General features: G+C 38.9%; 3 protein-coding genes across 3 annotated transcripts; all 3 read right to left on the minus strand.

The window, feature by feature from the left end:
* Positions 1-6,052: 6,052 nt before the first annotated feature.
* LOC137295345 (glutamate receptor ionotropic, kainate 2-like) lies at positions 6,053-16,031 on the minus strand. The gene is made up of 13 exons (XM_067826659.1): positions 15,956-16,031; positions 15,376-15,510; positions 14,744-15,031; positions 14,239-14,435; positions 12,991-13,149; positions 12,352-12,441; positions 10,894-11,079; positions 10,013-10,113; positions 9,806-9,893; positions 9,237-9,561; positions 8,758-8,975; positions 8,198-8,466; positions 6,053-6,365 (listed from the first exon to the last, which is right to left on the minus strand). Exons 1-13 carry the CDS (start codon positions 16,029-16,031, stop codon positions 6,053-6,055), a joined length of 2,445 nt encoding a protein of 814 aa, XP_067682760.1.
* A 7,583-nt stretch (positions 16,032-23,614) lies between these two features.
* Positions 23,615-40,450, minus strand: LOC137295034 (glutamate receptor ionotropic, kainate glr-3-like). The gene is made up of 13 exons (XM_067826294.1): positions 40,411-40,450; positions 39,254-39,394; positions 38,544-38,831; positions 30,594-30,775; positions 30,162-30,329; positions 29,295-29,384; positions 28,196-28,381; positions 27,291-27,391; positions 27,084-27,171; positions 26,074-26,398; positions 25,594-25,811; positions 25,069-25,337; positions 23,615-23,819 (listed from the first exon to the last, which is right to left on the minus strand). Exons 1-13 carry the CDS (start codon positions 40,448-40,450, stop codon positions 23,615-23,617), a joined length of 2,301 nt encoding a protein of 766 aa, XP_067682395.1.
* A 9,455-nt stretch (positions 40,451-49,905) lies between these two features.
* Positions 49,906-59,214, minus strand: LOC137295346 (probable glutamate receptor). Its single transcript, XM_067826660.1, has 6 exons — positions 59,092-59,214; positions 58,127-58,297; positions 52,929-53,241; positions 52,309-52,376; positions 51,372-51,637; positions 49,906-50,128 (listed from the first exon to the last, which is right to left on the minus strand). The coding sequence occupies exons 1-6, from the start codon at positions 59,212-59,214 to the stop codon at positions 49,906-49,908; spliced, it is 1,164 nt and encodes a 387-aa protein (XP_067682761.1).
* Positions 59,215-72,089: the final 12,875 nt, after the last annotated feature.

Here is a 72,089-nt window from a genome sequence, read left to right on the forward strand (position 1 = left end):
GCTAAAGCACGGCGTACCTTTAAACAGAATTAACGCCAATCTTGGAAAAATTATGTATCTAAAATAAATTCTCGGACACCCATGTCCAAGGTATGGAACATGATACAGAAAATTAAAGGTAAAGGTACTAAATCTACAGTCCATCATCTTAAACATGGAGAGCAATTACTTACCGAGGAGTCAGATATTGCAGATAAACTGGGTGAAACTCTGGCTAAACATTCTTCCTCTTCTAATTACGTGCCTAAATTCCAACAATATCAAAAACAACAAGAAAAGAAAACTATTAATTTTTATTCAGATAATGGGGAAGATTATAATGAACTATTTTCTATTCATGAACTCCACACTGCTCTTGATCAAGCTCATGACACTGCTACAGGAGCTGATCACATACATTATCAACTCCTGAAACATTTACCAGAATCCTGTCTGGAATCTCTCCTAAATATTTTTGATGATATTTGGACATCGGGTAACGTTCCTCCTCCATGGCGTGACGCCATAGTAGTACCAATACCTAAACCTGGACGTGATCATACGGATCCATCCAATTATCGTCCGATTTCATTAACTAGCTGTGTTTGTAAAACCATGGAACGCATGATAAATAATCGCCTTGTTTGGTACTTGGAAACAAAGAATCTCATAACAGATATACAGTGTGGTTTCCGTAAAAACAGAAGTACTGTCGATCACTTAGTGCGTTTAGAATCATTTGTTGAAAACGCACTAATTAATAAACAACATGCTGTGTCTATCTTTTTTTTATCTAGAAAAAGCATAAGACACAACCTGGAAATATGGCATTTTAAGAGAATTACATGACTTCGGCTTGCGAGGCCGTTTACCTCAATTTATAGCCAACTTTTTAAATGACAGACAGTTTCAAGTTCGAGTGAGTTCTACCCTGTCTGATCATTACAATCAGGATCAGGGTGTTCCACAAGGCAGTATTTTGTCTGTGACACTTTTTAGCATAAAGATAAATAGTTTATCAAAAGTTTTAAACGATTCAATTGATGGATCGTTATTTGTGGATGATTTTAATATTTCTTGTCGTGGGAAAAATATGCATTTTATTGAACGGCAACTGCAGCTTTGTTTAAACAAAATAAATGGTGCCTTGAAAACGGCTTTAAATTTTCTAAATCGAAAACTAATTGTATACATTTTTACAGAAAATATAAACCGCATAAGGACCCTGAACTATCTCTAGACGGCACTCCCATCGAAGTTGTAAAGGAGGCCAAGTTCTTGGGCCTAATCTTTGACTCCCATTTAACATTTCTGCCTCATATCAAGTCCCTTAAAAATACATGCCTGAAGGCTCTTGACTTGTTGAAAGTTGTTTCCAACTCAAGGTGAGGAGGGGATCAAGCAACCCTCTTACACCTATATCGATCCCTGGTCCGTTCGAAACTCGATCATGGCTCCATCGTATATGGCGGAGCCTGCAAAAGCAACCTTAAACTTCTTGATTCTGTCCACCATCAAGGCTTAAGACTTTGTCTTGGGTCTTTCAGAACTTCACCTATTGACAGTCTTTACGTTGAGGCCGTCTTCTTTCTTCTCCTCCTTGGCAATTGGTTAGGCCACAAGTTGACCTAACATTAACTGCATTTTAAAAATCAGAAACAAATGACTTACAATATAAACAAGAATATCATCAATTAAAACATAAATATAGCAATTACAAACCCTTATTTACAGATGAATCCAAGGTCGGTGGCGCAGTGGCTTGTGCCACTGTCATTGGATCCAGAACAATATCTTCTAGATTACCAGATAATAGTTCTATTTTTACAGCGGAAGCTAACGCCATATTAACAGCTCTCAAATATATTCAACGACACCCTAAACGTAAACAATATATAATCTATTCCGATTCTCTTTCTTGCCTTCAGGCTATTAAAAATATTTCTTGCAAACATCCACTTTTAATAGAAATTGTTGAATTGTATAATGATCTTGCAACTGGCCAATACAACATCGTCTTCTGTTGGTTACCTAGCCATGTAGGGATCTCTGGTAACACATTGGCTGACCTTGCTGCTAAGGCAGCACTCAACAAATCTGTGACAGCATTGCTTATTCCTTACAGTGATTACAAAGCGAGCATTAGATCTTATATCCGTGATCTGATGCAGAAGAAGTGGGACACTCAAGTGGGTATGAATAAATTACACGAGATAAAACCTTAAATTGGTTATACCCACTTGGGTTGTCAGTCCAGATTTGAAGAGGTTATTTTAAGACGATGTCGTATTGGTCACACCAGATATACTCATGCATACCTGTTAAGAGGTGAGGATCCTCCATTTTGTATCCCTTGTGATGAGAGAGTGACAGTCAAGCATATTCTGCTTGACTGTGTTGAATTCTCCATCACAAGGGATAAATATTTTACAGTTAAACAATTAAGGATCTTTTTACCAGCGTTAGTTTTCATTTAATTATTGGTTTTTTTAAAAGAAATTGATTGAATTTTGAGCAATATGTTTCTGTAAAAAGATCTATTTTAATAATTGGTAGTTTGGATTCGTAACTAGAATTGTTAGTGGCTGTACCCTCACAGGGGGTTGAAGTACCGTAAAATTATTGTCCTCCTGAGAGGGTACGTAAGTCCAAAAACATTCACAGTAAATTCAGATCTACCAGGCTTTTAATCGTAGTATTCCTGCTGTTTTAATTTTGGCTAGCATATTGTATACTCGCCAGCAGCTGAAGGGATGGTGTAAATCCAACTAGGGTCCATGCAGGTAGCAAAGGTACTGTAAGTCCCCATGGTCCCTAGTATGGTGATCTACCCTCTGTTGTTCTATCTATAGCCTGTTTTTATATTGTATTGTCTAAATATTGATATTAGTTTTAACTCTTCATGCTAGTTTTAATTCAAATTGTGATACTGTAGTTGTTTTACTGTCCTTTGTCGACAGGTTTTTATAATACTCATATATTCCATTTCAGCGTTTTGTTCCCGTCACGATATGGCTGAAATATTGCCGATGTGACGTTAAATATTAACTCACTCATTAACTCACCCTCGAGCTAAGTGAAGCGGCTGCCAGAAGTGAAGAAGCTGTAAGATGTTTCAGGGATATCATATGTGATGAAACTTTACCTCCTAAAAAAACTATAATTGCAACCACTACTGTCAAGCCAACTTGAAGGATCATGATCACATCGGTTTGCAAAATAAAACTCGACACAAGGTTTAACAGACGTATTTTGATGACTAAATAGACATAATTGACACAAAATCATTTTGACAGACTGATCTTTTAAAAATATATTCATTGTGTGTGCCACACTGTTAAAAATACCCGCGATTGCAGTGTGAATCGTCATGTTCTTTACTGACAGTCTCGATGGTAAAATCTATAGACCTATAGTATCACTAATACTAAAATATATTGATTGTAAGTCCCCAGCGTCATGTTCTTAAGCAGTGAGCCACACATATTATATCAACTCACCAAAGTCTTGATTTGGTGAAAACATGCATGTAAAGGTGAAAACTGGACAAAAAAGTAATGAATTCTACCTACTTTGGGACCTTGTGTGATACTAGACGAGCTGTGGCTGTTTACTGGAGCTGACAGGTTTATTGACCCCGTTCACTCTGCTGAATCTAATTAATACACCCAAATCGGAAAGTATTTTCACTGATAAAACTGACACTGAAATATACCTGAAGAATTGTTCAGTTCGACCTGTTAGCCAAATATCCAGATTCGTGGCTTTCGTGACACTTTTGCTAGTTACTATTGAACCACTTCAAGCAATATTTCATGTGTTTAAGGGGTAGATGTTTCCCTTCCATGTTAATGTACACAGTATATATATTACAATTCCATATGTGACCCCAAAGTCACTGGACTGTAATATTGGCGGAGGAGAAGCCTGGTATTCGGAGAGTTTGCTCATAATACCAAAAACCCTGAATTCGATTCCCTGCTTACGTACACTAAGCCCGTTTCTTCTGCCCCAGCTTTAATAATGAGGGAACATTGATGAACGCGGTATAAAACCACAGTCACTTGCCCATTAGAATGCAATATAGTTGAAAATGGCATATAACTGGGCCAGGTATGTGAACCAAAACTAACAAATGATCTAGCACACTACTTCCAACATAACAACTTTTGATATGCATACTGTGTCGTCAAACCAGTCATAGATCATGACATAAATATTGCTGAAGACAACGTTTTATATATTCTTGCTAGGTTTGAGATACATTTTTCATTCAAGAGTCACACCTTCAGCCCCTTCGTAGAAACGTTTATTAACATCTTAGATCCAATTTGCCACGCCCCCGCCATTGACAAGAAATGTTCATCTATTATTTTTAGATTCACACAGTATCACATGACTAACATGATATTTGGAAACAGTGGAAACAATAAATACTGGCTACGTATGAGTTGAAAAGAATGAATTCAAAGATGATACGGTGGTTATAGACATTATAGAATAGTGTCGTATTTGCATTTGATGGTCTCTGTCGCTCTCGGATGCACTTAGGGCAGTGGTTCTCCTTTGTACCATACTTAGACTGAAAGAAACAACCGGTGCTGAAATAGCAGTGCTCATTGCGGAATGTTCCACTATTAGAAAGTAAGAAGCAAGTAAGAATTTTGATATCAAGATATTGCATCAAACATCTCGCCTGATATACCCCGTACCAAGAAGACCAAGGCCTAGATGTCCAAAGCTCTTGTAGCGCTTAGACAGTTGTATGTTATAGCATGACCAGAAATTATTGAGAATTTCAGGAATATGTCTAATTGGATTTCTAGCATAAACAACCTTAACCAAGTGCTTGATTTCCTTAAAGAGAGACAACCCCGTAAATGCTTTTTCATTGGTTTGTGAAGAGTTATCACCATTTGTTTACCTGCTAGCAGACGACATTTTCAGTCATCCTCAGTATGGATGATTTAGAGAAGAGGACGTTGATTTTAGAGTATTATGACAAAGACGTCAGATCATCTAACGTGATTTCAAGTAGAGCAGACTTCGAATTTGTCCACTAAGTACAGTCAGAATTTTAACGTGTTGGGTGGCATATAGGTGCTAGGGGCAACACCTCTCTGTATATTTAAAGGAAATATGAACAGTGAGTTGTACACAGATATCCTCGAGGGACATTTTCTTCCATCTGCTCACGTGCTCTAGGCTTTTGTTTTCACATTTTCCACGAGGACAAATAGCCAAAACATCATTCACAGGCCTGGTTTCGGACCCAATATATGACATTATTAGATTGGCAAGGTATGGCCCTGACCTAAATCAAATAGACAATGTTTGGGGATTTATCAAGGAGTGAGTCTATAAGAAAAGTCTGCTGAAATTAAAGAAGAGGTGGTCCGATGCTGGGACAGCATGCACCATGACTTTCTAACATCTTTGATCAGCAGTACCCTAATATTCACATTTAATACGTGAGTAATGAGGGCAAAATATACAATTTACAATCCATAAATTCTCAATAATATTTGGTCATACTATAATGTGTGGCACTAGCTATTCATAAATCTAGTCATGACCAAAACGTCCAGTCTTTGTCCATGTTTAAAGTACAGAACACATAGTGATCACATAACTTAGCTGGAGCTAAGACTGGAGCAGAAATGTAAAGGCCTAATATTCCACTATTAGAAAGTAAGAAATAAGTAGGAGTTTTGATATCAAGATCTTGCCTTTAGCATCTGGCCTTATATCTTACGTGACAAGAAGACAAGGACCTAGATCTCCCAAGCTGTCTCAGATAGTTCTATGTTAAACGTTATAGAATGGCACCAGTTATGCAGAAATCTAGTTGTGACAAAAATCTTCAGTCTTTTTTTAATGTTGACAGTAAGGAGAGCATATTGATCATTTAACTAAGCTCCTGAATTCATGGCTATGTAAATAGTCAAGCTCTTAAAAGACCAAATGGTTAAAGAACACTAACCGTGACAAAGTTGAAGCCTGTGAACTTCTGCCGATGATGATAAGATGTGTTTACATAACTTAAACCACGATAACGTCCTTATCAACCCTATCATTTGTCAGGTATGGATGCAGGTTCATGTCTGTTGGATACATCCTTGGGTAAAGTATCAGAGCAAACTGGCACTTCTTCGTCTTTAACACTGTCAGAAGGCAGTCGATGCCTTCTTCTCCGATAACGGATCGTTTCAACTGCAAGGACACAGAATGATATAGCCACGCCAACACATGCAATATAGAATGCACTCTGCAAGACTAAAATGTCAATCCTCTTCGCTTTTCTGCTGGGTGGCGTACACTGATGTTTAGGTTTCCACCGATTCCACCACATATCCAGGAGGCCGCTCTCGTACACTTTCAAAATCCTGCAAACGTAAATAGAACGTATACACTCTATCCCGCACCATGACAGGCATTTACTAAAGAAAGGTTTGTTTTTAAGACAAAGTTGTTGTAAAAACCTTCTACCAAATGGAATTACAGAGCTTAGAAAGTCCTTATGGGTGCAGTCACATCATTAACCCTTTTTGCTGTATGACCATTGCTCCTATTGATTTCACATACACATATACACTAGTGAGTGGCAATATTTCAGCCATATAGAGTCTAAAACAAGTTATATATTTATGATGATTAAATATAACTTATAAACACCTGTCAACGTAGTACAGTAAAACAACTAGACTATCAGAGATATATATTTAAACCTGTTAATGTAGTTTTGACCGTACATGACAGCACGATAGATAAAAAACAAACATGCTATAGATCGAAAACGACCGAGGGTAGATCACTGTGCCAGGAACTATGGGGGCTTACAGTGTCTTTGCAGCCTACATGAACCCTAGTTGGATTTACACCATCCCTTCAGGTGCTGGCAATGTAAGACTAATTCAGCCGAATTTTAAAAGAACAAAGATGCTACGTTTAAAAAGCTGGTAAGCTTAAATTTGACTTTCAAACTTTTTGGACTTACGTAGTCTGTACCCCCTTTTACGATACTGTACCCCCCTTTTACGATACTGTACCCCCTTTTGAGGGTACAGCCACTGACAGTCGCAGTTCCTAATTTATACCACCATGTTTGAAATACCATTTATCTATTTACAAAACATACAAAACCTATCTAGTAATTCAATATCCCTTCTGATGGCAGAATGAATACAGTCAAGTCAATACAATGAAAGAGAATGTGCTTATTAATCACTATGAAACAGTGATGATGTTCGCGCAAAGGTAAGTGTATCCTGAACCGTCGGGTGGCGTCCGTATAAACATAAACAAGTGCAGGCAGTAGTTCACCTGAAATAATTCTAGAATGCAGTATAAGTCAAAACAGAAAATTGCATCAGACATAACTTTTGTCATGTTGTATCCTCGATTAAACAAATTCTGAGTAAGTGTGGTATGGCAGTCTTTGATCTCCTAATAATAACAGCAAGCTGATTTGTGTCTTAAAATGTAAAACGTAAACACCAAAGGCCTGAGCTGTTGGAATATTGCTCGACATGAAAGGGGAGTTGACAACTGAAAGCATGTTTTTGTCTTACAGCTTTGTGGAACGTTTTGTCATTCTCATCTTTATGCATGAATCTAAATATGGAACAGTTGAAACGACCTTACTGGTTATCAGATTTCGGCTTCAGACAGGTAACATTCAGCTCTCCATGTGACTACATGACAAGAGACAACTTTATTTTTTCTAAGGTCATTTTTCGTTTTTCAAAAAGAAAAAAACATTGCTAACAAATCACATTCCATGACGTCTGAGGTACCATAATCTTGTATCTTGTCAAAGATACGACAAACGTTCAACACAAGGTTTCATGACATATATGTGAACTAACAAATTTCAAAACATGGTAATGATAAATAGTGTCAAATACGACTTCCCTATTTGTTTGTTCCATACCTGACCGAGGTTTGTTTCACCCTTTTGCCCTTCTTATTGACAGGAGCCACCAGTTGGCCGGGGTAATCTTTCCGCGATTATTTCAATACTCTTTGATAGTGTTTCGAAAAACAAATTGTCATGACATTGTCAGAATGATGCAATAAACTATGCTCTTTACAGAGTTCCTTGCTTTACAGGTGTTCAGGTGATTATTGAGAAAGCAGCAACTGTTTCTTGAGCACCCGGAAACTGATGACAGGATGACAGTATCAAACATTAGAACCCCTACCATACGGTACTCACTGTTTTGAGAAGAACTGTGTGTATATGCTGTGCTTGGGTAGACCAACTGCATAATTGCCGAAAGCGTAGTTGTCTTTTAGCACCTGCATATTACACCGCCGAGGGTCGTCCCACATCTCCAAAGTAACCTCTTCTGCAATATAGACATACGGGCTCTCGGCCGCTCGTTGCAGGTGCTCGTTGCCATCGAGACTCAACCAGCCTGGATCGTTTGTTGTCATTTCATCCACAAGCTGCCATATTTTCTGATAGACGGAGATGTTGGAGTCCTGAAAACACACATTTCCTACATGCACTAATGTATTTTCAGTACAACAAATACAACCAGTACACTCAAAATAACAATTCTTGGTGAACTAGTAGTTCAGACAACTGATATGGAATAAATACATGAGTTACCCGAACTCCAGAAAGGGTAATTTAGGGTTGCATATTTAAAAGGGAGTTAGCCTTTTTCCTTGATTTGGCCTGATTTCGTTTCATTCAAGGTTATGGTGGATAGTTTCTGTTGGTTCGACAGAAAAAGAAGTCTTACTCATACTTATTGTTCATGTACTGACCTGGAAGAGAGTGACTAAATACGCGCCTCCCACAAACCCCCACGTGTATGTGTCCTGTTGCACCATCTCAGCCAGATTGGAGAAAGGCGGTTTCTCTCGTCCGTCGGTGAGGAACGCTATGAGGTTACCACTGTAAGTCGCCGCCATTATCACCGTGAAGAGCCACCAACAGCTGAGCACTGTGCGTCCAGACTCCGTGTTGGGAAGGTATGCTCCTCCTGGAATAGTAGTAACAATGCTATACAACGATGCATATGCATATTTTATTGTCAGAATCTTCACGGAAACAACAGGGTAATCAAGAAAACTGTAATTCATTTTTGTCTCTTATTATATGTGTCTTGCCAAATCGCTCTTCAGTGGCGTCTTTCATGGAGTGGTCGGACCTTTGTTCCACAAAGTCAAACCATACTGTCGGTGTCAAAAGTAAAGTGATAAAACTTTATCAAGTGATGTGAATTGAGCAAATTTTGATTTACCATTCGCCATAAGAGCTCCAAAATGATACCACAGTATATCTCCATATCGGGTTTGCATATCTGTGGGCCTATCATCCGTCCATGAACGGACTGGTGTCACTTCTTCTATCAGGAAGAGGAAGACAGTGGAGAAGATGAGTGAGACGAGGATACAAACGAGAACTTCGTAGCGGAACAGGGAGAGTAGAGTCAACCATTTGTTGGTGTTGGGGTCTTGTTTGCTGAGAATAAGAGCTGACTGGACGTAGAAGTATGGGACAGTGAAATCGATGGCTGACGCTCTGCTCTTACTCACAGACATCGGTGCCACAACCACATCAGCCTCCTGGAAACAGTCACATGTCTCCTGACTTACTATGGAAGGTGTACGTGCTCACATTAAATGATCACGTTGGCAGAGAATACAGACCAATCACGTTGTTCTTTACATTACACCAATCACAATTTCGTTTCTCTATCATAAATGTCCAGTGCAAGGAACATTAGCGTTTTTGTTCTGGATGCTCAGAATGTCTGCCAGCGTACAGGACATATCATGAATGTAACGGTCCATTACTATTGCAACATACCCCATCAATTAGTAACTTCACCAGCCCTGTCCAACTGCCATTCAGTACCCGACTCCACTCCCTGTCCGGGGGCTCCACTAGGGTATAGCTAACAAGTACAGAGATAGTTCAGACAGGTAATAGTAAAACCTTGGTTTCATTTGGTAAGGTGGAAAATACTTTACTGCCTGGTTATACTACACCCACATCTAGAACATTAATTGAAACCTGAAATTGAGTTGTTTCGCCAGTTCCTCCAACAGCTGGATGCAAAGACCGTCGAACTTCACAGAACCGTTCTCCACCTTCTTGATCACAAACGGCGCCCACTGTGTCAATACAAGAAGTTTGTAATGACATACGTTGCTTCGATTGTTTCGTTTTCATGTTGCCGCTCATCAGACAAATGACATATTCAATCACGAAAATAGTTTGTCATTAATACAACTAACTCAGCAGAAGTCTGAAATCTGAATTAGAATCAAAATCTTTCAAATTACAGTCATCAATATTCTGAAGTGGTTTTGCTGCAGACATTTTTCTGTTACATTGTTTCTCTGTGATGTCTTAAAAGAAATTAAACTTCAATATGAAATAAAAAACGTGTAAAGCTGAATCATCTTTTTGAGGATACATATTTAGGAGGTGGAGTCATCGTGGATCGCTAGAATGATTTGGCAGAAGATAACGTAGCACCATATTTGAAAGGCTTTTATTGCGAATTCCCGAATGAAAATTAGCATCGACCGAACCCCTGCACACAGTGGTTTTGCAAACGTTCCAATCTAACCGTTTTCGTAGTAGAATGGTGGTGTGTTTGGTGTTTTCAATTCATATCGTTGCTACCTGCAACTTTGAACAGATTTGAATTTGAATGTGAAAGCAAACGCAAAACGTGATGTTTGACATATTGTGTTTTAGTCAGTTTCTACCCAGTCTGCAACAAGGTAGGCATGGTTGAAAGCAGAAACAACACATAGAAAGTGATTAATAAATCAACACATTAACGGGTGTACAGAGTATTATTCTATCTAAAGCCATTATAGGAAAATCACAATTTCTACACTAAACATTGGAGAAAGCAGAACACTGAAGTGCATTTTCAATACCTCCAGAGTCCCGACAATTAATGTTCTGTTGTGAAATACATCATTGTTCGCATGATAGAGCGGATGCTTGACCTTCACGGAGTAATCTCTCCCAATGTAGCCAACAGTTTCCACATTTGTCCCAGAATGGCTTGTACCGAGAACTTTTAGTTGAGCTTGAACGGAGTAACTGCCGTCGGCTTCATTCTGAAACCGTAGATGGTGTTACCTAACATATACAGTCTGGCCAACACCGTGTGCCTTCAGTGATATCCCCGTGATTTATTCACATACAGTGTATATTGCACTATTTTTTCCCTTAAGACCATACTGAATTAAGCATAATTAACAGCGATTGTACTTTACATTAACAATATACATACAATAGTTACATTAAATGTATGGCTAGATGTGCCTAAATTGCTAACGAATGAGGGGGTGGTGTAAGTCCAGCTAGGGTCCATGCAGATAGCAAAAGTAATGTCTCCATGACTCCTAGTGTGGTGATCTACCTTCAGTTGTTGGCCATCTATAGACCATTTTTACACTGTATTCTCCACTATAGTTAAATTGTTTTAGATTTAATTACTAGTCTTAAATGGATATATACTAGTGGTTTTACTGTTCTTCGTCAACAGGGTTTTAGTTTCTTATAATCATTCATTCTGCAATGTCATTATTACTTGTTCAAGTCACGATATGGCTGCGATATTGCCGATGTGACGATAAATATTAACTCACTCACTCACTACAATAGTTACAGTGGTTGGCCCTGTGGTGAAAGGGTTTGATCGTCAAGCCGAATACCTGGATTGTACATGGGTACAATGTGTGAAGCTCATTTCTGCTGACCCATGCTTGTCTTAAAGGGAGAATGGTAAGAAGCGACTAACAGGATCGGGTGGTCAGGATCGATGACTTGGTTGGCACATGTCATGGGTTTCAAGTTGCGCAGATTGATGCTCACGCTGTTGATCACTGTATTGTCTGCTCCAGACTCTATTATTTACAGACCGCCACCATATAGCTGGAATATTGCTGACTGCGGCGTAAAACTCAACTCTCTCACTCATCTTAGCTCACACAGATGTTGCTGGAACATTGCTAAAACTTCTGTAAAATGCATTTCACTGCCATACAATGTTTTCGGAACGACCAACAACTTGGAAAGTAGTGACAGTTTCTATGCTTCTACCAGCTTCATTCTAACTAGAAACATACACTAATGCCAAGTTGTAGAATTTACTTGAGCCGCATGATACAAAGGTGTGAGACGCAGTTCACACAAACTGAACTCGAGTGTGAGATAGGCCTGCATCATGTATAAAGCCCGCTGATTACACGTGACCCGCGCGTTATACTCCAAGGTACACATGAATTTGACACGAAGATACGGTGAATAATGAGCTGAAAGAAAACCGCGATGAGCTAACACTGAGTTACTGGGCGAATGTACTTTCACATGTTGAAAACACATACCTTCTTTAACAAATCTGTTATTTCAGCCGCCAGGTCTGTCAAATTAGTTCGTTCGGAACTAATGGAATGATTGGTGATAGACTCAGGATTCTGTAATGTTACAGGGGCAAACATATAATTGGAAACGACACAGTTAATGTGTTATGAGGATTTTTTTGTCAAATAAGTAACTTTCAGTTATGATTGGTCACAGACGTTTAAAGCGCTGGCCGTGACTGAGTTTAGATTTTATATTTGTGATTCAGTTGTATCGTATTGGAAATCTCACTGTAACCTTGTTTTATTCAATATATAATTGAATATCATGAACTTGTCTGCATTCTGTTTAGTTGGTTTAAATTGGATTCACATTCTTGTTACATCAATAAGAAATTTTACAACAGGCATCAGTTACTGGAGAGATCAATTCTAACGCTGATCTTTACAGGTCTCGTCACATATATAGGAAGATCAGGTGTTCGGAATAAATGATTTTCCACTGGAAGTGGAAAAAATGTCCATATTGTAATATTCTATGGACACAAGCAAACGTTTTCATTTGATTTGACTTTAACGTTGTTACTTTCTGATTTTGTAGAGTGTTCTGTGCCCCGACGTTTAGTTCTTTCCTGTATAAGAATGAACTTAAAAGCTACTTACCAGTAATGAATAGGACCTCGAACACGGCATGAACTCCATGAAAACAAGAGTTTGAGTTTTGAATGGCTTGACGCTGGGTGCAATGTCCATGACACTTCCGGTAGAAGGAACCATTAACCATTGAGGGCCTAGAGTTGCCTTCACCACTGACATGTTCGACTCCAACAATCGACTCTAACAATAAAAGATTTTGATATTAAATTACCTATTTTCTACTACTGATGCATATTTTCTTATAGAATAGTTTGTTGGCTGGTTGGTGCTCAACGCCGCACGGTATTTCCACTTTATGGTTTCGGTCTCTTGTAGATGAGAAAATGAAAGAGAAATGGTTATGGGATGTTCACGCAAATACCCACCACATGACCGTAGTATGTTCTTTACAAAATGTGCGAAATAATGACCGAAATGGAACACCTTTAGAAGGTGTCATAATTTACAGTACAAACCCATTTTGGTGTTGTCATATGTGAGTGAGTGAGTTAATATTTAACGTCACATCGGCAATATCTCAGCCATGTATCGTGAAGAAAACAATTTAAAAAAATAAATAATGAAAACATTTTGCATAGTAAAACCTGTCGACGATAGACATAAAAATACTAGATTATCACAAACATGAATATAAAACTGGCATGGAAGACTAACACATTTTAAACAAAGCAGCCACTTCAACATAAAACAGGGGCCATAGATCGCCAACAACTGAAGGTAGATCACCATACTAGGAACCGTGGGGACGTACATTACTTTTTGCTACCTGCATGGACTCTAGCTGAATTTACACCATCCCTTCAGCCGCTGGCGGTTGTAGGAAATTATAGGCGATAATAGAAACTTAAAAAATTCTACGATTAAACTGCGGTAAGTATATATTTGACTTTGACAGTTTTGGGACTTACCCTCTCAGGAAGATAATAATTTTATAGTACTTTAGCCCCCTTTGAGGGAACAACCACTAAGAATCTAAGTTACATATCTAAAGTACCAATCTTTACAATATGTCTGTTTACAAAACATATCAATCACAATTCATCAAATAAATCAATTTCTTTTATAAAGCCAAGAAGTAAATGAAAATGAACACTATTAAAAATTTCCTTCACAGTTTTAACATTGAAATATTTATATCTTATAATGACTGTCATATGTGAAGCGATGACGTGGTGTAGTGTTGTAAACATGAAAAAGTTTTCCAAAACGAAATTAGTCCATGTAGAAAGCAATGTAGCTGTTATCGAAGTTAACAGACATTACCTGGTTCTGGTTGAGTAGTTTCTGTATACATTCGAAGGGACAAATCACAAGAAGATTGAGGTCCTCTTCAGGAAGCAGTTGGTAAATGCTGGCTAGGTCAATACTTTCAAGTGGATTCTTGGGATCATCTATCATATACAGGAGTAACTTGATCGAAGCCAGTCTCCCTCCAGATAGTGCAGAGAAAACTGAAAACACCATCCTTTTGTTAGTATCATAACGCTTTTAGATTTCTTTTCTTCTATCTTAAAAATGATTTGTTGGTGATATTGAGTTACCAGACTGAAAATGTGTAGGTTGTCGGAGAATTTTGGATATAAGTAACAGAGCCTCCTTCAATAAGAATATGTTAGTTTCAGTGTTTTGTGTGTGTTCTGTTTTGTCTGAATACTGTAACTGACTTTTCATATGGGTGTTGTTGTGACTTCAACACTGAACATTGTAGTCCTTAGTTATTGGAATTCGGATTCCGAATAATGCTTGTTATTCATCCTACCTCCATAAGTTGAAGACATAACGACGACCGTCTTCCACTTCACATGACAGAGTACTGAGGTGATGCCTGCTATGACATCTTCCATGGAATCATGGCTGATGACAGCATTAAAGTTGGCTTGTTCTGTACTTGGGACATTGAATACTGACTGAATATATATCGACTGGCTGGATAAGAACGTGGAACAGACCAAGGGGCCGACGGTGATATCGTGGGAGGAGGGACTGAAATGACGCTCACAGGGAGACAGCGATGCCATGATCATGACATCCCCATGTACCGATCTCACTGAAACTCAAAACAGAGCGTTGCTACTTGAGGTAATATTCAGTTGTAACTGATATATACTTTGTCTTTAAAGTAAAGGCATAAATCCTCTTTTAATTCATAATTTATAAAAACGAGATGGATACATCAAATGCCATGGTTTAGTTAGTTACACTAATGTCACTTTGGTTTGGCCACTTTGTTTTGATCTAAAAAAGTGAAAGAGACACTCCTCACCCAACTCACCCACACACACTACACACATAAAAACATTTCTAAATACAGGAAGACATACAACGTACACCCGAATGGAGTTAGTAGATTTTATGTGTAACATGGTAACTGAAAGAGGTAATATGTAATACCTGTTTTCAAAGCAGGAAATTCCCCAGCCAGCAGCCATATTGTCCAATTTAACTGGTAATTGTTGACAGAAATGTTTTTGTGGCAGACCACAGGTTGTGAGCATCTGTTATACTCTTTGATGTTCAGCAAAAGATCTGGTAAGAAAAAGCGTTCTGCATGATCGAACTAGGTAGAATCTTTAGATGTCAAACATAGGAACACACTGAATAAATGGACCCGTTCCTGTCACTTACAAGGGTCTGTTTCGTGGCTTACAAGAAGGTTTGAAGGTTTTTCTTTCTCAGCTTGCACCTGACACAATCATATCATTGTTTCATATCTTCACATAGAGAATCATGTAGTACATTCTATTAATGACGTTGTGAAAACGACATTTTTATCGAATAAAGTATCGCGTATTCTTGTCGAAGACATAGATTTGTGTTTTCATTGGTGCATATGTACAATAATATTTTTGATACTTGATACACAAGTCATTTGGTTTTGTTTCTTTCTGTATTATATGCACTTTGTCAACTGAGCATTGAAATCAAAACATTTTGTAATATAGGAAAAAAATATATAAGATAGTGAACTCACCCAGAGAAAGCATCCAGACGTGCGAAGACGTGAACATCATGAAAATTACCACACTGAAGATGTAAACCACAGACATCGTAAATGCGTCTGTTTCCAAAGCTATTCGTCTGGTTCAAATTTGATAACGTCGATTAACTAAATCAGAGTTCGGGATGTATCCTCTGTCAGTAGTATCAGTCAAAACTCGGACGTACTACACTTTCTGTTACGAAACTCTGAAAATTATCCATGATTGTCTGTAGGCTGAAGCGCATGAGACAGTGTTCACCTCATCTACAGAATGACACCGTATTGGTGTTCAGTTCCTGACCATGCGCCCGGTTGACGAACATCAAAGCTGACGTGGCTCCCTGTCAATAAATATGCTATTAAGCCCAAATGGGACAATAAGAAAGTCCAAACTTGGTGTAATCCACAGAAACCAAGCCCACAGCTGATCGTATTTTGCAATCTCGAAAGCTTGATGGGCTTCCGTGAGATATTTTCTGGTTGATATTCCTAATCTCTTGACAGTCTCTGCTGGCAGGTGCAGCGACCATCATGGCAACATGTCCATATCCCAACTATTACGTGCCACGTGTAGTATTCACGTTTAGACGAAGAAATGGAATTATGCTAGTTTTTACCGTGTCCCTTCTACTCTGGTTGTAAAACAGGTCTGTCAAGCCGTGTAGATCACGCAGGCTTATGGCCAAGCCGCTATTGACACTGACCTATTTCAGATGATAATTAAGTTGCTCCAATGTATAGAATTGATTTTCCCCTTCGTGGAGATATTCCCCGATGATTCCTAAAGAATACATGAGGTGTGCTGCAGCTAGATGAGGACAAATAAATATTTCAATCAGCAGAAATGTATTGTCTTCAAGTAATTATGAATGCCCTCGGGAAATACGCTTTGTGTTTATTGATGCAGTCAATTGTTAGGTGCCAGTCTCGTCACACAAATCGTTATTTCGATGCCGAAAGTGAAATTAAATGCATGTTCCACATATTGATCTTCCCCTATTTCAGGATGAGTGAAAGTCTAATGGAAAACTGATTTGCTTGATTGTTGGAAGCGGTCTAGGTTTATAATGTCTGGATATAATGACCGACGCCATTCTCTGTGTATAAATCGGCTATGATTTAGGATATGTACACGCACGGTGACGTGGTTGAGGGTATGCCATTGTACCTTAAAGGCATGGGTCGTTGTTTTCAATGTTGTTCTGCTGGGATGGTAGTAAACTAAGGAATAATAACTCAATTATTGATTTATTAGCACATGCTTATTTTCAGACCATCGCTCAACAAAGCCCACTTTTAGAACAATTTCTTTTTATATATTTTAGTTAGAAAGTTTAATTCATTCTTCTATTAGCGAGTGATCTACCTTGATGCTGATGTTTAAAACATGAATATTGTTCCATTGCAAATGCGGCACAATGAGAATTTATTGAACTTGGTGTAACATTTGGTTGCTAAGTCCCTTTTTATTGTACATTTTAGACAAAATTTACTTCAAAGGTATGCGAGTGAGTGAATTTAGTTTTCCGCTGCACTCAGCAATATTCCTGCCATATATATATCCTACACTCACCTTACCACAACTGACGCTAACGAACAAACAAGCACAAACGGTGAAACCAGGGGTCTCTGGTGAAACCGCTCAAGTGAGGGATTTGCAAGTCTTAGTCAATTAGAGCTACAAGACGACATATAAGGCAATGTTGCCTGTTCAGGAGTGAGTGAGTGAGTTAAGTTTCACGCCACACTCAGCAATATTCCAGCTATATGGCGGCGGTAAATAATCGAGTCTACACCAGACAATCCAGTGATCAACAGCATGAGAATCGATCTCCGCAACTGGTAAACGATGACATGTGTGAACCAAGTCAGCGAGCCTGACCACCCGATTCCTTTAGTCGCCTCTTACGACAAGCATAGTCGCCTTTTATGACAAGCATGGGTTCCTGAAGGCCTATTCTACCCCGGACCTTTAGGGGTCTTTAAAGGTAGGTAGTACTGAACGTCTTTGACGCTTCTGACTCTAAATTACAATAGCAAAACTGTACATTGCATTTCCTATCTTCAGGAAATGCAATACTTTACTTAAATAGGTTGACTGGCAAATAAAGGTATATACCCACATATGATGAAGGAGTAAGCATTAACTCCGAAACGTTGTGTTCTCTCATAAAGAAGTTGATATCCATAAAATCTTCATTCCTAATTTACTACACAAGGTATCAACAGCGCAAACGCACAGCAATGAAATCGGGCTCAAAATCATCTTTTGTTGTAAACGATAAGATTGAGATTCAACTAATGTATGCCAGTCAAATTTTTGTTGCCTCGTCAAAGTAAATGCTACACGTTGAACTAGATTCAGGGTGGTGGATATTTTGATTGACAAAGATGGTTTTACAAAAATCTTACACGTCCCTCTGTAAAGTTAAGTGACATTATGGACGGTGATAGATCGGTAATAGATCTGGGTGGAGACGGAACGTGAACATAATGTTAAAATTCTTCCCAGATGACAGCAATGTCTCTTGGATACTGATAACGTCAGGAAGACCTGGACTAATTTGATGTGTCAGAAAATATCATAAGTCGCTAAGTAATATTAAATTCAAGACGTTTTTCTTCCTTCCTTCTAGGTACTGTAAGACCCCATGGACCCTGGTATGGTGATCTACCTTCAGTTATTGGCGGTCTATAGCCTGTTTTTATATTGTATCGTCCTCTATAGTTGAATTGTTTTGGATTTAATTACTAGTTTTAAATATTTGTCTCTGATAGTTGCTTTACTGTCCTTCGTTGACAGATTTTTTACCATTCTCTATCATGTATGACATTAATGGATCTCGTCACGATATGGCTGAAATATTGCCGATGTGACGTTAAATGTTAACTCACTCACTCTTCCTTTCTTCTGATTTAGCTCCGACTAAGAGAAAACAGCCTGAAGGAGAACACATGGCCAAATGTTTGAGGCTGTAAGTCACACTACATCGAAATATTCAGAATTAACCACTTTTCCCAGAATGCATTTTTCCAAATAACATTACTTGACATTAGGCGTAGTAGCAGAATCGGGTTTTCACTGAAGAGGACTAGTTTTGTTTTTGTACATTTATCTATTTTGCAATATTCGGTATGGACAATGGTGTACTGATATTAGAAAAGAAACGTGTTTCATGCTATCACAGACTCTCGATGACATTGATGTTGGTGGACACAGCGTATCGTCAGGTCTACTCGTCCGCCATCAGGCAAATCATTAATGCTCCATTCATTACAGTTAGCATTGTTTGGGATCTATTTATCTGGATTATGTACATGATCGTTCAACATTGATTGAAAATTGATAAAATACGTAGCATTGACTCTTGTACACAATGCATATACACAAACTATATGTGAGAAGGCAACGCTATGCGAAACAAAATACAGAAACAAAGTTGGTTTCCTGAATTTATTATTGATATTAAATGAGGGTGACGTAATCCTTTACAAACTGTATGACTATGAAATTGTTAGAAAATACAACCTACAGTTTGATTTGAGTGAGAAAATATTTAATTGGCTGCATCCTCATGTCACCATTCGTTTGTAGTCAAAACAATTGAGGCAACATCAATTTGACCATCAGAACTCTATCATGGCCAAAATATCAATAGCTATCACACAGCAAAATAAATAGTACGTTCGTTTGTTTCGTTCTCTGGATAACTTCAACAGATGGTACTAACCGTCCTCGAAGAGAGGAAGGTCGTTTGTTCAGTCATCTTGATTACTTGCACAGATGGTGCTTGGTATATAAGGGATAGCACAATCACCACGACTCAACACTACGTGTATCAAGGTATCCATTTTGAACTGAAGCAGGCCACAGTTACTCTTTGTGTGCATGTCAACACTGAACTATCTCCTGGGTGAGAGCAGCACCCTAACGCTAAGTGGGGCGGCTGCCAGAAGTGAAGAGGCTGGCAGAAGTGAAGAGGTAGCCAGATATTTCAGACGATTACTGTCTAGCCAGGGATCATGATCACGTCATTTTGCAAAAAAAGTCTCAACACAAGTATGAAGCGCAAGATGCGTATGGACTAACAGATTTACTTATTTCACAGATAGACATGACGTACACAAACTCGAATTGAGAGACAAATGTTTGAAAATATATTCATTGTGTGTACTACTGACAATCAGGCCACACTGTCAAAAAGAACCCGCGATTGCAGTGTGAACCATCATGTACGTAACTGACGGTTTCGATGGCAAAATCCGAGTGACCCATAATATCACTGCTACTAAAAGATATGGACTGCAAGTCCCCAAGGTCATATTCAGAACATACTGCATTTGATGATGAAAATCGGATAAACTGATACATTCCACCTCCTTTAAGGCCCTGTGTAATATACGATGAGCAGTGGTTCTTCAGTAGTGAGCTGACAGGATTATTGATCCCATTCACTGCTGAATCTAATTAATGAATTCAAATCTGACGGTATTTTTACTGATAAATTTCACACTGGAATACCTGAAGAATTGTTCAGTTTGTCCTGTTAGCCAAATATCAAGATTCCTTGTCATCGTGCTACTTCTGGCACTCCTTCTAGGTAATACCGAACCACTTCAAGTCTTATTTCATTTGATTGAGCTACCCTATACTGTCATTGGAATGCAATGTGGGCGTAGACGCCTGCTGTTTTGAGAGTTTGCTCGTAATGCCCAAAGCCTGGTTTTGATTCTGTACTCAGCTACATGAAGCCTGTGTATTGTGCCCCCACTTTGAAACTGCTGGAACATTGATTAACGAGGTATTACACAGTGCACACTCAGCTATCAGACGTGGACCAGGTGCTGTAACCAAAAATAACAACTGATGTCTCACACTTAACACAATACACACTGCTTCCGACTTTGATAGAAATGCATACCATGTCAAACCATGTCGTATGAGTTGTTTCAAAGGCATTTAGAAGTTGGTGGAATCAAACTAAAAATGCTTTATGGTTCAACTTCTTTGTTATACAAGGTCACAACGTTTCGAGACAGTTCCTAGTCTCTTCTTCAGGTGAAGTGATGGTGAAACTAAAGGGATATAGTATATATACACATAACGTAGACAGATAACAATGGGTAACAAGATATACAGGTTTCTATTAATTGATGTACAGGCTTCGATTGATTGATGTACAGGGTTCTACTGATGTACAGGCTTAACTGATTGGCTTAACTGATGGGCGTGCAGGCTTCTATTGATTAGGTTAACGAGGTAAAGATGTTTAGATAAAGGTTAGTCACTAAGAATAAGGTGGTTCCATGCACTAGGTAGGTAAACGCCACCGTCTCTGTTGATTGAGGGCTTGTTCCGCTTGATTTCATTGTCTTCTAGGAGCTTTCGTCTTTTGAAGCCATTAGCGTTCCTAACTAGCGTCCTGGTGTTGTCCCAAACAATCTTATGATTGGGGTTGTGCATGATGTGTTTACATACAGCAGACTTCTGATCCAAATTTTGAACTGATGTTTTGTGTTCTTTTAACCTGACAGCCAGTCGTCGACCGGTTTCTCAAATATATGTCTCTTTACAACTACATTGGATCCTGCTGGATTGTTGCATTTAGGTCTTGTTGACCCGCGTCCATTAGCTGATAGTAGTGTTTTCTGGTTGGTCTCGCTACGGAAGGTGACGTCTATTCCTGTTGTTTTCTTGATGAGACGGCTGATGCGATGACTTATCTGGCCTTGGTATGGCATGTTAATTCTGATGGGGGAGGGTTCTGGTTTAGCTGACTTAGAAGTTTCTTTCAGGGTCTTGGTGATGGTGTTACTGACTAGAAGGGTTGGGTACTCGTTAAGGTCTAGGAAGGTTGATTTCAGGTGTTTTAATTCGCTGTGGAGGCTGTCTGGGCTGCAGACCGCTTTTGCTCTTCGTGCCAGGGTAGCTACTATGCCTTCCTTGATCTGGGGGTGATGGTTGGACTGGTGATGAATATACTGATCAGTATGTGTCGGTTTACGGTAAACACTGGCGGCTATGGATTGTTGAAAAGGATGTCCAGGAAGGGAAGCTGTTGGTGTGTCTCTTCTTCCATTGTGAACTGAATTCTTGGGTGTTGGGTATTCAAGTGTTGCAGCAGGGCTTCTGGATCTTGGTTGTCGACCAGGAAGGCTATGACATCATCTACTTTGCAGAGCCAGTGCTTTGGTGTGAATGCTGCAATTTTCAGGGCTGTTTCTTCAAAGGCAACCATGTATATTTCTGCGAGGGGATCCCATTGGCAATCCATGGATCTGTTGGTAGAGCTGACCATTCCAGTTGAAATATGAAGTCTCGAAGCATTTACTTACGAGATCGACGATGCTTTGGGCTGTGAGTTTGGTGTCTAGGTCTGGTAGAGATGTTTCCAGTCTAGTGGATAGGATGTGAATGGCTTCATTAATGGGTATATTGGGAAATAGGTCTACCACCTCGTAGCTGACTAACTTTCTTTTGTGTCCCTGGTGTTTATCAGTTGCTGTACCAGGGATGCCGAATCTTTCACAAAGGAGCTGCCAGTTTTTCCCAGGGGGGTTAGGATGCGGGACAGATGCTGGGCTGTGTTGTAGTAGACAGATCCTCTGGAGCACACAAGGATTCTAGTCTTTACTTATGTATTTTGACCCATTGTCATATGTCTACTGTTATGTGTATATATGCTACATCCCTTTAGTTTCACCATCACTTCACCTGAAGAAGAGACTAAGAACTGTCTCGAAACGTTGTTACCTTATATAATAAAGAAGTTCAACCATAAAGCATTTTAGTTTAGTTTCATGTCAAACCAGTCAGATCATGTAATGTATTTATTGTGAAGACAACTGTTATATATTCCTGTATTTCGAGATGCCTATCTTCCATTCAAAATGTCACACCTTCAATCCCTTCTTAAAAGTGTTTTTACATTTGTGAATGGCTAGAAATTTGCATGTGTCATATTCAGACCATACAGATTCATACAACCATGAATGCTGGCTACCTATAAGTTTAACAAGATTTCTATAAAAATGATGGCGCTCAGTTTGCTAGTGGTTGTAGACATTACAGAATAGTGTTGTATTTGAATTTAATGATCTTTTTTTCCTTTTTGCCATACTTAGACTGGGAAAAACGACTGGTGTTGAAATGCAAATGCCCAATATTCCACTATTAGAAAGTAAGAAGTAAGTAAGAGTTTTGATATCAAGATCTTGCCTTCAGCATCTGGCCTTATATCTTACGTGACAAGAAGACAAGGACCTAGATTTCCCAAGCTCTCTTACCGCTTAGATAGTTCTGTTATTGTATGGCACCAGTTATGCAGAAATCTAATTATGAAAAAAATGTTTAGACTTTTTCAATGTTGACAGTATAGAGCACATACTGATCATTTAACTTACGAATTCATATTTATCTATATAGGCAAGCTCTAAAAAGAACAGTAACCGTGTCAAACGTGAAGCCTGTGCATTTCTGCCGATGCAGTTAAGATGTGTTTAGAAAGATTAAGCCATTATGGTCCTTATCAACCCTATCATTAGTCAGGTATGGATGCAGCTTCATGTGTGTCTATTTACATTCTGAGGCGAACTATCAGAGGAAACTGGCTCTTCTTCCCTATCACTGTCAGAACGTGTCTGCAGTCTTTATTTACTTCTCCGATTACGAATTGTTTCAGTTGCAAGGACAATGACTGATATAGCCACGCCAACACCTGCAATATAGAAGGCACTCTGCAAGACTAAAATGTCAATCCTCTTCGCTTTTCTGCTGGGTGGCGTACACTGATGTTTAGGTTTCCACCGATTCCACCACATATCCAGGAGGCCGCTTTCGTACACTTTCAAAATCCTGCAAACGTAAATAGAAAATATACAGTCTATCCCACACCACTGCAGGCATTTACTAAAGAAAGGTTTCTTTTTTATGACAAAGTTGTTGTACAAACCCTCTACCAAATGGCACCTTATCCATAAAAAAACTCTACTTGTGAGTGAGTTAAAGTTTTAAGTCACACTGGCAATATATCAACCGTATCATAGATAAAACAAGTTATAGATTTATAATGATTAAAAATAACTTATAAACACCTGAAGGAAAGTCAAATAAGCAGACTATCACAGATTTCTTTTTTAAAACGTGTCATGAAACGTATGACTTTTTTACCATAAATGGCAGGGCAGTATAAAGGAAAATGCTATAGATCGCCAACAACTAAAGCTAGATTACTGTAGAGGGACCATGGGGACTAGCAGTACCTTTGCTGCCTGCATGGACCCTATTTTTGATTTAAACATTCAGCCACTGGCGAGTGTAAGAAGTGTTAGTCAAAATTAAAATCACAAGGATACTACATTTAAAAATCGTCCCTAGCATGGTGATATGCCTTCAGTTGTTGGCGATCTATAGGCGGTTCGTATATTGTGTTGTCCTATATAGATAAAATGTTTTAGATTTAATTACTAGTTTTACATGTATATATGTGATATTCCTCCTTGACAGGACTGTATAATCTATCTTTAATTATCTTTAATTATTGCTAATGTATATATTGTTTCAGTCACGATGTGGCTGAAATATTGCTAAAGTGACTTTAAATTCTAACTCGCCCACTCTCTCACTTATTCATTTCATGTAATTTATCTGTACCTAATTGGGTGTCCCAATTCCCTTCACATGTTTACCATGAGACTACCTGAATGCTTCACTGAGTTTTTGAATGTTGTAACCTTGATCAAACAACTAAGGTTTTTTTAGTAGATATGTGAACTACTAAATTTCACAATATGGCATATCAGAGATAAATGGTGTCAAATACAACTTCCCTATTTGTTTGTTCCCTTCCATCCCGAGTTTTGTTTCATCCCTTTGCCCTGCGTATTGAGAGGAGCAACCGGTTGGCCGGGATACATTGTTCTTTTCGCGATTATCTCAATATTCTTCGATAGTGATTCGTAAACAAATTGTCATGACATTGTCAGAATGATGCGATAGACACCTGCCTTACAGGTGTTCAGGTGATTAGTGAGAAAGCTATAAACGTTTCGTCAGCATCAGAAAACAGATGACAGGATGACAATATCAAACATACGATACTCACTGTTGTGAGAAGAGTTGTGTGTATATGCTGTGTTTGGGTAAACCAACTGCATAATTGCCAAAGGCGAAGTGATCGAATAGCATCTGCATATTACACCGTCGAGGGTCGTCCCACATCTCCAAGGTAGCTTTATCTGCAATATAAACATACGGGCTCTTGGTCGCTCGTCGCAAGTGCTCGTTACCATCGAGACTCAACCAGCCTGGGTCGTGTGTCGTCATTTCCTCCACACGGTGCCATACTTTCTGATAGACGGAGATGTTGGAATTCTGAAAACATACATTCCTTGCACCACTGAATAGTATCAGTACAATCAGCATTACCATTCTTAATTTGCAAGAATTTTATGCAACCATTATGCAGTGAATACATGAGTTACCCAAACTTCAGAAAGGTTAAATCACTGAGGAGTCAGTTTGTTTGGATTTGGCCTGGTGTCGTTTCATCCTAGGTTATGATGCATAGTTTCTACTGGCGAAAGCACAAAAGAAAACCTTTACTCATACTTATTGCTCATGTACTGACCTGAAAGAGAGTGACTAAATACGCGCCTCCCACAAACCCCCACGTGTATGTGTCCTGTTGCACCATCTCAGCCAGATTGGAGAAAGGCGGTTTCTCTCGTCCGTCGGTGAGGAACGCTATGAGGTTACCACTGTAAGTCGCCGCCATTATCACCGTGAAGAGCCACCAAAAGCTGAGCACCGTGCGTCCGGACTCTGTGTTGGGAAGGTATGCTCCTCCTGGAATAGTAGTGAAAAGGCTGTACAACGATGTATGTGCACGTGCATATGTAATTGTCAGAATCTTCACGGAAACAACAGGGTAATTAAGAAAGCAGTAATTCATTTTTGTCGCTTGTTATATGCGCATTGCCAAATCGCTCTTCAGTGGCGTCTTTCATGGTCACACCTTTGTTCCACAAGATCAGTCGTGGATGTCAAAAGGAACGTGGTAAAACTTTACCAAGTATTGTGAAGTTTGTACTGAACAATTTTGATTTACCGTTCGCCATAAGAGCTCCAAAATGATACCACAGTACATCTCCATATCGGGTTTGCATAGCTGTGGGCCTATCATCCGTCCATGAACGGACTGGTGTCACTTCTTCTATCAGGAAGAGGAAGACAGTGGTGAAGATGAGTGAGACGAGGATACAAACGAGAACTTCGTAGCGGAACAGGGAGAGTAGAGTCAACCATTTGTTGGTGTTGGGGTCTTGTTTGCTGAGAATAAGAGCTGACTGGACGTAGAAGAATGGGACTGTGAAATCAATGGCTGACGCTCTGCTCTCACTCACAGACATCGGTGCCACAACCACATCTGCTTCCTAGAAGTAAGAAACAGTCATATGCCTCCTGACTTACTATGGAATGTTCAAGCGCTCTCATTAAATGGGGACTATGTTTCCGCAAATGCACACACCTGGTACGACCACTATCTGCTAATTAAAAGCCAGTCCACTTGCTTTGCAACTTACACAGATGCAACTTGCGTCCATTGCATTAACTTTAAAAGTAATACAAAGAACTCTCATGCCATTTTAAATGCATCACCATATCAATCCATTTATGATGCAGTCAGTATGCTACAATTCTGAGACATCCTTTCAACGCTCACATTCAGACTGTTTTCCTGATCAGATTAGTACAGTTTATAAGAGTACAGACCAATCACGTTGTTCATCACACCAAACGCTATTTCGTTTCTCTATCATTAATGTCCAGTTTTCACTGACGTTAATATGCTGGATGATCACAATGTATGCCAGCATACAGGACATATCATGAATCTAACTGTCCATTACGATTGTACTTGCTCACATTAAATGATCACATTGGCAAAGAATACAGACCAATCACGTTGCTCTTTCCATCACACCAATCACAATTTCGTTTCTCTATCATAAATGTCCAGTGCAAGGAGCATTGGTGTTTATGATCTGGATGCTCAGAATGTCTGCCAGCGTACAGGACATATCATGAATGTAACGGTCCATTACTATTGCAACATACCCCATCAATTAGTAACTTCACCAGCCCTGTCCAACTGCCATTCAGTACCCGACTCCACTCCCTGTCTGGGGGCTCCACCAGGGTATAGCTATGAAGTACAGAGATAGTTCAAACAGGTAATAGTAAAACCTTGGTTTCATTTGGTAAGGTGGAAAATACTTTACTGCCTCGTTATACTACACCCACATCTAGAACATTAATTGAAACCTGAAATTGAGTTGTTTCGCCAGTTCCTCCAACAGCTGGATGCAAAGACCGTCGAACTTCACAGACCCGTTCTCCACCTTCTTGATCACAAACGGCGCCCACTGTGTCAATACAAGAAGTTTGTAATGACATACGTTGCTTCGATTGTTTCGTTTTCATGTTGCCGCTTATCAGACAAATGACATATTCAATCACGAATATAGTTTGTCATTAATACAACTAGCTCAGCAGAAGTCTAAAATCTGAATTAGAATCAAACTCTTTCAAAAATAGTCACTAAAATTCTGAAGTGGTTTTGCTGCAGACTTTTTCTGTTACATAATTTCACATTGAACTATGCGATGCCTTAAAAGAGACATTAGTATGAAAGAAAAAAAAACATGTAAAGATGCTGAATCGTCTTTTTGAGGATATATATGTAGTAGGTTTGCTTTCTATGCTCCTCATCGTGAAGCGTGTGAATCCATATAATGATTCTGCTGAAGACAACGCAGCTCCATATTTCAAAGACTTTCATTGCGATTTCCCCGAATGAAAATTACCATCCCATAGACTGAACCCCTGCACACGGTGGTTTTGCAAACGTTCCCATATAACTGTTTTCGTAGTCGAATGCTGGTGCGTTTGGGTGTTATCAATCCATATGTTTGCAAATTGCAGATTGAATAGATTTGAATTTGAAAGCAAACGCAAAACGTGATGTTTGATTTATTGTGTTTTTTTGTCAGTTTGTACCCAGTCTGCAACAAGCAGAAACAACACATAGAAAATCATTCATAGATGCACAGTTAAATAAATCAACACATTAACGGGTGTACAGACTATTACTCTATGTAAAGCCATTGTAGCAAAATCACAATTTCTACACTAAACAATTGGAGAAAGCAGAAGTGCATTTTCAATACCTCCAGAGTCCCGACAATTAATGTTCTGTTGTGAAATACATCACTGTTCGCATGATAGAGCGGGTGCTTGACCTTCACGGAGTAATCTCTCCCAATGTAGCCAACAGTTTCCACATTTGTCCCAGAATGGCTTGTACCTAGAACTTTTAGTTGAGCGTGAACGGAGTAACCGCCATCGGTTTCATTCTGAAATAATAGATGTTGTAACCTGACATATACAGTCTGGCGAACATTGCGTGTCTTCAGTGATTTCCCGCTATTTATTCATATACAGTGTATACTGCACTATTTTCGTCCCGTAAGACCATACTGACTTTGTTTCCCACTTATTATATACGCTAAAATATACAATATACACTGATTATACTTTACATTTACATTTTACATACAATAGTTGCAGAGGTTGGCCCAGTGGCCACACACTCACACGCCCGGATTGAACATGGGTACAATGTGAAGCTCATTTCTGCTGACCCATGCTTGCCATAATGGGAGACTATGCCTGTCGAAAGAAGAGACTAACGGGATTGGATGGTTAGGCTCGCTGACTTTGTTGGCACATGTCATCGGTTCCCATTTGCGCAGATCGATGCTCATGCTGTTAGTCACTGGATTGTCTGGTCCAGACTCGATTATTTACAGACCACCGCCATACAGCTGGAATATTGCCGAGTGCGGTGTGAAGCTAAACTCACTTGTCGCAGATGTTACTGAAATATTACTAAAAGTTCTGTAAAATCCAACTCACAGACATACAACGTTTTGGAACGACTAATGACTTGGATATTAATGATGGTTTCTATGGTTCTACCTGCAACTATATGCTTCAGTCTAACTAGGAACAGACAGGCACTAATACCAAGTTGTAGGATTTACTTGGGCCGCATGATACAAGGGTGTGAGACGCACTGCAAACAAACTGTGAGACGGACTGCATCACGTATAAAGCCCGCTGATTACTCGTGACCCACGCGTTGTACTCCAAGGTACACATGAAGTTGACATACAGATACGATGAATAATGAGCTTTAAAGAAAACCGCGATAAGCTAACATTTAGTTAGTGAGCGAATGTAGTTTCATATGTTGAAAACACATACCTTCTTTAACAATTCTGCTATTTCACACGCCTGGCCTGTCAAATTAGTTCGTTCGGAACTAATGGAATGATTGGCGATCGACTCAAGATTCTGCAATATTATAGGGGCAAACATACTGTTGAAAAGTGAGTTAGTGAGTGAGTTAAAATTTAACGTCACATCGGCAATATTGAAGCCATATCGTGACAAGAATACACGTGCTATAAAAAGAATATATATGCATATTATGAAGAACCTGTCGACGAAGGACAGTAAAACCACTAGAGCATCACAGTTAGCTATAGTAATAAAACTAGCGTGGAAACTTCGAGGATACAGCCACTAACAATGTTAGTTGCTAATTTAACTTCCAATCATACAATATTTATCTATTTACAAGACATTTAACAGATCTAACTCTTTTAAAAACGCGATGATTAAATGATAACTAAAAGATCCTTCATAGTTTGTGATTTAAAATAGTTATCCCTTGTGGTGAAATATTCAACACAGAACACAAGTACTATTGTGTATACTATTCTGTATTGTTGGTTTAAAGGAGTTTCACATTTTCAAATTTTACAACAGGCATTAGTTACTGAGGAGATCACTTCTAACCGGGATCTTTACAGGTCTCGTCACATAGGAAGATCAGGTGCTCTAATTCAAACGGAATTAATGCTTTGCCATTTTCCTCTGGGAATGGAAAGGAAACGTTCACATTGTGATATTCCATGAACACAAGCAAACATTTTCATTTGATTTGACTTTAAATGTTCACCAATACACATGTAGAAGCGTTTTTTTTCTGTCTGGTTTTGTGTAGAGTGTTCTGTGCCCTGACGTTTAATTTTTTCCTGAATAAGAATTATCTTAAAACTTACTTACCAGTGGTGAATAGGACCTTGAACACGGCATGAACTCCAAGAAAACAAGATTTTGAGTTTTGAATGGCTTGACGCTGTGTGCAATGTCCATGACACTTCCGGTAGAAGGAACCATCAGCCATCGAGGGCCTAGAGCTGCCACTGACAAGTTCGACTCCAACAATCGACCCTACCAATAAAAGATATTGATATTACATGTCCCATTTCGTACTAACGATGCATTTTCTTCATATAGAATAGTTCCTTTTTGGCTGGTTGTTGGTGAACGCCGCACACAGCAGTATTTCAGCTTTATGGTTTTATACTTTCAGCTTTCTGGTTATGGCTGTCATATGGGAAGCGATGAAGGCGATATAATGTTGTAAACATGATGTACACGAAAGTATTCCATGTAGAGAGCAATGCAGCTATTATCGAAGTTAACAAACATTACCTGGCTGAGGAGCTTCTGTATACATTTGGAGGGACAAATTACAAGAAGGTTGAGGTCCTCTTCAGGAAGCAGCTGGTAAATGCTGGCGAGGTCAATCCTTTTAAGTGGATTCTTGAGATCATCTATCATATACAAGAGTAACTTGATCGAAGCCAGTCTCCCTCCAGATAGTGCAGAGAAAACTGAAAACACCATCCTTTTGTTAGTATCATAACGCTTTTAGATTTCTTTTCTGTTATCTTAAAAATGCTTTGTTGGTGATATTGAGTTACCAGACACAAAATGTGTAGGATGTCGGGAAAATTTGGATATAAGTAACAGAGCCTCCTTCAGTAGGGTATGGCAGTTACGACCGCCTCAGCACAGAGAGTCTTTTTTTCAGTGAATGTTTTCAATAATCTACAAGCATTGTTTTGTCTGAAAACTATACTACCGACAGAAAATAAGGGAACCAAGAAATTGAATGTAGATGACTTTGACTGTGACAGGGTCCGTTATCGTGGCGTATCTCCCAAACGCAACATCCAATGACAATGGAATTTCGCATAATGCATGCCCAGCACGTGCTACACGTGCATACAGAAGTTAACTCCTGTAAATGTACTGGAGAAGTCGCAATCACTAATGCAATAGAGATTGACACTTACTGACAGAAATGCCTCCGAGGCAGTATCTCGGTGAAGCAACAAAATGGAGAATTGTGGGGATGATAGAGGAGGAGGGGGGGGGGTCATCATTAAGTGAAGTTGCCCGGCAGATGGGTAAATCAGAAAGTGTAAGTTCACGCCTGTGGGATAAGTACCGTCAAACGGGTGGGGTTGCAACGAGACCTGGGCGTGGTAGACCAAAATCAACGACACCACGACAGGATCGTCTCATGACGTTAATTGCTCTGCGCGATAGGTTTAAATCGGCCCCTGCCATCAATAGAGAATTCCGCACACTCACTGGATGACGCATTTCAACCTCAACCGTTAAAAACCGACTCTATCAAGCTCGTCTGAAAGCAAGACGGCCTTTTAAGGGTGTCACCCTTTCAGCTCACCATAAGCGCCAAAGATTGGCATGGGCTAGGCAGCATCAGGGACGGGCTATGCGCCACTGGCGTTACACCATGTTCAATGTTTTGCCTACGATTCACAGATGGCAGAAAACGTTGTTGGCGTCGGAGCGGGGAGCGATATGCCAGAGCAGCAATTCTTGACCATGATCGATATGGAGGTGTTAGTGTCATGGTTTGGGGTAGGATTACACATGACAGACGATCAGATTTGGTCATCATTAACGGAGCCATGACTGGTCAGCGATACGTTGACCAAATATTGCGTCCTGTTGTGGCTCCATTGGCTAGAGTTATCGGCCGAAATTTTGTTTTCCAAGATGATAATGCCAGACAACATCGGGCCCGAATTGTCTCCGCTTATCTCCGACAAGAAGGTATCCAGACATTGGACTGGCCCTCTAAGTCCCCAGACCTGTCCCCAATTGAACATCTCTGGGACGTTCTTGGTCGAAGGGTGTACGCCAGGGACCCAGGACCCGCCAACCTGGCCCAGCTTGGTGCAGCTCTCCAAGAGGAATGGCGGGCAATACCACGGGCAACCATCCGGAAAATGATTAACTTGAATAACATTCAAGGTGCCATGAATGTGTTGCCCAACATGGTGGACACACCAGATATTGAACTTGACGCCTAAAATTGATTTAGTGGATATTTAAAGCAGTTTCAAATTCGCTATTATTTCATTAGTTCCCTTATTTCTTGTCGGTAGTATATATCTGTAATCGACTTTTCATATGGTTGTTGTTATTACAGGAACACTTAATATTGTGCTCCTTAGTTATAGGGATTCGGATTCTGAATAATGCTGGCACCCGTGGCGAGCCACCTCCTCGTGGTGGGTGCTGGGTAATGCCAAGAGCTCGCCGACACCCCCGTAGTGGACCCGGGGGGATATTTGGTCCACCAACCCGTTTGCCGTGGGTTGCGGCCCGTGTCGGCGGAGGAGGGGATCCTGGTGGTTGAGGGCAATAGGGGCCTGCAATCGTGTTCCTGTTGCTCAATACACCACTTTGGCCCTGACTTCGCCTAGACGGGTAGTCGAATGGGCCCGGTTCGACCAATCGGCTGGTCATGCCAAGCCCTGTGCGTGGATTATGTAATTGTACAAATTTGATTTTATATTGTTTCAATTTAGGTCTTGGCTTTTCACTCATATAACACTTGTAAATTTGAAAAGTGATGTTATTAACTTTGCCTAGAGTCTTATGCCCAGAAGGCGGTGGCTCATGGGCCAATCTGGTAGATCGATTAATTTTCTATTAATCTTCTGCTGGAGTATACCATTTCAGTATCCTTGGTGCTACCAGTCGGAGACCCACTGGTGTATAGCATTGTCCATGTGATACTCGGTGGAGGGTGGGGAGCTGGGATGGTGAACTTTCTATTATTAACCATGGCTCAACCAAAAAAACATAAACGAGCACTAGATGAGTGTTTGTCCTCTGATGAGGAAAATATCACAAACAGATATCCAGATACATGGAGTAGATTCTTGGTTGTATCTTCGACTGATGGTGAACCACTCAAGCTAAATCCGTTTGCCACATCAAAAGCAATTTATGGACTTGTGGGTGATGTCCAAGCTGTCAGAAAAATTAGATCAGGGTTTCTCCTCATAGAGTGTAAAACAGCAAAACAATCAGCTGCCCTCATAGCCACAAAACAGCTTGCAAATACTGAAGTTTCAGTTTCTCCTCACAAGTCTCTGAACAGTAGCAAAGGCATCTTGAGGGACAGAGACCGCTGGCTTGCCCACATGAGTGAAAAGGAAATAGTTACTGAACTGCAACACCAAGGAGTCACTCATGTCACTCATGTAAGATTCACGTTTAAGAAAAATGGAGAAACTTTGAATACCAACACCTACTTAATTTCTTTTTCTCAACCCCAACACCCAAAGTACATAAAAGCTGGATATTGTAACATCGAAGTGGAACAGTATATTCCAAACCCACTTCGTTGTTACAAGTGTCAAAAGTTTGGTCACGGTGCCCAATCCTGCAGAAATCGTGCAACATGCTATAGATGTGGTAAAGATGATCATGAAGGTTCTGACTGTTTGTCTTCTCCAAAATGTGTCAATTGTCTTGGAGATCATATGTCTTCGTCAAAGTCATGCCATGTCTGGAAACGTGAATATGAAATTGTCAAAATCAAAATCCAAAAGAATGTCACATATCATGAGGCAAAACGTTTAGTTAATGTAGCCTCCCCTCAGTCATCAGGTGTACCATATTCAACAGTTGTTGCTCGCCCCAATACTAAGTCTGTTCTGTCAGTTGCATGTCAGACAGATATCACCTGGGTTGAAGCTGACAAACATACTTTAATTGCATCAGATTCTACTGTTGATAAACACCATGCAACATCAGCTTCCCAGACTGAATCACAAACAATATCTCCTATTGTGAAAAATCCTTGTCAAAAAGTGGATTACAGACAAAAAACTGATCGAGTACCAAAGGGATCACGTGATCCTGTTCAAATCTATAACAAGTTTCAACTTTTAGAAGACATGGACGTCTCTCCTCATCCCCGTGCGCGAAATAGAAGCAGTTCGCCTCGGAAGGGGAAAAGTCGGTCCCCAGTACTACCACCTGCTATAAAATGAACAATAACTCCTTAATCCAGTGGAATTGCAGAGGACTTAGGACCAATTTTAATGAAGTACAGTTACTAGCACAGGATTATAAACCATCAGCATTTAGTTTTCAAGAAACGTACCTGAAACAAAATGATAAGTTCGAATTGCGTAAATACCATTCTTATCATTCTTTTTCACCCCCTGGTGACAAAGCCACTGGTGGATCTTCCATATTGGTGAGACATGGTATAATTCATAGCCCTGTTCCTCTCAAAACCAATCTTCAGGCTGTTGCTGTTCGTCTTACTTTACATATAACCCTTACTCTTTGTTCCTTGTATATTTCCCCTTCTTCCATTCTCCATCAGAATGATCTCCAAGATTTGTATGACCAATTACCAAAACCCTGTATCATAATGGGTGATCTCAATGGTCATAACCCATTATGGGGAAGTCCTGATACCAACAGTAAAGGGAAAGTTCTTGAAGAGTTTATATCTGATACTAATTTATGTATACTCAATGATGGCTCTGACACATATTTACATCCTGGAACGGGAACATATTCTTCCTTAGACCTGTCACTCACTGATTCAAACGTTTATAATGAGTTTGAATGGTCAGTCCATAATGATCTTTGTGGTAGTGACCATTTTCCAACAGTACTTACAGCAATTAACCCTTCCGATGATCCGCCTGTAACAAGATGGAATTTTTCAAAGGCCAATTGGCCATTATTTCAGGTCACCTGCCTTAAGGAACTTAAACCAGACTTTTTCATGGATGTACCTGATCCAATTAAAATGTTCTCAGACAAACTGAAACATATAGCTGATGAAACTATTCCTAAGTCCTCTGTAAATCCGCACATCCGTAAACCATGGTTTAATGATGAATGCAAACAGGCTAGGAAAAACAGGAAGAAAGCAGAGAAATATTTTCGTCTTCATCCCACTGTTCATAACTTAAATAATGTAAAAATCAGTTACGCTAAGGCTCGACGAACGTTTAAACACATTAAACGTCATACTTGGAAAAATTACGTTTCCAAAATAAATTCCCGTACTCCTATGTCAAGGGTATGGAATATGATCCAAAAAATTAAAGGCAAGGGTTCCAAATCCAGTAGTATTCAGCATCTCAAAAATGATAATAACATACTAACTGAAAAATCTGATATTGCAAACAAGTTGGGTGAAACTTTGGCTAAACATTCGTCCTCCTCAAATTATCATCCAAAATTCCAGACTTATCAAACACACCAAGAGAAGAAACCAGTGAATTTTAAATCTGATAATGGTGAAGATTATAATGAGGTATTTTCATTACATGAACTTCATACTGCGTTATCACAGGCTCACGACACTGCAACAGGACCTGATGATATCCATTACCAACTCTTAAAACACTTGCCTGAATCCTGTCTCGAAACGTTACTTGGCATTTTTGACTATATTTGGACAACACAACATTTTCCTTCTTCATGGCGAAAAGCCACAGTTGTTCCTATTCCAAAGCCTGGGAGGGATCATACAGATCCATCAAATTACCGACCTATTTCCTTAACTAGCTGCGTTTGCAAAACCATGGAGCGAATGGTAAATAATCGCTTAGTCTGGTTTTTGGAAACCAACAATCTGATTACTGATATACAATGTGGTTTTCGTAAAAACCGAGGCACAATTGACCACTTGGTTCGTTTGGAATCATTTGTTAAAAATTCTTTCATTAAAAAGCAACATGCAGTATCAATCTTTTTTGATCTTGAAAAAGCATATGATACTACTTGGAAGCATGGTATTTTGAAAGATTTACATTCTTTTGGGTTGAGAGGTCGCTTGCCTCAGTTTATATCTAATTTTTAAATGACAGACAGTTTCAAGTACGTGTGGGAACAACCCTCTCAGACTACTTTCATCAAGATCAGGGTGTTCCACAAGGCAGTATTTTGTCTGTGACTTTATTTAGTATTAAAATCAATAGTCTTTCTAAGGTTTTAAGTGATTCAGTAGATGGATCACTATTTGTGGATGATTTTAATGTTTCTTGTAGAGGTAGAAATATGCATACAATAGAGAGGCAATTACAAATTTGTCTCAATAAAATTGAAAAATGGTCACTTGAAAACGGGTTTAAATTTTCGATAACAAAAACAAATTGCTTGCATTTCTGCAGAAAGTATAAACCGCATAAAGATCCAGAACTATTTTTAAATGGCACCCCCATCAAAGTAGTAAAGGAGGCCAGGTTCTTGGGTCTTATTTTCGACTCACATCTAACTTTTCTACCCCACATTAAATCCCTTAAAACTAAATGCCTGAAGGCACTTGATCTGTTAAAAGTTGTTTCCAATTCAAAGTGGGGAGGAGACCAAACTACCCTACTCCATTTATACAGATCTCTCATCCGTTCGAAACTTGATTACGGCTCCATCGTTTATGGTGGAGCCTGTAAAAGCAACCTCAAAATACTTGATTCTATCCACCATCTAAGTCTAAGACTATGTCTTGGGTCATTTAGAACTTCTCCTATTGACAGTCTTTACGTCGAGGCCGATGAGCCATCTCTTACTCAACGGCGTATAAAACTCTCCTTACAGTATATAACAAAACTATATTCAAATGAGACCAATCCTGCATTTAATTGTGTTTTTAATCCTCTTTATGAGGATCTATACAATAAAAAGTCTTCTCTTGTTCCGCCTCTGGGACTTAGAGTAAAACCTTTTCTGTCTGCTTGCGGCATTGAGCTAGCCAATATATCTCCTTCCCGTCTACTTTCGTCTCCACCTTGGCAGTTAGTTAGACCCGAAGTTGACCTAACACTGACGAGGTTTAAAAAGTCAGAAACAAATGAATTACAATATAAACAAGAATATAACCAATTAAAAAGTAACTATAATACATACAAATCTTTATTTACAGATGGGTCCAAGGATGGTGGCGCAGTGTCTTGTGCCACTGTCATTGGATCCAGAACAATATCTTTCAGATTACCAGATAATAGTTCTATTTTCACAGCAGAAGCAAACGCTATATTAACGGCTCTTAAATATATTGAAAGACATCCTAGACATAAACAGTATATTATCTATTCCGATTCTCTTTCTTGCCTCCAGGCAATTAAAAACCTGTCATGTGAACATCCACTTTTAATAGAAATAATTGAATTATTTAATAATCTTGCAACTGGCCAATACGACATCGTCTTTTGTTGGTTACCCAGCCATGTGGGCATTTCTGGCAATACTATGGCCGATCTTGCTGCCAAGACAGCACTCAACAAATCTGTGACTCCACTTCTTATCCCATACTCTGATTATAAAACTGCAATTAGATCGTATATACGAGATCTGATGCAAAAGAGGTGGGACACCCAAGTGGGTGTAAATAAATTACATTCAATTAAACCTTATATTGGTTATACCCACTTGGGTTGTCAGTCCAGATTTGAGGAGGTCATTATGAGGCGATGTCGTATTGGCCACACCAGATATACTCATGAATACCTTTTGAAAGGTGAGGATCCTCCATTCTGCATCCCTTGTGATGAAAGAATCACAGTCAAGCATATCTTGCTTGACTGTGTTGAGTATTCCATCACAAGGGATCAGTATTTTAATTCACAAACTATGAAGGATCTTTTTAGCAATATTAGCCCTCATTTAATTATTGCATTTTTAAAGGAATTAGATTTGTTAATTGAACTGTAAAGAGATAAATATTTTAAAAATGGAAGATTAAATTAGTAACTCAAATCGTTCGTGGCTGTACCCTCAAAGGGGGTTGAAGTACCGTAAAATAATTGTCCTCCTGAGAGGGTATATAAGTCCAAAAACATTTGAAGTAGATTTAAGATTTCCATCTTTTTAATCGTAGAATAAGTGTGTTTTTACTTTATGGCTAGATTTGTCTACAATTGCTAACAGCTGAGGGGATGATGTAAATCCAACTAGGGTCCATGCAGGAAGCAAATGTACTATAAGTCCCCATGGTCCTTAGTATGGTGATCTGCCTTCAGTTGTTGGCAACCTATAGCTCATTTTTATATTGTACTGTCCTCTATAGATGCATTGTTTTAGGTCTATTCACTAGTTTTACATTCTACTCTGTGATATTCTAGTTAGTTTTACTGTCCTTCGTCGACAGGGTTTTACAATGTAAGTGCTATTAATTCATTTGTATTATCCTAATTACTCATTAAATGCTCTCGTCACGATATGGCTGCAATATTGCCGATGTGACGCTAAATATTAACTCACTCACTCACTCACTCACTGAATAATGCTTGTTATTCATCCTACCTCCATAAGCTGAAGTTATAACGACGATCGTCTTCCACTTCACATGACAGAGTATTGAGGTGATGCCTGTCATGACATCGTAGACGGAATCTTGACTGATGAGGGCATTAAAGTTGGTTTGCTCAGTACTTGGGACATTGAACACTGACTGAATATATATTGACTGGCTGGATAAGAACGTGGAGCAGACCAAGGGGCAGATGGTGATCTCGTGGGAGGAGGGACTGAAATGATGCTCACAGGGAGACAGTGATGCCATGATCATGACATCCCCATGTACCGATCTCACTGAAACTCAAAACACCGTGTTGCTGCCACTGAACTACTTGGGGGTAATATTCAAACCTAACATATAAGTTACTTGAAGTCATTGCCTCTACACAAATGGCATAAAGTTCCCCTTCGAACATACTTTTCATAATCAATCAAAATTAGATGGATACCTCAGATACCATGGTTTCATTCAACACAATTCTGTCACTATGCTTTTACTTTTTGTTTGATCTAACAATGTGAGTCACTCATCACACACAATATACAAATACAAACACGTCAAAGGCTAAGACAGCAAAATAAAATTGTAATTATATATAATTACACCACCAAGTAAAAAGGAACCTTTCTAAAGTTTCTAAGACATACAACGTGCACCAGAACGAAGTTAAAAGTTTATACGTGTAAAATAGTAACTGAGGATGTAGAAATAGTACCTGTTTTCAACGCAGGAAATTCCTCATCAACGTACAGCAGCCATATTGTCAAATTTAACTGGTTATGGTTGACAGAAACGTTTTTGTGGCAGACTATAGGTTGTGAGCACCTGCCATACTCTTGGATGTTCAGCAAGATATCTGGTGAGAAAAAAGCATTCTGTATGCTCAAACCTGGTAGAATCATCGGAGGTTAAAAATACGAATACTCCCACTAAATGGACCCGATTCTGTCACTAACATGGGTCTGTGTTACTTGGCTTACAACTAACATAGTTATCATATCCTTGTTTCATATCTTTACATGCAGTGAGTGAGTGTGTGGGTTAAAATGAAACGTCACATCGGCAATATTTCAGCCATATCGTGACGAAAACAATTTACACAATAAAAATGAAAGCATTTTGAAAAATACAACTTGTCAACGATGGACTGTAAAAATAATAGTAGAGCAATGCAATGATCAGAGTATCACAGATGTGGGTGTAAAACTAGCATAGAAAACTAAAACACTTTAATGAAAGCGGACAATATAATATGAAAAACGGGCTTTGGATTACCAACAACTGAAAGCAGGACACCTTACTAGGGACCATGGGCACTTGCAGTACATTTGCATCCTGCTACGACTAAAAGGATAGAAAGTTTAAATTGTCTTTGTTACTAATCTAAACCACCAAGCATTGAAACACATCTATCTGCAGTACATAATAACCAGAATTCATCAATTAAATCAGTTTCTTTTACGAAAAGAACAATAATTAAGTGAGAACTAAAAGTGTTAAAAAGATCTTAAGTGGTTTTTTTACAGTGAAATGCATCTTTACAAGGAGAATCATTTAATACATTCTATTAAATTAAATTAAATTCTACATTCACATTTTCACTGAATAAAATATATTGCAGCATATTTTGTCGAGGACATAGATTTATGCCTTCATCGGTGCATATGTACAATAATACTGCCATTGGTTCCCAATTGCGCAGATCGATGCTCATGCCGTTGATCGATTATCTATAGACTGTCGGCATACTGCTGGAATACTGCTGAGTGTCACGTAAAACTAAATTCACTCACTCACTTTTAATGCTGTTTGTTCACTAAGAACTGAAATGAACCTTTTTTATAATATAGAAACACGTTTAAGAGAACTTACCCAGAGACAGCATCCAAACGTGCGAAGACGTGAACATCATGAAAATTACCACACTGAAGATGTAAACCACAGACATCGTAAATGCGTCTGTTTACAAAGCTGTTTGTCTGGTTCAAATCTGATAGCGTCGATTAACTAAATCAGAGTTCGGTATGTATCCTCTGGCAGTAGTATCAGTCAAAACACGGACGACCGTACACCGTTTGTTACGAAACACTGAGAATTATCCATGATTGTTTGTAGGATGAAGTGCATGAGGCAGTGTTCACCTCATCTACAGAATGACACCGTATTGATGTTCAGTTCCTGACCATGCAACTGGTTGACAATCATCCAAGTCGACGTGGTTCCCTGTCAATAAATATGCTATTAAGCCGAAATCAGAAAACAAGAAAGTCTAAACTTGGTGTAATCCCCAGAAAACCAAACCCACAGCTGATCGTACTTCGCCATCTCAAACAGGTGAGCTTCTGTGAGATATTTTCTGGTTGATATTCTTAATCCTCTGACATTCCCTGTTGGCGGGTGCGGCGACCATTATGGCACCATGTCCATATCCCAGCTACCTCACACGTGTAGGGTATGATGTATTATGTGCCACGTGTAGTAATCAATTGTAGACAAAGAAATAAATAATGCTAGTTTTTACCGTGTCCCTTCTGCGCATGAGGCAGTTTTACACCTCAGCTACAGAATGACACCGTATTGGTGTTCAGTTCCTGACCATGCGCCCGGTTGACGAACATCAAAGCTGACGTGGCTCCCTGTCAATAAATATGCTATTAAGCCCAAATGGAACAATAAGAAAGTCCAAACTTGGTGTAATCCACAGAAACCAAGCCCACAGCTGATCGTATTTTGCAATCTCGAAATCTTGATGGGCTTCTGTGAGATATTTTCTGGTTGATATTCCTAATCTCTTGACAATCTCTGCTGGCAGGTGCAGCGACCATCATTGCAACATGTCCATATCCCAACTATTACGTGCCACGTGTAGTATTCAAGTTTAGACGAAGAAATGGAATTATGCTAGTTTTTACCGTGTCCCTTCTGCTCTGGTTGTGAAACAGGTCTGTCAAGCCGTGTAGATCACGCAGGCTTATGGCCAAGTTGCTATTGACACTTGGACCTATTTCAGATGATAATGAAGTTGCTCCAATGAATAGAATTGATTTCTCCTTCGTGGAGATATTTCCCGATCTTTCCTAAAGAATACAAAAGGTGTGTATTAGATAGATGAGGGCAAATAGATACACACACAAATCGTTATTACCAGATAAAAGGTGAATACATCTTCCACATATTGATCTTTCCCTACTTCAGGATGAGTAAAAGTCTAATGGAAAACTGATTTGCTTGATTGTTGGAAGCGATCTGGGTTTATCGTGTCTAGATATAATGAACGACGCCATTCTCTGTGTGTAAATCGGCTACGAGTTAGGATTAGTGAGTGAGTGAGTGAGTTAATATTTAACGTCACATAGGGTAATATTTCCGGCATATCGTGAGGAAAACCATTAATATTATACATAATAGTGAATGGTAACAAATCTGTCAACGAAGAACAGAAAAAACAACTTGATTATCACAGATAGATATTTAAAAGTAGTCTTTAAATCTGAAACAGTTTCACCATAGAGGACTTTCCAATATGAAAACGGGCTGTAGACCGCCAGGAATTAGGATTAAACGTAGGCATGGTTAATTATTGTTTTCATGTGTGTATGTACACGCACGGTGACCTGGTTGAGGGTATGTCATCTTACCTTGAAGGCATGAATGGTTGTTTCCAGTTGTTTCCAGCTTTGCTCTGCTGAGATGATAGTGAACAGCAGAATGACAATTTACTGATTTATTAGCATACCCTTATTTTCAGACCATCGGTCAATAAAGTCCATAAAGTTTCAGAACAGTCGCTTTTTAGAAATTTTAGTTTGAAAGTTTAATTCATTCTTCTATTAGCGAGTGATATACATCGGTACTGATTTTCAAAACACTAACTTGGTTCAATAGGAAATGAGACAACATGGAAATACATTGAACTTGGTGTAACTTTTGTTTGGAAAGTCCCTTAAGTTTATTTATTTTAGAAAGAATTTACTTCAAAGTACGTAGTCCTCAACGTCTTTCACGCTGATAGCGAAACTGTAATGGCGAAACTGTAAACAGTGTGGTCAAATTTGTTTTTCTTGTCTTCATGAAATGAGTGAGTGAGTGAGTTTAGTTTTACCCTGCACTCAGCATATTACAGCTATATGGCGGCGGTCTGTAAATAATCGAGTCTGGACCAGACAATCCAGTGATCAACAACATGAGCATCGATCTGCGCAATTGGGAACCGATGACATGTGTCAACCAAGTCAGCGAGCCTGACCACCCGATCCCATTAGTCGCCTCTTACGACAAGCTGAGTCGCCTTTCTTCATGAAATGAAATACTTTTCTTGAGTAGACAGACTGGCAAATGAAGGTATACACCAACACACACTTGATTATACACTGTTTCACTACAAAGCTCTGAACAGCGCAAAGGCGCAAAAATTAATTTGAGCTCGTATCATCTGGTCATCTATTGCTGTGAACGCTACGATTGGGACTGCAGTCGTGTATGCCAATCACTGTTATTTCAGTTGTTTTGACAAAGTAAGTGTGATGACATTGCTTCAGTTCAGTGGCAGCTTTGACTGACTGATACTTTTACAAATCTTGTGCAGGCCCTATGTAAAGTTTCGTAACATTTGAATGGTACCCGATTTAATCTGGGTGGAGACGTAGCGATGATGTTTGTTCATATTGTTCTCAGGTGACAGGAATGTTCTTGGATACTGATTACGCCTGGAAGGACTGAAATAGTTTGATTTGCCAAAGAATATATTTAGACTCTGATCAATATTAAATGTTTAAACACAGACTAATCGAAACGAACCAGTGGAGGAAACCCTGACCCGTTCGTTTAAGTCAAGATATTCAGAATTAATCACTCTTCCCTTAAAGCATTTTCCCAGATGATATTACTTGGAGTTTCAATACCATCAGTCTGCCACTGAAGCGTGTTAGTTTTGTGTTTATCCGCACATCTATTTTGGAAGATTGTATACGGGTTGTTCCATCACATGGGATAAGTATTTCCATGTTAATTTTCATTTAATCATTATTTTTTTTTAAAGAAATGATATTATTAGATAAATTTTGATGAATAGTTTGCAAATAGATTTTATCATTGGTTGATTATATTAGTCACTGATATTTTTAGTGGTTGTACCCTCAAAGGGGGTTAAAATATCGTAAAATTATTGTCAACCGGAGAGGTTACATAAGTCCTAAAACTTACAATTCCAAACAGTGAAATTCCACTTACCACTATCTTTAGCCGTAGTATTTTGGTTATTATAAGGTGTGGTAGAAGAAATGGTGTAAATCCAGCTAGGGGCTATGCAGGTAGCAAATTTAAGTTTGTTTTAGTCACGATATGCCTGTAGTATTGCTGATATGACGTACAATTTTACCTCAATCAAGCACTCAAAATACGGAAAAAATATTGTTTTCCTAATCTTATTGTTGAAAAGAAATGACGGTGACAAAATCATTTCCAGTGATATTAATAGTTTGTCCGATTTAAACTTTATGAAGATCTCGTTAGTGAATCTGTAAATCGAGAAGGGAGACTGGTCAGTGTTGAATAAATACCTAATCGGGAACTTGTTTGAAGATAAAACCTATAGTTTTGAGTGAGAAAATATTCATGTAGCTGCATCAACACCACACCGTGCGTTTGCAACTGGTGAAAAAGTGAAAGACAAACCGCCTTAGGATGTATTGCAACATCCTTGCAGTATCATTGCACCATCTACGTGAAACACGGCTTTCCACTAAAACACGCTACAATGGATGAAGTATTGATAGCCCATGATCAGAAGACAAAACAAAGCGAAATAGGTTTTTGTTTTGAAACGTTAAACAATTTGCAAGAAGCACTGAAGTAGTTGAAAAGACAAAGTCTCTTTTCTACTGGCAACACCACTGCAAACCCCTATAAGTGATGGCGCTGTTCCCTTGATGTGAGTCACAGATTCACCTTTGCCATAGGTTACGGTTTAAACAATGCCGTGACAAAAACAATCCCCACCAGCAAAATATAACAAGACAAGTCCAAAATATTCAGTAATATATTGATCAAACAATGAGCAAGTTACAGTGAATCACAATACACATTTCTAGAACAATGCAATTGAGTCACAAGTCTCAAATATCAACTGACCAGACTGCTGGCATTTGCAATGAGAGCTTGTTTACAAAGTCAGTGGTCGGGCAGACCGTGTCAAATGATGGTGATGTAGGTGAGATTAAGTTGTTGACAACCAGGCTCTGATAGGCAGAGGCAGAACTCCCCAAAAATTCCGACTGTAAGTGCGTATGTTAGTCTATGTGTGATTTTTCAGTGTCGAACAACACAACAACCAGCCTTTATAGATACGACACACAAAGTACAGCTGTCGCCTTTCACTTAGAACATTCTCGAACAGGAAGTACACAATAGATTGCTAAGGGCAGTGAACTCTGGAGCGCTATCTAACAGGGCCTGAGGCTAAACATTATATTGCTGTGATACAAAATGTAACTCGTATTAACTGTCACTAAAGCTCTGAACAAATTACAGAAAACACTCTCGTAACAGATAGATCAAGGAATGTTTCTGGGCCAGTTAATGTACATTGTCCTTGTAGATGTCCACACAAGTGCACGTCAATATCGCTGGTGTCTGTGTCCAGGCTCTTGTCATTTGCACACGGATGGATTGCATTTTCACATTGGTAAAAGAGTATTTTTCAAGCTATATTCATGGCCCCTATTATGGTGATCTCCCTTCAGTTGTTGGTGATCAATAACCCATTTTTTACATGATATTGTCTAACGGTTTTCTGCTTTTGAAATACATTCTAGCTAGTTTTAACTCTTTTTGTGATACTCTATTTATTTTACTTTCCGTTCATGACTGGTTCTTTAATTACTTATATTTGTTGTGTATCTAAAACATTTCTCATCACTATTTGGCTGCAGTATTGCCTATGTGACGTTAAATTTTTAGCTTACTCACTCACTCTCGCTTTTTCGCGACACCACTGCCCCATTCCTCAATTATATTTTCGTGTATGGCTGTTTCGCCCATGATTTTCCTACATACATGAAGCACTTTCCTCTGGCACCTACTACCCGTGTTGAAGGTTGTTTTTCAACTTTCACCGTGTTGTATGCAATAATATGATTAGGATAACAGTCCATTCGAACTTAGACATTGTCGGTGAAGATATATGTGTGCCAGCGCAGATATATTGTCTGTGATTGGACAGATCAATACAATGCTACAGCTGCAGAAAATTCAGCTCTCAAGATTAAATAACGGCTTAGATCAGTACGTTTAGCCACTTGCAATACCCTGTAACAGGAACATTTTCTATTACAATATACACAATGTTAAGCATGTATATCAATAATCTAACCGTCCTCGACCCTCTGGATTACTCGAACAGATGGTACATGGTATATAGGGGATAGCACAGTGACCATGACACATCAAAATGTGTATCCATTTTAAACTGTGGCAGGGTACATCTACTTTCTGTGTCTATGCCGACAGAGAACTATCTCCTGGGTGACAACATCGGCCTCGCACAAAGTAGAGAGACGTTTACTGTGGAGTGAGTGCATTAGATGTTTCATGGAAATCATGAAGAATCCTTGAGTGAGGTTGTTTTAAGTTTGCGATGCTACATTGACCTTACTGACAGCCTCCTATAAGGATATTGATTGCAAGTTCCCATGATCATGTCCTGAACACAGTGCATCTAATGGTGAAAACATGATAAAACCTCCTGCACCACCCTGTGTGAAACTGGAGTAGCAGTGGTTGTTTAGCGGGTCTGAATGGTTTAGTGACCCCATTATATAATTCATTAATTCAAATCTGAAGGTGACGGTATTTTTCTGATATATTCGATACTGACACACCAGAAATAAAAGTGTTCAGTTCGACCTTCTGCTCGCCGAAAATCCAGATTCCTGATCTTTACACCATTTCGGAAACAGTGCAGCTGGATTTGGCTCTTCAAGTTAACATTGAAGCACTTCAGTTCATATTTCAGTTGATTTAGGGGCAGATGATTTCCTTTGAGGTAATGTACACACTGTGCCTATTACTAGGCCATAGTGATGTGACCCTACTTTCATTGTGAAATGAAAGCCAGACTCTTTTGGACCATGCACTTACAATGGTAATGGGTGCAAACTTGATTTCGTCGCTATAGGGCTGGAATAAAGCCGATGTGACATAAAACTCAGCTCAACTCAACTCATTAAATTCTCAGATACATTTAGAAGTTTGTGCAGTAAAACAAAATATATGTTATGAGCAACAAAGCCGTGGCCTGGTTTGCTCGTACCGCACAACGCCCGGGTTCGATTCCCATTTAGGGTTATGAAGCTCTATTTTGTGCCCATCGCTTTTGATACTGCTGGAGTGAGTGAGTTAATATTTTACGTCACATCGGCAATATCTCAGCCAGATCGTGACGAGAACATTTAATACTGAAATGAAATATATGTCTATTATAAAACCTGTCAACGAAGGACAGTAAAACAACTAGAATATCACAGATGAGAATATAAAACTAGTAATTATACCTAAAACAATTTATCTACAGAGGACAATACAAGATAAAAATGGGCTTATGCTACGATTAAAAACGTGGAAAGTTTGAATTTACTTTCAATATTTGTGGACTTACGTACCCTCTTAAGGGGACAATAGTTTTACAGTACTTCAACTTCCTTTGAGGATACAGCCACTAACAAGCACAGTTATGAATTTAAACTTCCAATAATAAAATAGTTATCTATTTACAATTCAGTCAATAAATCTAATTCTTTTAAAAATGCAATGATTAAATGAGAGCTTGTGTTATTAAAAGGATCCTTCAGAGTTCGTGAATTAAAATACTAATTCCTTGTGATGGAATACTCAACACAGTCAAGTAGGATATGCTTGACTGTGATTCTTCCATCACAAGGGATACAAAACGGAGGATCCTCACCTTTAAGCAAACATTTATGTGTATATCTTGTGTGGCCAATACGACATCGTCGCATGATGACCTCTTCAAATCTGGACTGACAATCCAAGTAGGTGTAACCAATTATACGGTTTCATTTCATGTAATTTATTGATACCTACTTGGGTGTCCCACTTCTTCTGCATCAGATCACGGATATACGTTCTAATGCAAGCTTTGTAATCTGAATATGGAATAGGAAGTGGTGTATAAGATTTGTTGAGTGCCTACGTGACTGGGTAACCAACAAAAGACGATGTCGTATTGGCCAGTCGCAAGATAGTTATAAAGTTCAATAATTTCTATTAAAAGTGGATGTTTACATGCTAGGTTTTTAATAGCCTGAAGGCAAGAAAGAGAGTCTGAACAGATTATGTACTGTTTATGTTTAGGATGTCTTTGGATATATTTAAGAGCTGTTAATATTGCGTTAGCTTCTGCTGAAAAAATAGAACTATTATCTGGTAATCTAGAAGATATTGTTCTGGATCCAATGACAGTAGCACAAGCCACTGCGCCACCATCCTTAGACCCATCTGTAAATAAGGATTTATAATTGCTATATTTATGTTTCAAGTCATTATATTCTTGGTTGTATTGTAATTCATTAGTTTCTGACTTTTTAAATGTAGTTAATGTTAGGTCGACTTGTGGCCTAACCAATTGCCAAGGAGGAGAAGAAAGAAGACGGGAAGGAGCTATGTTTTCCAGCTCAATGCTGGTAGCTTGATCACCTCCCCATTTAGAATTTGATACCACTTTCAACAAATCAAGTGCTTTCAGGCATTTGATACTGCTGGAACATTGATAATCACAGTATAAAACCATACTCACTCACCCATTAGACTGCAATATAAACTTAGTTTGCAGTGACTTTGAATATATCCATAAAGGAGGTAAGTGAACTAGTTAAAGCAAATGATCACCCGACATAAACACTACTTCAAACATACCAACCTTTGATAGATAGAAATGCATGCCATGCCGTTAAACCAGTCATATATCATGACATTGTTTATTGCTGAAGACATCTCGATATGAATGACTCAGGAACATTCCAGCCATATTTCGGCGGTCTGTAAATAATCGAATCTTGAGCTTCCAGTGATCAACAGCATGAACATCGATCTGCTCAAATGGGAACCGATGACCTGCCGTTTTGATATTCTTGTTCGGCATCACATACACAACCAAGACGTCACACCGTCAGTCCCATTTATCAAAGTAATTGTTGTTTCACATCTTAAATACGATTTGTGAAGCAAAGTAGTGTTTGCTCATAACGCCAAACGTCCGGATTCGATTCAACGCTTGGGTACATGAAGCTTACCGCTTTTGATACTGATTGAATATTCCTAAACGCATAAAAAAGCATACTCACTCACCCATCAAACTGCAAAATTGTTTACATTTACTATCCATTGTGTGGATAAACTAATGAATCACAACATTAACGAGACTATAATCAATTAAAAATTAACTATAGAAATTACAAATCCTTATTTACGATGGGCCCAGGGACGGCGCCGCAGTGGCTTGTGCCACTGTCGTTGGATCCAGAACATCTGCTAGATTACCGGACAACGGCTTTTTTCACAGCTGAGGCAAATGCGACATGCTCTTAGTGAGCGAGTTATATTTATCATCACATCGGCCACACAGCAGCGATATCGTGATGAGAACAATAAACAATTACAATGTATATCAGGAAAATTAGAACCTAAAACCCTGTTGACGAAGAACAGTAGAACTACTAGGGTATCACGGATTTATAAACAATGTAAAACAATCTAATTAAGTCTAAAACAGTTTAACTACAGATGACAATACACTATGAAAATGAGCTGCAAATTGAGAACAACGAAAGGCATATCACCATACTAGGGGCCATGGGGACTTACAGTACATTTGCTTCCTGCATGGGCCCTAGATGGATTTACATCATCCCTTCAGTTGTTAGCAAATTACACACATCTAGCCATACATTTAAAGTACACGTATGTTACAATTAACAACAGAAAATTTTAATTTAGACTATCTATTGACTATAAACTAGACTTCAACCTGATGTTTTATAACTGGACAGATTAATGAAACATATGAATAGCAAATGTTCCTCATCAGTTTGAACGATTGAAGGTCAAAGTGTTCAGAATTGCCTCCCTTATCACGTAGCTGGCGCTGGATATGCCTCGCTGAGCAGATTAATGGCCGAGCACGTAAGTCGTCCATGTTGCACAACCTCTCCTCACATCACCGCCGCCTTCATCAGAATTTTAACGCCAGTTCGCAAAACTGACCTCATGTGTAATTCTGCCCTTTCCTGTGTACAGTACCACACAAAATATCATGGGAATCGAAAGAGGCACACAAAGCTCCATCTCGCCACTCTATCCAGTACGTCTTGTCTTTTTACAGTTTCTTGTATGCAGGATTTCAGCAACAAGCACGACCACAGCCAGGGCAACGCCCAAACCAGCCAAGTAGAAGAGACTTTGTAATGCCAATAAGTCAACAGTGTAGGGGTGTCTCTTCTGTATCTCACACTGGACTTTGGGCTTCCATCGATTGTACCATAAGCGTGGGAGACCACTTTCAAATATGACATGCACCCTGAAAGTAGACGAAAGGGTATGTGGTTGAGTGAGTTAAGATTTTTAGTCATATCGGCAATATTTCAGCCATATCGTGACTACAACAAGTTCTACAATAAATGAAGGTAAATTATAGAAACCTGTCAGCAAAGGACAGTACAGCAACTAGTAAATCAATTTAAAACTCGTATTTAACACTAAAATACATAACTCTAGATGGCAATATAATATAAAACAGGCAATATATAGTCAGTCACCAACTGAAGTTAGATCACCATCGTGCTTCCTGCACGAATCCTAGCTGGATTTATACCATCCCTTCAGCCGTTAGTTAATTTAGTTAAAGCTAGCCATACACTGAAAGCACATATATACTACAACTGAAATAATATTAGGCTATGAATGTACAACGGATGTAGTGGGATTTATGTACCAACAAGAGTATTATATTATCGTAACTAACAGATGCATCTGCATCTGTGTGGGGTGCAATGAGGCGGTGGGGTTGGATGAATGTAATGGAGTGGCCGTTGGAGAGGCTGTGTTATGCATTTTGGCAGACCATGTTGCCTATACTGCCTATCATAACATAATGTCGGCCATACAGGCCACCAGCATGTGGAGAGCAGAGCCCCTGATGTGCGACAGATTCAGTTTTTGTTTTTTATTTTGGTGTTCGGTATCCCACATTTACAGTGATCTCGATCCTTGGCTTGTAACTGATTTTGACACGCCTATTCTATGGGTGACTTTAAGCATTAATTCTACATTATCGAATTTGAGAATGATTTTGTGATATGTTATTTCCAAGACCTCATGCACTAACGACTAACGTTTTGTAAAAATTATTGTTTAATAACAGAATGGACGCGTTTGTGTTGGATTATGGCACTCATGAAATCCTTTTGGATACAGATATTTAACGTAAAATGTAGTGGGTTACCCTGATTGGGTCACTCACAGTGATGCAGTTTCTTAATATTCAAACTGACGTTAACTGACACAAGGGAAATATATCATTCACTCATTCATATGACATATGTAGACTCTTAACAAAATCGAAAATATATAAAACATTCGTTTCAGTTCTTTTGTTTTCATTTGTATGCTACTGCCTACATTTTGAGTGAACATCACTGGCAATTTACGTAACATTATTTTAAATCCACCAGTGTGCTTGCGTCTGAAGTTTACTGGAAAGGTTTTTGTCCCTGATATCTTCCTTTACGAGTACGTAAAGACATTAATATGACATTACTTACACATCTGAGAAGACCTTGGTGTGTGTACTGTTCTTTGGCAGACCAAGTGCAATCTGCAATAAGTCAAACTGTTGTTCCACCATTTGAAAATCACAACTCTTGCCTTTCCATAGATCGAGAAAGGCTTCATCCCCAATGAATGCATAGCGGTCTTCCAATACTCTACGCATGTGCACGTCATTATCCACGGTCAACACATCTGGGTCCTCATCTCGGTTGTTCTGTATACCCTGCCATATGGCCTGAACGTCGCTGAGGTTGGAGTCCTGCAAATGCATAGCGTGGATGCTAACCGTTTTCGCAAACACCCGCTGTCATCACTACTCTTCAGTGATCCATTCACATAATTATCACAGCTATGATTCTGTGGATGGTCAAGAGATGGTATTCTTTAGCACTGACGTTCAATATTTCTTTCTCTGAACATATCCACAAATCAACGAAACGGTTTTTAGCTGAGGTGTCTTTAATACCTTCATAAAAAAACTCCAAATGTTTCCCTCACAAAGTTCCACACCGTAACTGATGTACAAGTACCATTCCACATGAAAGTGAACTTACACTTTCAGTTCTTTTAACCGTGACAATTTGGCGTAAAGCGTGCCGTTTTTTAAGGTGATGTATCTAACCAATCTAAGTCCAGGCAATTTGTGAAAAAGAGTTTATCATTATATACTAGTTGTCCTTTGCTTCAGTTTATTTTTTAATTTACCTTTACTAAGTGTGAAATTTGAGTGTGTACATTTGATAAATTTCTCGTTTTGAAACCAAAGTCATTTTCTCAGATAACGCTTCATCGACTGAACATGGTACGAAACGACAAGTAACGCGTGCCATGGACTAAGAGACGTGCATTGTGAAGACGGACCAAAGAGACGGTCGCATCTTGGATTCGAACCTACGAGCAGTGGCATCCGGTACAAGTGTAAGCCCTTACCCTGAAAAGGGAAAGGTAGCTAGATCCCCCGTCGAAACCCCAGGTATACGTTTCCTGCTGAGCCAACTCTGCAAGGGTAGAAAAGGGAAGCTTTTGCTTCCCGCCAGTAATGGATGCTGTCAGGTTTCCGTTGTAAGTCGCGGAGAGGACGACTGAGAATAGCAGCCAGGCACTCAGGAGGATACGCGTCGACGTCATCGATGGTATGTAATCACCTCCTTTACGATAATAAAGAGTTGTTGAAACAAAATATTTCGGTCACACTGGTCACAAAACTTTCATTTCAACCCTCCCGGATAGCTTCGACGGTATGGTTTATTGTAACCGGCCATCACTATAACGTGCCATGTATGAAACTTTGAAAACACGTGCAAATACTTTGTCTATACATTTGTCTAACTTATTTATATTTCATGTATGTTAGATATAACAGAAAAAAGCAATCGCGGCAAAGTTATTATTGTGCTTCTGAGCATTTCAAACATGGGCAGTCTAAATGAATTAATTTAAGTTGTTAAGTTGTGTTTCAGTGTCACTCAGTGCATTGAAAACAAGACTGAATCAGGTCCAATAACACAGGAGTAAGTCTATTAGTAAACACACACGAAGTAGTTACATACCCTGATACACAAGGGAGCCAAAGACGTGGAAGGTAGAATCTCCGTAACGTCTCAGTTTGTCAACTGGCCTGTACAGAAAACATTTCGCAGTCACCACTTCGAGGATCAGTACGAAAGTCGTTGACAAGACAAGTGCTATGGCCAAGCACACGTGGACCTTGTAGTGGAAAGGGGAGATAAGCGTGAACAAAGTCGTTGCTGGTGGCGTCTTTATGATGATGCCCGTTTTGACGTAAAAGTACGGAACAGTGAAATCCACAACTTCCTCTCGTGGTTTGGTGATTGCAATAGGAGCACCAACCAAATCTGCTCTCTGCAAGAAATGGAAATAAAACATGAAGGAATCAGACAAACTTCCTACACGCAAGAAGAGACACTGCTGGGTTACTGATAGTAACATGGTCTACCGTAAACTTAATGAAATAAATGATTGTTGCTACAAGTGACTGAGTTAACATTTAACGTTACATCGGCAATATCTCAGCCATATCGTGACACTTAAGTGAACTGTATGCATATGGTAAACATCTGTCAACGAAGGACAGTAAAACAACTAGAATATCACAAATAGCATTAAAACTAGCGTGGAAAGTTAAAACTGAAATCATTATATGGACAATACAGTATAAAACAGGCCATAGATCGCCAACAATAGAAGGTAGATCGCCACACTAGGGACCATGGGGACTTACAGTACCTTTGCTACCTGCATGGACCCTAGTAAGTATAAATTGACTTTGAAAAGTTTTGGACTTACGTACCCTTCCAAGAGGGTACGGCCACTAATAATCTATGTTTCTAATCTACAGTACCAATCATTAAAATACAACTATCTACAGAACATATCAATTACAATTCAACAAGAAAACGAATTTCTTTTAAATTCCAATAATTAAATGAGTAATAACTGTGTTAAAAAGATCCGAAAGTGTTTTTACATTTATCCCTTATGTCTGTTGCTACAAGCAAAGGTACTGTAAGTCCTCATGGACCCTCGCATGGTGATCTACCTTCAGTTGTTGGCAGTTTCTACCTTGTGTTTTATATCGCATTGTCCGTTTTAATTACAATGTGTTATATGCAAAGCTAGTTTTGAGTTCATATCTGAGGTAGCCAAGTGTTTTTAATGTCCTTCGATGGTAGATTTTTACGGAGGAAAACATGGGAAACAAACGTTGCGTCTAAGGATTTTATATGGCATTCGTTGGATAATATGTAAATAGCTTTATCAACCGATTATAAGGCATTGAAAGGACCTATCATTTATGTCTAGTTTATTAAAACGCTTATGTATGATTTCATAATAGAAACTACATTCAACAATACTTACTCCCAAGCTATCAGTCTGATCATGATTATGACACTGGGGTCATTTAACGTGAGTCACATCGGCAATATGTCCACCATATCAAACAGGGTATAGATTTAAAAAGACTAAAAATTAGGAACACGTGTCAACGAAGGACAGTCAAATACTAGAGTATCACAGATATGAATATAAAACTAGCATGTATAAAGGAATGGAATGGAATGGAATTAGGAATGACCAGCGAGTCCTAACTTGACACACAGAAGGGAGCAAGCTACAAAGACATATTTTATATCATTGGAAAGATCTCGAGGAGATGAACACGAAACGTTCATGTGTCAGTGTGTTCACGTGTTAATAAGCTCACAAATTGGCTCTGAAAATGCATTTCTGCAGAAATTTCTGGCAGATTTTTTTTCCTGCAGAAATTTCTGGCGAATTTTTTTTCCTGCAGAAATTTCTGGCAGAATGTTTTTCCTGCAGAAATTTCTGGCGAATTTTTTTTCCTGCAGAAATTTCTGGCAGAATTTTTTTCCTGCAGAAACTTTTGGCAGAAATGTTTTATTTCACTACCAGAATTATCTTATTTTAACAAAATTAGAGAGTATAAGTAATGATACTGCTGCGTGAGTGGTAGTTTCATGTTTAGTCCAAGTAATAAGCACTTAGCGAAATAAAAATATCTGATCAGTTGATCACGGTAACAGAATTATCTTAGCTGAATAAGATTAAACACCATCGTTATATAATTTAATATAGGCTTTCTTTAAATGATGTCGTTTCCCCTGTTTAAAGCCTATTAGTACCAGACAACCGAGTATTTTACAGAAAGTCTATATTAAATTATATAACGATGGTGTTTAATCTTATTCAGCTAAGATAATTCTGTTAGCGAAATAAAAATATCAGATCCGTTGATCACGCTAAGTGCTTATTACTTGGACTAAACATGAAACTACCACTCACGCAGCAGTATCATTACTTATACTCTCTAAGTTTGTTAAATTAAGATAATTCTGGTAGTGAAATAAAAAAATTCTGCCAGAAATTTCTGCAGGAAAAACATTCTGCCAGAAATTTCTGCAGGAAAAAAAATTCGCCAGAAATTTCTGCATGAAAAATATATGTCTTTGTAGCTTGCTCCCTTCTGTGTGTCAAGTTAGGACTCGCTGGCCATTCTTAAGTTGTCCCGCTCGGCCTTTATAACTGAAACACTGTAATAATAGAGAAGACAGTACAATACAGAACACGGGCTGTAGATCGCAAACAACCATACTAGAGACCATGGTTACTGACACTACCTTTACTACCTGCATGGACCCAAGTTGGATTTACATCACCTCTTATGACTGGAGTAAAAACATCCTACGCTTAATATCCTGGTAAGTTTGAAATTTACTTTTGGAGTATGGGGACTTACGTGCCTTGTCAGGAGGATAATAATTTTACAATACTTCAACCCCCCGCGAATGTACAGCCACTGACAATCAAAGTTATCAAAATTCTTTTAACAAATTTATTTCCTTGAAAAATCGATGATTAAATGATAATTAACATTATTAAAACGGTCCTACATTGTTTTGATATTTAATTATTTATCCCGTATGTTGAAGAATTCAGCACAGTCAAGCATACAATTTAAAAGAACATATATACTAAGATTAACGGGGGTTTATACTGACCTTAGATGGTTTGGGACTTTGGTTTGGTGCATGCAGCAAATAACAGCGGCACTTCAACATTTGACCTTAAATAGTTAGGTGTTGTTAGATCGTTTGGGGTTACGGCTTTCAAGTACAATTTTTGGAGGAGCAGAACATTAATATTTTATCTTTATTTTTGTGTGAAACACATGTTGCTCAGTTTTCGTTAGTTCCCTAGTACCATTCCTCCGTTCATTGTCTCTCTTGTGGCTATAGACCCGTGAAGGTCCCGGGGTAGAATAGGCCTTCAGCAACCCATGCTTGCCATAAAAGGTGACTATGCTTGTCGTAAGAGGCGACTAACGGGATCGGGTGGTCAGACTAGCTGACTTGGTTGACACATGTCATCGGTTCCCAATTGCGCAGATCGATGCTCATGTTGTTGATCACTGGATTGTCTGGTCCAGACTCGATTATTTACAGACCGTCGCCATATAGCTGGAATATTGCTAAGTGCGACGTAAAACTAAACTCACTCACTCACTCACTTGTGGCTATATGCGTACATTATACGTATTATGAATTTGACAATATTTTCTCTCTCGCTCTCTCTCTCTTTGTGTGTGTGTGTGTGTGAATATCGCTTAACGCATTAGCAATGTTGCAGCTATCGGCCGCGGGAAAGCGTCCTTCCATTTAAAATCCAGTGAATACAATAAATGTGATGTTCAGAACCACTAACATATCAGTCCAATAATCTTCGATTTACAAATCTAAATATTCTCAAAGTGTCTGATTATTTCATTTAAATATCCTAAAATAGGGTGGTTAGAAACATTTTTAAAAAGTCCACATAAATTAGGAACATCACCGTAAAAAATAACAATTTAACACACCCTTTGTACGTAATCTACCTTTTCAACCAGCTGTCCAATTAAACCAGTCCATTTGCCGTCCACCAGATTGCCAAATTCACCATCTTCTGTCTCCACGATGTTGAACCTGGTGGTTTCAAAATCCTAACTCTCAGCATCGTGTGATTATACGGACTTTACGAAAGTGAAGCTTAAGTTTAGAGCTAATGCTTTGAACTTTCAAGCAAGCGAAATGTGATAGTAATAATATGTACAAGGGCACATTAATACACAAGAACAATCTTAAATCTCCAGATCTGTTGGTCGGATATAACCAGAGCACTTGTACCTGAAACTAAGCCTCCGTGCTAGTTCGTTTAGCAGATCTATGCAAACTCCACTGTAGATGACGGAATCATTCATCTCTCTTCGGATAACAAACGGCGGGCTCTAAAACCATTGTTAAAATTGAGTGCAATTTAACGAAATTATGATCAGTTTCAAATCACATAATTTAATCTGTTTGGTCAGACTAAACGATGTGATTGTGATAATATTCTATAACTGATAGATAGTGAATGTCGTTAGTTCGGAGGAAATGTTACTGGCGACCTCATGACGCTACTTCATAGCAGTTTTTTGTTGGTTGATAGACATTCTGGAGTTTAAAACTCACTGAAAGTGGTTTCGTCATTTTGACTACATTTAGTTCCCGGCACGTGTGAGAAATGCTACAGAAGACCCTAGTTAGAATTGAGTATATCTCGCGAACATTGTCAATTTCGAAATACTACGATTCGGACTAAGCACTTACATTATTAAAATACATTTCTACTTACCTCCAACACTGCTACAGTTAGCAATTTGTTATGGAATCCATGTTTGTCTTTAGGGTATAAAGTATTCTCAATCGTCGACCATTCCTTGTTTCTTAAGGCGCCTAAAGCATGTAACTCCCTTTTGTTTTCGGTTCCATTCACCCAATAAAGGTCAACAAAGGAGAACAAATCCCCACTTGACATATTCTGAAAGAAGGAAGTGAACATTCTCCACCCAATGTACGCACGAGAAGCACATGGTCAATATGAGATGTTAGGTGTCAGGTACTTGCATAGGAACAGTAATCCTAATTTGCCTTATGTCATTATGCCATCTTAACGTGACAAGGGTTAAGCTATTACTAGCGTTGGTTTGTATGCAATTTTATGCCACACTCAGTCATATTCTAGCTGTATGACAGAGGTCTGAAAATAATCGAGTCTGGATGAGATAATCCACTGTTTAACATCTTAACCATCACTCTAGGCAACTGGGATAGATGACATGCATCGAGGTCGTTTTCTTAATCTCTCGATTGCACGTATCCAAACTCTATATCCCACATTGGCTCACATGAGAAGAAAAATGGCGGATGGTGATGGCCTCCAAAATGATCAGCTGAGTTGTCTTGATGGTTTCACGAGTTGTAGCGATGTCTTTCACAGTCCCTGAAGTAGGTATGACCAGCCACCTGGACACCACCTGCTTTTCATCCTTCATCATGTCTGTCTCCGCCAGATGGGCCTATGCAAAGATTATTTTGTAACTAATGAGCATAAACGGATTTTAGTATTTTTGCATGACATTTTGAAATGTTCTGAGCTGAGTTGTAGTCACCTTCATCAATGTCTGGACAATAAGCTTATAACGCATTTTGAAAGCGGGTAATTTAACTTATTTTGAGACTTTGAGAGGGAGGGCGGAAGTGTTACGCTTACCTTAAAAGTTGTGGAATATGAACACTGGACATTTGAGATCACACTGGTAGGGTTTGTTTTGTTTTTGTCCTTGAAACTCTGAATCTTTATGGCTAGTACTGCCTATATGTAACTTTCTCACTGGCCTCTGTTGCTTGAGGTTCAGATGAGATAATGGTTACCGATGCATATTGCTATCGCTCTTCCTGAGAACTAGATTAAACGCCATGGGCAAATAACCTTGTTTTGATTCTGTAAAAAGAAAGTGCATAAAGAACGGATTTGTGGATAGCACACTGGGTGTCCTTTTGGACAGCATTTCGCGTACTGCTTTCTCATTGAAAGTCAGATGAGACTTGGCTTTCATTTTTGACAGTTATCCTAAACCCCTGAATACAGATATGTAAGTGTTTTTGAAACAATTGTCCGATGTGCAAATCTCCATTTTTCCTTACGTTTATCATGCGAGATAGTGGTACACAAATCTGGTCCTTTTCTAACAGTGTAACGATTCGAGTATATCCGTTGAATTTATGAAAATGTTCATGGTATTAATTCTGCTCATCTCAATTGTATTAATCGTGTTAAGCATTACGCTTAATATGTTGAGACATGTTGTACCTGATGGAGGAGTTCAATGATACATTTAGAAGAACACATGACAAGCAGGTTGAGGTGTTTCTCTCGATGGAATTTGTAGATGCTGTCTAGGTCAATATTTTCAGTCCCATTCTCGCCAGTCATGTCGTAAACTGTGAAAATCATTGCTGTAGATGGTGAAGACGTAGTGTCACAAGGGATGTGGATATTCCCTGAAAGCATTAGCCTCTGTCAGTGCACATCATTCATCTCAATCACGAGATAACTTTTGTGACATTCACACATCTTGAGGTCAGAGGGAAATTTCGTTTCAAATGAGTAGATTTGTGAATATTATCAATTCGGAGCTTATTTCATGTAAATGGCATGAAGAATGTGATTCTCTTGGTGTGTTTACATTTTTTTTCAAAATTCCAGTTACATAGTTTTACAATATTTGGAAATGAAAGTTTATTTCTTTGCTTGTTTGTTTCGCACAACCGTTTGGTTCTTTGCTACCCACCTGCAGTAGTTATGACCGTGTATGTCTTCCATGCTTCTGGTGACAGAATGGTGCAGAATGCCCTCATTACGATATCTGCGCCGAAACACATTAGATGAATACAAAATAATGTTGAAATAATACCCAAGTCATTCTTAAGCTTGTCTTCACTTATACAAGAGGTTCTATATATCCTTGAAATACTTTTTGTATCCTTTGCTTAACATTGTAACTACAGTACCCCCCGCACTATTTAGACAATACAATATAAAAACAGACTATAGATCGCCAACAACTGAAGGTAGATCACCACACTAGGGACCATGGGGACTTACAGTACCTTTGCTACCTACATGGACCCTAGTTGGATTTACATCATCCCCTCAGCTGCTGGCGATTGTACCAAAGGTTAGCCAAATTTAAAACAACAAGAATACTACGATTAAAAACCTGGTAGATTTAAATTTACTGTGAATGTTTGTGGACTTACGTACCCTCTCAGGAGGACAATAATTTTACAATACTTCAACCTCCTTTGAGGGTACAGCCACTAACAATTCAAGTTACTAATATAAACTACCAATCATTAAAATACATCTATTTACAGCACATACTAATCATAATTCAACCAAGAAATCAATTTCTTTTAAAAAACCAATGATTAAATGAGAATTAACAGTGTTAAAAAGATCCTTGACAGTTTTCACATTGAAATATTTATCCCTTGTGATGGAGAATTCAATACAGTCAAGCAGGATATGCTTGACCGTGATTCTCTCATCACAAGGGATACAAAACGGAGGATCCTCACCTTTTAACAAGTATACATGAGTATATCGTGTATGGCCAATACGACATCGTCTTAAAATAACCTCTTCAAATCTGGATTGACAACCCAAGTAGGTGTAACCAATATATGGTTTGATTTCACGCAATTTATTTATACCTACTTGGGTGTCCCACTTCTTCTGCATCAGATCACGGGTGTAAGTTCTAATCCTAGCTTTGTAATCACTGTAAGGAATAGGCAGTGGTGTCACAGATTTGTTGAGTGCTGCTTTAGCAGCAAGGTCAGCCAATGTGTTACCAGAGATCCCTACATGGCTGGGTAACCAACAGAAGACGATGTCGTATTGGCCAGTTGCAAGATCATTATACAATTCAATAATTTCAATTAAAAGTGGATGTTTACAAGACATATTTTTAATAGCCTGAAGGCAGGAAAGAGAGTCGGAATATATTATATACTGTTTACGTTTCGGGTGTCTTTGAATATATTTGAGGGCCGTTAATATGGCATTAGCTTCAGCTGTAAAAATAGAACTATTGTCTGGTATAATTTAGAAGATATTGTTCTGGATCCAATGACAGTGGCACAAGCAACTGCGGCACCGTCCTTGGACCCATCTGTAAATAAGGATTTATAATTGCTATATTTACGTTTTAATTGATTATATTCTTGTGTATATTGTAATTCATTGGTTTCTGATTTCTTAAATGTGGTCAATGTTAGGTCCAATTGGGGCCTGACCAACTGCCAAGGAGGAGAAGAAAGAAGACGGGAGGGAGCTATGTTTTCCAGCTCAATGCCGGCAGCAGAAAGAAAGGGTTTAATTCTATGTCCTAGTGGCGGGACAAGAGAAGACTTTTTGTTGTATAATTCCTCATAAAGGGGATTGAAAACACAATTATATGCAGGGTTAGATTCATTAGAGTATAATTTAGTAGTGTACTGTAAAGCTAACTTTATACGGCGCTGCTCAAGAGATGGTTCATCAGCCTCAACATAGAGACTGTCAACAGGTGAAGTTCTAAAAGACCCAAGACAAAGTCGTAGACCTTGATGATGGACACAATCTAATAGTTTTAAGTTGCTTTTGCAGGCTCCATCATAGACGATTGAGCCATAATCAAGTTTAGAACGCACGAGAGATCGATATAGATGGAGAAGGGTAGCTTGATCCCCTCCCCATTTAGAATTTGAAACCACTTTCAATAAGTCAAGTGCTTTCAGGCATTTAGTTTTAAGGGATTTAATATAGGGTAAAAAAGTTAAGTGTGAATCAAAGATTAGACCCAAAAACTTGGCTTCCTTCACAACTTTAATTGGCGTGCCATCAAGAGATAGTTCAGGGTCTTTGTGGGGTTTATATTTACGACAAAAATGTATGCAGTTAGTTTTCGATTTAGAAAATTTAAAGCCGTTTTCAAGACACCATTTATTAATCTTGTTTAAACACAACTGCAATTGCCGTTCAATGGTATGCATATTTTTACCACCACAAGAAATATTAAAATCATCCACAAATAACGATCCATCAATTGAATCGCTTAAAACCTTCGATAAACTGTTTATCTTTATACTAAAAAGTGTGACAGACAAAATACTGCCTTGTGGAACACCCTGGTCCTGAATGTAATGATCAGACAGGGTAGAACCTACTCGGACTTGAAATTGTCTGTTATTTAAAACTTTGGCTATGAATTCAGGCAAACGACCTCGCAAACCAAAATCGTGTAAATCTCTCAGAATGCCATACTTCCAGGTTGTGTCATATGCCTTCTCAAGATCAAAAAAGATAGACACAGCATGTTGTTTATTGATCAGCGAGTTTTTCACAAATGATTCTAAACGCACTAAGTGATCAATGGTACTTCTGTTTTTACGGAAACCACATTGTATATCTGTGATAAGGTTGTTTGTTTCCAAGTACCAAACAAGTCGATTATTTATCATGCGTTCCATGGTCTTGCAAACACAGCTAGTTAATGAAATCGGACGATAATTGGATGGATCCGTATGATCACGTCCAGGTTTAGGTATTGGTACTACTATAGCATCACGCCATGAAGAAGGAAATTTCCCGGAAGTCCAAATATCATCAAAAATTGATAAGAGCGTCTCTAAAAAGGATTCTGGTAAATGCTTCAAGAGTTGATAGTGTATGTTATCAGCTCCTGTAGCAGTGTCATGAGCTTGATCAAGAGCAGTATGGAGTTCATGAATAGAAAATGTTTCATTATAATCTTCCCCATTATCTGAATTGAAATTAATAATTTTCTTTTCTTGCTGTTTTTGATATTGCTGAAATTTAGGTGTATAATGCGAAGAGGAAGAATGTTTAGCGAGAGTTTCGCCCAGTTTATTAGCAATATCTGATTTATCAGTAAGTAATTGATCTCCATGTTTAAGATGATGGACAGCAGATTTAGTACCTTTACCTTTAATTTTCTGGACCATGTTCCATACCTTGGACATGGGTGTCCGAGAATTTATTTTGGATACATAATTTTGCCAAGATTGGCGTTTACTCTGTTTAAATGTACGCCGTGCTTTAGCATTTAAAATTTTAAATTTATTTAAATTATGCACCATAGGATGGCGACGGAAATAATGTTCTGCTTTTTTCCTTGCCTTCCTAGCTTGTTTGCATTCATGGTTAAACCATGGTTTCCGGATATGTGGAACTGCAGGGGACTTTGGTATACAGTCATCAGCTATGTAATTCAGTTCATCAGAAAAACATTTGATAGCATCAGGAACATCAATAAAAAGTTCAGTTTGTCAAGACACAATTTCTCATATAAATGCCAGTTAGCCTTTTTAAAATTCCATCTTGAACATGGAGGAACATCAGATGGAGTTACAGATTTAAAAAAAGTAGGAAAATGGTCACTTCCACAAAGATCATCGCGGACTGACCATTCAAATTCATTTAGTACGTTGGAGTCAGTTATTGACAAATCAAGAGCTGAATATGTTCCTGTACCAGGATGTAAATACGTGTCTGTACCATCATTGAATATACATAATTCATAATAAAATCCTCCAGAATTTTACCTTTTGTGTTTGTGGTTGTACTCCCCCAGAGTGGGTTGTGGCCATTCAAATCACCCACGAGTGCACATGGTTTTGGTAGTTCATCATAGAGAGATTGAAGATCAACTAAAAGGAGAGTCGATGATGGCGGAATGTACAATGAACACAGAGTAAGTGTAATGTTCAAAGTAAGGCGCACTGCAACTGCTTGGAGATTTGTTTTGAGCATCACAGGGCTGTGGATAACGTCATGTCTTACAAGAATGGAGGATCCACCAGTGGCTTTATCACCTGGGGGAGAATAACAATGATATGTGTTGAACTGACGTAAGTTTATAGAATCTGTTTGTCTCAGATACGTTTCTTGTAAACAGATCGCAGATGGTTGAATATCCTGGTCTAGTAGATGAAGTTCATGAATGTTATTTTTAAGGCCTCTGCAGTTCCACTGTAGAATGGTTGAAGAAACTATTTTTTCGGAGGATTTATTGGGGACCTACCCCTTGCCTTTCTAGAGGGCGACAAGCTATGTGCCCTGTGGGGGATGGTTTCGGACACATCCATGTCCTCCAACGATCCATATTTGTTGAACAGCTGGGTTTTATTTGTTGAACCTTTCGAGGCTCTGCCACTCTGACATTTTTGTGAAGATACATTTCTTGATTTTACTGGCTGCTTTGCAATGTCTTTCACATTTGGTTCAGAATCAAATTTAGAATGTGACTGGGATTTAGATGCCTTAGATATAGATGCATCCTGAATACGGGATGGCTCTGGAAGTACTTCCGCAGTCTGAGTGGATATTTCGGGTGACAGAATCTGAGGGGAATCGGTATTTATCCATGTCCAGTTAGTTTGACAGCTTATAGACATTTTGGTTATTTTGGCTGTATCAGATGGTGACCGAGATACGGAAGCATACGTTTCCTTGAGTTCAAATTTTTGCACTTGTTTTTTGGCTTCAGCAAAACTAATGTCTTGTGTAAATTTTATTTTGTTGATTTCCATTTGCTGTTTCCAAATGGGACACTCCTTTGAGAACGATGAGTGATTTCCTTCACAATTGGTACATTTTTTAAAGTGCTGGTGCAGTCATCCGTCGTATGAGTTTTCTCACTACAGTGAGCACATGTAACCGATGATTTACATGTATTGACACCATGGCCGTATCTTTGGCATTTAAAGCATCTTAAAGGATTGTGAATGTAAGTATACACATTGATGTTACAGTAGCCAGCCTTTATTGATTTTGGAGCAATCGGACACGAAAAGGAAAACAGGTATGTGTTTGTTTGTACGGTTTCATTATTTCTACGACTTTGGCATCGCTTAACATAAGTGACTCCTTGATCCTTCATTTCTGACACGATATCAAATTCTGTCATGTCAGCAAACAAGTGGTCACGGTCTCGCACTATTTCTTTACTGGTGTTCAAGGTTCTGTGTGCTGAGACCAACACAGGAATGTTCACAAACGATTCAATCGCCATCAGGTTAGTGGCTTGCTGCCGTTTACTGCATTCAACAAGTAAAGCACCTGAACGCAAGAGTCTAGATCTCAATTACGACAAAGCGCGGCCAGTAGTCAATTGATTTAGTGGATCTGTGTGCAGTATTATCAGAATCAATGTCAAGTGGACGTTTTGTGTTTTTGGTAGGGGTTTGGTATTCCATGGTTAGTATTTATTGGTTCATCATCCGGGCTCCCCACCCACCACGGAGTATCACAAGGACAATGCTAAAAACAAGCGGATCTCCAGCTTGCAGCACCAAGGATACCCGGACGATATACTCCAGCAGAAAAATTAATAGATTAATAGTTCCACCAGATTGGCCCATGAGCCACCGCCTTCTGGGTATACGACTCTAGGCAAAAAGATACATAAAATGATACATTTGAAATTACAAACTCAAAATAACCAAGCATGAAAAAGCAAATTAACAGTTTCATAAATTTTGAGCATAGCTGTAGCTCAGGGCTTGGCGTGACCAGCCGATTGATAGAACTGGGCCAGTTCTACCACCCGTCTAGGTGAAGTAAGGGCCAAAGTGGTGTGTTGAGCAGTAAGAGCAAAATGGTTCAGTCTCCCACTGTCCTCAACCACCAGACTACCGTCCTCCACCGACACGGGACGCAACCCACGGCAAACAGGTTGCCCAATTTGGTCGCCTCTTACGACCAGCAATGGGGTGCTGTGGACACATTCTGTCCCGGGTCCACACGGGAGAAGAGCACTTAGCGTTACCCAGCACCCACCACGAGGAGGTGGCTCTTCATGGGTGCCGTATGAGTCACCACATTGGCACTGAATGTTGTAGAAAACGCCTGAAGGTTCTTCTTTTTTACTTGTAGATGGTTTACCGTTGGCTTGTAGGATATACTGAATTATGCATCATTTGCTTGATAACGATGTTAGAATCTACACCGAATCCACTGCATCCACTGCAAGAAAGAAGTTGTCTGTCCATAAAAGTCCTCATCCCCAGCACACCAACACTTCTAAAATGCCACTTAAAGAAGGTCATTTTCTTCACTATCGTTTGTTGGTTGTTCCATTACAACACGCTGGATGTGGCGTTTCCAACTTGCCCTGCTTCAGTTTACGTATAACCAGTATTGTTTGCAAAGTGACAAAATGGTAAATCCCATTCGTGCTCAGGTCAAATTCCATTCAATCTGTAAATTTATAACGGTTGGGCGGAAAGACCCATTATGTCTTACTTATTTGTGCTTTTCGTTTGGAGCACAGTGTATTGTAATAGTACATACTTCGATGTAGATGGTACCTTTGGCATATGTGTGACAAGGGCAATTTTCATAAGGTACATCTTCCAGATCAGCATTAAATGTAAGTAAATGGTACGCTTGACTGCCAGTGGCGACATATACAAGTAAGAAAGGGAATGAGCGAGTGAGTGGGTGAGTGAGTGAGGTTAGTTTTACTTCGCCTTTAGCAATATTCCAGAAATAAATTGACGGTGGACACCAGAAATGGGCTTCACGCATTGAACACATGTGTTTGAACACCCGTGTCTTTGGCGTGACGAGAGAAAAGGTTAAACACCAGACTAAACCTCCACCCCTAACAAACGGAGAACCTTAATGCACAGCAAAAAGCCCCTGAAACATTCGCCTTCTGAAAATGACATTGTGTGTTCTGCACAACGTGATTGTTTTCACTGAAAGTGTGTGTTGAGTTATCCCTTACCAGACTACTTTCAAAGTTATTTATACATGAATAGAATTATTTTATATGTTTATATAATATCTTATAGTTTTTTAACTTACAATATAATTAATAAATATATTTTCAGAGCATTTCAACGTCATTCACAAACGCACAAAATGGACAATGAAGCTAATCTTTGGCTTGAATTTGGATTAGATGTCTAAACTAGAGCCAATGACGATTTACTAACAAAGCTTAAGGCACACAAAATACAGCTCTGATTTAATAACGTTAAGGTTAAACTCACCAAGAGACAATGCTTGACCAAACGCTGAAACCAGTAAAAGAAGCAGCATAGCTGTGTAGTTCCAGTAAACCACAATGGCTGACTAGATATTTACACGAACCGTGTACTTGTAAATAAGGTAGAAGCCAGCAATTATCAGTCTCTATTCCATCTACAAACTTCAGAAATTCCCCGAGTCAAACTCAGGTGAAAATGTCAGGTGATATGACGTATCCGGTTGGATGTATAACTCTCATCAGCACTGAAAGCAAAATATATCAATAAACTGTACCGGGGTAACCTGTTCATGACAGCATATGTTTGCATGGCACTTAATGGTAAGAATGTGGCATTAATCGCGCTTTTATCATTGATTATTAAACCCCAGTCCAATAATATATCCGCTACCCTGACAGCCAATAGTCTTTTCGAGAAAGTGGATTTCCTACCTTTGGCAAATATTGGATTTCTCCATTGGGCTTAGACTTTGTGCACATTGGAAAACGAGGTCTATTGAAGACGGGTTTACTTACTAATACGCACGTAAATCTGCATGTCATGTATAGTTTACATTTAGCGAATGCTTTTTTATCTTATTCAGTTGTACCACAATATAACAAGGACTGGGACACTGGTCTCGATTCAGTTTCCATAGAGATAGAAGACAACGCGTGTAGCGATGGAGCAATATGAACCAAATGGACCTTCCACACCGAACTGGTCACAATATTTCTGAGATATTGCCAAAGTGACATTAAATTCTAACTCACTCACTCACTCCACGCCGAACTGCGCTCGACAGGGAGATAAGCAGGAAATAAGGGGAATCAAGGAGGAAATTATTCTACTTCACATTCTTCGAATTGTCAACCGACAGTGGGAGTCTTTTCAACATGACAACGCTTCTCCACTCATGTTTGGTATCATTGTTAACTTTCTTCACACTGCAGACGTCAATGGCTGCCATGGCCTTCCAGATCCCCGAATCTGAACACAAAATGGATCCTTGCGGACCAACTCGAAATGGTTGTAAGTCTATCGCGATATACACACGACAGACACATGCTTTACTGTCCAAATAATTGTGCTCCTTGAGAGTGAGTGAGTGAGTTAATGTTTAACGTCACATCGGCAATATCTCAGCCATATCGTGACGAGAACATTTAAATTAAATATATGCATATGGAAAAATCTGTCAACGAAGGACATTAAAACAACTAGCATATCACAATTTTAATTAAAACTAGTATGGAAAGTTAAAACTAATAGCACTATTTAGACAATACATAATGAAAACAGACTATAGATCGCCAACAAGTGAAGGTAGATCACCACACTAGGGACCATGGGGACTTACAGTACCTTTGCTACCTACATGGTCCCTAGTTGGATTTACATCATCCCCTCAGCTGCTGGCGATTGTACGAAAGGTTAGCCAAAATTAAAACAACATGAAAACTACGATTAAAAACCTGGTAGACTTAAATTTACTGTGAATGTTTGTCGACTTACGTACCCTCTCAGGAGGACAATAATTTTACAATACTTCAACCCCCTTTGAGGGTACAGCCACCAACAATTCAAGTTACTAATTCAAACTACCAATCATTAAAATGCATCTATTTACAGAAACATACTATTCAAAATTCACCCAAAAAATCAATTTCTCTTAAAAACCTATAATAAAATGAGAATTAACGTTGTTAAAAAGATCCTTCATTGTTTTAACTGTAAAATATTTATCCCTTGTGATGGAGAATTCAACACAGTCAAGCAGAATATGCTTGACCGTGACTCTCTCATCACAAGGGATGCAAAATCGAGGATCCTCACCTTTCAACAGGTATGAATGAGTATATCTAGTGTGGCCAATACGACATCGTCTTAAAATAACCTCTTCAAATCTGGACTGACAACACAAGTGGGTATAACCAATGTAAGGTTTTATCTCATGTAATTTATTTATACCCACTTGGGTGTCCCACTTCTTTTGCATCAGATCACGGATATAAGATCTAATGGTGGCTTTGTAATCACTGTAGGGAATAAGAAGCGGTGTCACAGATTTGTTGAGTGCTGCCTTGGCAGCAAGATCGGCCATTGTGTTCCCTGAAATGCCTACATGGCTGGGTAACCAACAGAAGACGATGTCGTATTGGCCAGTAGCAAGATTATGATACAATTCAATAATGTCAATTAAAAGTGGATGTTTACATGATAAATTTTTAATCGCCTGGAGACAAGAAAGAGAGTCTGAATAGATTATATATTGTTTACGTTTAGGGTGTCTTTGAATATATTTAAGAGCTGTTAATATGGCGTTAGCTTCAGCTGTGAAAATAGAACTACTATCTGGTAATCTAGAAGATATTGTTCTGGATCCAATGACAGTGGCACAAGCCACAGCGCCACCATCCTTGGACCCATCTGTAAATAAGGATTTATAATTGCTATATTTATGTTTTAATTGATTATATTCTTGCTTATATTGTAATTCATTAGTCTCTGATTTTTTAAATGTGGTCAATGTTAGGTCTACTTGAGGCCTGACCAACTGCCAGGGAGGAGAAGAAAGAAGACGGGAGGGAGCTATGTTTTCCAGCTGAATCCCAGCAGCAGAAAGAAAAGGTTTAATTCTACGTCCCAGAGGCGGGACAAGAGAAGACTTTTTGTTGTATAAATCCTCATAAAGGGGATTGAAAATACAGTTATATGCAGGGTAATAGTAATGTATTGTAAAGCTAACTTTATACGGCGCTGCTCAAGAGAAGGTTCATCAGCCTCAACACAGAGATTGTCAATAGGTGAAGTTCTAAAAGATCCAAGACAAAGTCTCAGACCTTGATGATGGACAGGATCAAGAAGTTTAAGATTGCTTTTGCAGGCTCCACCGTAAACGATTGAGCCATAATCAAGTTTAGAACGAACTAGTGATCGATATAGATGGAGAAGGGTAGCTTGATCCCCTCCCCATTTTGAATTTGAAACAACTTTCAACAAGTCAAGTGCTTTCAGGCATTTAGTTTTAAGTGATTTAATATGTGGTAAAAAAGTTAAATGTGAATCAAAGATTAGACCCAAGAACTTGGCTTCCTTCACAACTTTAATGGGCGTCCCATCTAGAGACAGTTCAGGGTCTTTATGTGGTTTATATTTACGACAAAAATGTATGCAGTTAGTTTTCGATTTAGAAAATTTAAAGCCGTTTTCAAGACACCATTTATTAATCTTGTTTAAACACAACTGTAGTTGCCGTTCAATGGTATGCATATTTTTACCACGACAAGAAATATTAAAATCATCCACAAATAACGATCCATCAATTGAATCGTTTATAACTTTTGATAACCTGTTGATCTTGATGCTAAAAAGAGTGACAGACAGAATACTGCCTTGTGGAACACCCTGATCCTGATTGTAATGGTCAGACAGGGTAGAACCCACACGGACCTGGAATTTTCTGTCATTTAAAAAGTTGGCAATAAATTTAGGCAAACGACCTCGCAAACCAAAGTCATGTAAATCTCTCAAAATACCATATTTCCAGGTGGTGTCATATGCTTTTTCAAGATCAAAAAAGATAGACACAGCATGTTGTTTATTAATTAGTGCGTTTTTAACAAATGATTCCAGTCGCACTAAGTGGTCGACAGTACTTCTGTTTTTACGGAAACCACACTGTATATCTGTTATGAGATTATTTGTTTCCAAGTACCAAACAAGTCGATTATTTATCATGCGTTCCATGGTCTTGCAAACACAGCTAGTTAATGAAATCGGACGATAATTGGATGGATCTGTATGATCACGTCCAGGTTTAGGTGTTGGTACCACTATAGCATCACGCCACGAAGGAGGAAAGTTACCCGATGTCCAAATATCATCAAAAATATTTAGGAGAGTTTCCAGACAGGATTCTGGTAAATGTTTCAAGAGTTGATAATGGATGTTATCAGCTCCTGTAGCAGTATCATGGGCTTGATCAAGAGCAGTATGGAGTTCATGAATAGAAAACGTTTCATTATAATCTTCCCCATTATCAGAATTGAAATTAATAATTTTCTTTTCTTGTTGTTTTTGATATTGCTGAAATTTAGGTGTATAATGCGAAGAGGAAGAATGTTTAGCGAGAGTTTCACCCAGTTTATTCGCAATATCTGACTTATCAGTAAGTAATTGATCTCCATGTTTAAGATGATGGACAGTAGATTTAGTACCTTTACCTTTAATTTTCTGCACCATGTTCCATACCTTGGACATAGGTGTCCGAGAATTTATTTTGGATACATAATTTTGCCAAGATTGGCGTTTGTTCTGTTTAGCATTTAAAATCTTAAATTTATTTAAATTATGCACCATAGGATAAGTGCTTGAATCATCATTGTATAAACATAAGTCATTATTGGAGATAAAATCTTCCTGTATTTGACCTTTTGAGTTAGTGTTTGTACCACCCCATAGCGGGTTATGGCCATTGAGATCACCCATTATGATACACGGTTTTGGGAGTTGATCGTAGAGATCTTGCAGATCTGACTGTTGGAGTGCTGAGGAAGGCGGTATATACAAAGAGCATAGTGTAAAAGTAACGTGAAGAGTAAGTCTCAGTGCAACGGCCTGGAGGTTAGTTTTAAGAGCTACAGAACTATGGATAACATCTTGTTTAACGAGGATTGAAGATCCTCCAGTGGCCCTGTCACCCGAAGGGGAAAAATAATTGTATGCATCAAACTGACGTAAATTAAAAGTATCTGTCTGTTTCAGGTATGTTTCCTGTAAACAGAAAGCTGCTGGTGCAACGTCTTGGACTAATAGCTGTAGTTCAATAAGATTAGTCCTTAATCCTCTACAGTAATTTTCTTAGTCCTCCTCATTGTATTATACTTTTGGAAAAAACTATGGTGGGTTGATTGGGGATCTACCCCGCACCTTCTTAGAGGACGACAAGCTATGTGCCCGAGGATGGATGTTATCAGACACATCCATATCTTCTAGTGACCCAAACTTATTAAATAATTTGATCTTGTCTGACCCTTTAGCAGCTCGATTTGGTCTTGAAGTGTCTGATCTTGATTTGATCTTTGTTTTACCTGTCTGTTTCTCATTCTTCCCTGGTTGTGATCCAAGTTGAGAAACGGGAGATTGGTGCTGAGAAAAGTTCTGCTGATCAGGAAGTAAATCTGCTGTCTGTGTTGATTGCTCAGGAGAAAGATTTTTAGGAATGTCTGTGTTTATCCACGTCAAGTCTGTTTGACAGGCATG

Source organism: Haliotis asinina, chromosome 8 (assembly GCF_037392515.1).
Source record: "Haliotis asinina isolate JCU_RB_2024 chromosome 8, JCU_Hal_asi_v2, whole genome shotgun sequence".
NCBI classification, from domain to species: Eukaryota; Metazoa; Mollusca; class Gastropoda; order Lepetellida; family Haliotidae; genus Haliotis; species Haliotis asinina.

What these genes read in the sequence shown, in the direction of transcription:
- LOC137295345 (XM_067826659.1), bottom strand. Translation starts at nt 16,031, where the DNA reads ATGTCTGTGGTTTACATCTTCAGTGTGGTAATTTTCATGATGTTCACG. An exon ending in TAACAGATTTGTTAAAGAAG is followed by an intron (nt 11,080 to 12,351) that starts GTATGTGTTTTC and finishes CTACGGTTTCAG; the next exon opens with AATGAAGCCGACGGCAGTTA. An exon ending in TGGAGCTCTTATGGCGAATG is followed by an intron (nt 8,976 to 9,236) that starts GTAAATCAAAAT and finishes CTACTATTCCAG; the next exon opens with GAGGAGCATACCTTCCCAAC.
- LOC137295346 (XM_067826660.1), bottom strand. Translation starts at nt 59,214, where the DNA reads ATGACTGGCGAGAATGGGACTGAAAATATTGACCTAGACAGCATCTAC. An exon ending in TGGCTCCCTTGTGTATCAGG is followed by an intron (nt 52,377 to 52,928) that starts GTATGTAACTAC and finishes CTACCCTTGCAG; the next exon opens with AGTTGGCTCAGCAGGAAACG. An exon ending in ACCAAGGTCTTCTCAGATGT is followed by an intron (nt 50,129 to 51,371) that starts GTAAGTAATGTC and finishes GTCTACTTTCAG; the next exon opens with GGTGCATGTCATATTTGAAA.
- LOC137295034 (XM_067826294.1), bottom strand. Translation starts at nt 40,450, where the DNA reads ATGATGTTCACGTCTTCGCACGTTTGGATGCTGTCTCTGG. An exon ending in ATTTCCTGCGTTGAAAACAG is followed by an intron (nt 38,832 to 39,253) that starts GTACTATTTCTA and finishes TTTGAGTTTCAG; the next exon opens with TGAGATCGGTACATGGGGAT. An exon ending in TATAACTTCAGCTTATGGAG is followed by an intron (nt 30,776 to 38,543) that starts GTAGGATGAATA and finishes TGGTGTTTTCAG; the next exon opens with TTTTCTCTGCACTATCTGGA.